At 36.5% G+C, this 72,089-nt stretch overlaps 2 protein-coding genes and 1 non-coding gene across 3 annotated transcripts; 2 read left to right on the top strand and 1 right to left on the bottom strand.

The window, feature by feature from the left end:
- The first annotated feature begins 25,887 nt into the window (after positions 1-25,887).
- LOC102660011 (uncharacterized) lies at positions 25,888-40,733 on the top strand. Its single transcript, XM_006575834.1, has 10 exons — positions 25,888-26,061; positions 38,337-38,368; positions 38,447-38,606; positions 38,697-38,960; positions 39,060-39,141; positions 39,211-39,301; positions 39,589-39,774; positions 39,848-39,968; positions 40,473-40,544; positions 40,638-40,733. The coding sequence occupies exons 1-10, from the start codon at positions 25,888-25,890 to the stop codon at positions 40,731-40,733; spliced, it is 1,278 nt and encodes a 425-aa protein (XP_006575897.1).
- Positions 40,734-59,462: 18,729 nt separating this feature from the next.
- LOC113000952 (small nucleolar RNA R71) lies at positions 59,463-59,569 on the top strand. The gene has a single exon (XR_003266256.1). It is a non-coding gene; the product is annotated as a small nucleolar RNA R71 (small nucleolar RNA).
- Positions 59,570-64,268: 4,699 nt separating this feature from the next.
- LOC100527081 (uncharacterized) lies at positions 64,269-69,883 on the bottom strand. The gene is given in 5 exon segments (NM_001251474.2): positions 64,269-64,486; positions 64,562-64,579; positions 64,746-64,812; positions 67,311-67,385; positions 69,515-69,883. Coding segments are annotated over 5 exon segments (597 nt in total). The 5' UTR covers positions 69,829-69,883; the 3' UTR covers positions 64,269-64,363.
- Positions 69,884-72,089: the final 2,206 nt, after the last annotated feature.

Genomic DNA, 72,089 nt, shown 5'->3' with positions numbered 1-72,089 from the left:
GTGACCGACAAGTCATAAGGCGTCCAGCTAAAGACGTTAAAGAAGCGCTACTAGGAGGCAACCTAGTACCTTTTGAATCTATGCTTGTTATTTGATCACTTTTTATAGTAGGACGCACCTAGTTGCTCATGATCCTGGGGATTTAAATAAAACAAGCGCAAGCTCGGAAGGTAGTCATACCTCACAAAATATATATATGTATGTTTAGGTAGTGAAAATACCTTAGATATGCATGTATGTAAACAAAAAAATACTTCACAAAATATATATATGTATGTTTAGGTAGAGAGATACCTTAGATGTGCGTGTATGTAAACAAAAAATTACTTCACAAAATATATATTTGTATGTTTAGGTAGAGAGATACCTTAGATGTGCGTGTATGTAGCAAAAAAATACCTCACAAAACATATATATGTATGTTTAGGTGGCAAGATACCTTGCATATGCATGTATATAGCAAAAATACCTCACAAAAATATGCACATGTTTAGGTAGCAAAATACCTCATGAAAAAAAAAAAAAGAAGAAAAAAAAACAAACAAGAAAAAGAAATAAACAAATGATAATGATAAAAAAAAGAAGGAGAAAAAAGAAAAAAATAAGTTATCTAGCTAAAAAACCAACATGCTTTTGAAAGAGATCACTTCCAACTTTTCTTTGAAAAAATTCGCTGATCATAGCTAGTTTTTTTTAAAAAAAAAATGTGTATACACCTGAAGGGTGAATGCTGTGAAGATTTTCCCGGACGCCCGAAATGGACTCGAATGAATGCACAAATTGATAAAAGAACATATTTTGGAAACATTGGGTTGATTTAAAATAGAGGAAATAAATCCTGAGCCCTAGCATCACATGACCATAAAAATTTGACACTTGAGTGTCCGCATAGGTGCATGCATGACCAGTTTTGCATAAAATTTCCAAATCATCATTTTTGCATTTGTGTCATGGAAATAATGTGGGGCATCCCTTTTTATCCTTGAACCAAACCAAACCCTGACATGTATCATGTCTAGCCATTCTACAAGCCTTGAGCCAAAATCCTGACTCACCATAAACCTTACCCTCGGAAGCAAAAAAAAAGAAGGAAAGGGAATTTCCAATCAAAGAGAAAGCAAAAAAGGAAGGAAAGGAAATTCCCAATCAAAGAGAAAGCAAAAAAGGAAGGAAAGGAAATTCCCAATCAAAGAGTGGGAGAAAGAGAAAAAAGAAAAGAAAGGAAATTCCCAATCAAAGAGTGGGAGAAAGAAAAAGGAAAAGAAAGAAGATTCCCAACCAAAGAATGGGAGAAAGTAAAAAAGAAGGAAGCTCCTGGTCAAAGAAACCAGAAGAAATGTGCAGAGAGGTCTTTGGGCCAGACAATATCTGAACAGTACAGAATTGTCACCAAATGAACGAAAAAAGAAGGAAAGGGAACCACGACCTAAAATAGTCTTCTACCTTTGATTACCAACCAAAATCCCGTGCGCTAGCGACTTTTTTTTCTCGCCCCGCACTAAACAAAAACAGAAAAAGAAAAAAGCCAGAAAAATCAAAAGCCAAAAACACACAAAAACCGAAAGAAGAAACCACCAAAAGAACCCATTCCCAAGGGAAGCCCTATTGATCCATGATCACGCGTGTAATTTTTGATTTGATAGGAAATAATTTGCAAAGTCAAGTCATGACATATCTATGGTTCGGAATTAGGATGAAACACTTACCTGTGCGAGATTGATACACTTTGAGTGATTTTCTTCTATTTTTGTCGGACCCGGTGTTTCCTCTAAATGTTCATTTAGAAACGAAATGCTAACATCCAAAATCTCATTTATGGTTATGGGGGGATTTCATCAGCAGACTCTCCTTCCCCGGTAAACGCATTGTTTTCCACTCAAAAAAGCGTATGCTGCTCTAATCAGTTGGAATATTTGTCTCTTTGCTAAAGCATGTTTGCATTTTAGCGAAGAAAACACTGAGACTCTTTCAAGTCTCACAAGTTATCCAGAACTACGTAGGTCTGAATTCCTCATTGGAGGATACGTAGGAGCAAGAGCCTCGCTTTTGTCGACCACACCGCCTTTTGTTGCCATGACTCAAGAGCTGGTAGCCCGCGGAGATACCTTACGGTTATCCGCACCCTTTTTGTCATCCAGAGGCGGCGGGCCCGATGACAAGCAGAGACCAAGTTTGGTCATTCTGCACCCATGATACGCGGAGATACCTTATGGTTATTCGCACCCTTTTGTCATCCAGAGGCGGCGGGCCCGATGACAAGCAGAGACCAAGTTTGGTCATTCTGCACCCATGATACGCGGAGATACCTTACGGTTATCCGCACCCTTTTTGTCATCCAGAGGCGGCGGGCCCGATGACAAGCAGAGACCAAGTTTGGTCATTCTGCACCCATGATACGCGGAGATACCTTATGGTTATTCGCACCCTTTTGTCATCCAGAGGCGGCGGGCCCGATGACAAGCAGAGACCAAGTTTGGTCATTCTGCACCCATGATACGCGGAGATACCTTATGGTTATTCGCACCCTTTTGTCATCCAGAGGCGGCGGGCCCGATGACAAGCAGAGACCAAGTTTGGTCATTCTGCACCCATGATACGCGGAGATACCTTATGGTTATTCGCACCCTTTTGTCATCCAGAGGCGGCGGGCCCGATGACAAGCAGAGACCAAGTTTGGTCATTCTGCACCCTTGTATCATCCAGAGGCGGCGGGCCCGATGATACGCGGAGATACCTTACGGTTATTCGCACCCTTTTGTCATCCAGAGGCGGCGGGCCCGATGACAAGCAGAGACCAAGTTTGGTCATTCTGCACCCTTGTATCATCCAGAGGCGGCGGGCCCGATGATACGCGGAAATACCCGAGTGGTTATCCGTATAAACATTCTTTTGCTATCTGTAAGACAGAACGCTTGATAGCATGCAGGGACTGACATAGTCTTCTGCACCTTTTGTTCCTCCGGGAACAACAAGTCATTTACATGCGGAAATTTCATGGTCGCCCGCGACTCTCGTCAACCGAGAGGAGCCAAATTAGTGTCATACGTTGATTTTCGGGGACCTTCGCTTGATGACATGCGACCATTCTTTGGTCCTTGTGAGGTGCTTGGCACCCATCATTAGGCAATTTGTGAAATTTTGGGAACAACAAGTCATTTGCATGTGGAGATTTTATGGTCACCCGCGACTCTCGCCAAATCGAGAGGAACGAAATTAGTGTCTTATCTTTACTTTCCTTTTATCTCCAATAAAAGACAAGTAAAGAGGGGCAACTGTCATACCCTAATTTCGTCCGGGGACCTTTGCTCGATGACGTGCGACCATTCTTTGGTCCTCGTGAGGTGCTTGGCACCCATCATTAGGCAATTTGTGAAATTCCAGGACATGCCGAAAAACCAAAAAAATATTGATGCACAATCCGTAAGTTTCCGTGACACACCGGAAATCAAATGGAAGCATCGTTGCATAATTAAGTGAGGTTCCGTAACATTCCGTAAGTCAAAAAGGGGATGATTATGTAATCCGCAAGGTTCCGTAACATTACGGAAAGAAAACAAGTATCGTTACGAAATTCGTAAGTTTCCGTAACTTTACGAAAAAAGAATCACCAAAAAACAGCAGAGGGGGTGTACTTAGTAAAAATGGGGGTGCAAATAGCACCCAGGCCCACTTGGGCCCTCTGGAATATTCCTCCAGAAGGCGGTTGCTTCTGGAGGAAGCAACCCTGCTCGCCTGGGCGAGCTGAGCTCGCCTGGGCGAGCTGGGCGGCAACCACCTCCCCTATTTTGCTATAAATAGGGGAGGAATGCAAGAAGGAAGGGGTTCAGCCCTGAGGCACTTTTCTCTCTTTCGAATTTGCTTGGAAAAACTGTTTCCGTGAAGAAAATCTAAGCCGAGGCGCTTCCGAAACGTTTCCGTAACGTTTTCCGTGAGGAATTTCGCAAAGATTTCAACCGTTCTTCGACGTTCTTCATTCGTTCTTCATCGTTCTTCGATCTTCAACGGGTAAGTACCTCGGACCAAGCTTTTCGATTCATTCTATGCACCCATGGTGGTCCACATTGCGTTTCGTGCATTTTTACTCTCGTTTTGTTTACTTTTCATACCCCCTCTTGTCGTGCTTAAGCCGTTTTACTTAAGTCATTTCTCGCTTAACTTAAAAATAAAATAAATTTCCACCGAACGTTTGAATTATATTATCCGTTAACTTCGGTTAAAATCAATTCCGACCGTTCGGTCGTGCCGTAACCACGTTGGAAATCAAAAAGAGGTAAAAAAATAATATAATAATCAAAAAATATCTTTTTTAGTAAAATAAAGCGGAAAATCAATCGGACGTTTTCTCTTTGGGATTTCTCATTCTTAATTGAATTGATTAATAACTAAAGTGAAACTAAGGCTAAAATCAACTCGCCTAGTCAAGCTCGTCCACAAAAATAGGCTTTTGAAGTTCGTCATTTCAATTTCTCACTAAGTAAAATGGATCATTTTTAAGGTCCAACGCCTTGAAATGATCACCACTTAAGTAAAAAAGGCATCACTTGATAAAAAAGAACTACGTAGGTCTGATTTTCTCATCCCAAATTGAGGAATACGTAGGAGCAAAGGGAAACACCCTTGTCGACCACAAAAAAGGAGAAAAATATAAAAAGGGTATAAAGGATATAAGGACATAAAAGGGAACGTAAAAATCAAAGTCATGTTTGCACATTCGATTAAAGGCTGCCGTCCCTTGGGACGGACGTGTGGGGTGCTAATACCTTCCCCGTGCGTAAATACAACTCCCGAACCTTTCACTAAAAAGTTCGTAGATCGCGTCTTTTCCGGTTTTTCCGACGTTTTCCTCAAATAAACGTTGGTGGCGACTCCGCGCGTATTCCTTTCGTGGAACACGCATCCCGCGAGTCACGCGTCGCCCTCCCGCCGAAGGGTAGGTTGCGACATCAGTGTCCTATCTTTGCTTTCCTCTTATCTCCGATGAGAGGTAAGTAAAGTGGGGCAACTGTCATACCCTAATTTCGTCCGGGGATTATTACTTGTTGACATGCAACATTTGGTTAGCCGCTTTGAGATACTTGGCGTCCTTTGTTGCACAATAAATGAAGTCTCGAGGCGTGTCAGAAATCAAAAGGAAGCAGGCTTGCGCGATCCGTGAAATTCCGTAATGTGGCGAAAATCGAAAAGAGGTGTTTTTGCGCAATTCGTGAGTTTCCGTAACTTCTTCGAAAGCTAAAAAAGAGTAAATACATAATCCATAAGGATTCGTAACCTTGCAGAAGGAAAATAAGTATCGTTACGAAATTCGTAAAGTTTCGTAACGTTACGGAAAAAGAACTACCAAAAAATAGAAACGGGGGTGCATTTAGTAAAAAGGGGGGTACGAATAGCAATCTGGCCCACTTGGGCCTTCCATATCCTTCCTCTAGAAGGTTGTTGCTTCTGGAGGAAGCAACCTTGCTCGCCTGGGCGAGCTGAGCTGGGTGGCAAGCTCCTCCCCTGTTTTGCTATAAATAGGGGGAGGAGTGAAGAAGAAAAGGGTTCAGCCTTCTTGGCATTTCGTATTCTCTTAAATTTGCTGAGGAAAATTGTTTCCGTGAAGAAAATCCAAGCCGAGGCGCTTCCGTAACGTTTCCGTGAGTAATTACGCGAAGATTCTCGACCGTTCTTCAAGATTCATCGTTCGTTCTTCGTTTTCTTCAGTCTTCAACGGGTAAGTACCTCAAACCAAGGTTTTCAATTCATTCTATGTACCCGTGGTGGTCCACATTTTGTTTCATGTATTTTTATTCTCGTTTTCATTTGCTTTTTATACCTCCTTTTGACGTGCTTAAGCCATTTATTTAAGTCATTTCTCGCTTAATCTAAAAATAAAATAAATTTCCACCGATCGTTTGAATTGTATCATCCGTTAATTTCGGTTAAAATGAATTCCGACCGTTCGGTCGTGCCGTAACCACGTTGGAAATCAAAAAGGAGGTAAAATAATAATATAATAATAAAAAAAATACCTTTTAGTAAAGTAAAGCGAAAAATCAATCGGACGTTTTCTCTTTGGGATTTCTCATTCTTAATTGAATTGACTAATAACTAAAGTGAAATTAAGGCTAAAATCAAACTCGCCTAGTCAAGCTCGTCTATATAAATAGGTTTTTTTTTTAAAGTTTATCATTTCAGTTTTTTACTAAGTAAAAAGGATAATTTTTAAGGTCCAATGCCTTAAAATGATCACCCCTCAAGTAAAAAATCAATCACTTGATTCACGCATAAGAAAGAACTACGTAGGTTTGATTTCCTCTCCAAAGGAGGGTACGTAGGAGCAAAAGCCCCGCTTTTGTCGACCTCAAAAAATAAAAAGAAATAAAAGTTAAGATAACACAATTTCCACAATTCTGAAAAATAGGCTGTTGTCCTTTGAGACAAACGTAAGAGGTGCTAATACCTTCCTCAAACGTAAATACAACTCCCGAACTTAGAATTTTCATTTCGACTGGTTTCCTTCGGTTTTTCCGACGTTTCCCACAAATATACATTGGTGGCGACTCCGCGCATCTTTCCTCCTTTGGAAAGCGCACGAGCCTCGCCCTCGCTCGCCCGCAAAGGGCACGTTGGGACAACTTAAATAGATTAATATCAAAAGATTTAGTTGTTGGTTTGCCAAAACTAAGATTTGAAAAAGATAGGCTATGTGATGCATGTCAAAAGGGAAAACAAAATAGAGTTTCTTTCAAATCTAAAAACATTGTTTCAACTACTCAACCCTTACAACTACTACATATGGATTTGTTTGGTCCTTCCAGAATCATGAGTTTTGGAGGAAGTTACTATGCTCTTGTTATAGTTGATGATTATTCTAGATACACATGGACTCTTTTTATCACTCATAAGAATGATGCATTTCAAGCATTTAGAAAACTTGCAAAATTCATTCAAAATAAGAAAAATATCAAGATTATATCTATTAGGAGTGATCATGGGGGTGAGTTTGAAAATAAAGAATTTGAATTATTTTGTGATAAGCATGGGATTGAGCATAACTTTTCTGCACCAAGAACCCCTCAACAAAATGGTGTTGTTGAAAGGAAAAATAGATCTTTGGAAGAGATTGCTAGAACTTTATTAAATGATACTCCTCTTCCAAAATACTTTTGGGCTGAAGCCGTTAGCACTGCATGCTACATTTTAAATAGGGCTTTAATAAGACCCATTTTAAAGAAAACTCCATATGAATTATTCAATGGCAGAAAACCAAACATCTCACATCTTCATATCTTTGGTTGTAAATGTTTTGTATTGAATAATTGAAAAGATAACTTAGGAAAATTTGATGCTAAGTCAGATGAAGGTATTTTCCTTGGATATTGTCTGCATAGTAAAGCTTATAGAATATATAATAAAAGAACAATGACAATTGAAGAGCCTATACATGTTTCCTTTGATGAGTCTAATGCCATTCTTCCAAGGAAGGATTTTTTAGATGATATTTCATATTCCTTAGAAGATACACATATTCATGGAAAATGACTCTAAAGAAAAAGATGAAGGAACCAATGAGGATTCTCAAGATAATGGAGTTAGAGGAAATAATGAACTTCCAAGAGAATGGAAAGCCTCAAGAGATCACCCCCTCGACAACATTATTGGTGATATATCAAAAGGGTGAATTTGAAATTCAATGATGGGAGAACTAAAGTACTTCCTGGGATTACAAATCAAGCAAACTCAAGAAGGTATATTCATCAATCAATCAATCCAAGTACTGCAAGGAATTGATCAAAATATTTGGGATGGAAAGTGCAAAACACATGGCTACACCGATGAGCACTAGCTGTTACTTAGATAAAGATGAATCTGGTCAATCTATAGACATGAAACAGTATCGAGGTATGATCGGATCTCTTCTCTATTTATCTTCTAGTAGACCTGATATTATGTTTAGTGTATGCATGTGTGCTAGGTTTCAATCCAACCCCAAACAATCACATTTGAGTGCAGTTAAGAGAATCATAAGATATCTATTAGGTACAATAAATTTAGGATTATGGTATCCTAAGAACTCAACATGTAACTTAATAGGATATTCTGATTCTGACTTTGCCGGATCTAAAACTGATAGAAAAAGCACAAGTGGAACTTGTCAATTCATTGGATCCGCTCTTGTCTCATGGCATAGTAAGAAACAAAACAGTGTTGCTTTATCCACTGCTGAAGCGGAATATATTTCTGCCGGCAGTTGTTGTGCACAAATTTTATGGATGAAGCAACAATTATCTGACTATGGTATTCTTCTTGATCGTATACCTATTAGGTGTGATAATACTAGTGCCATAAATCTATCCAAAAACCCTATTCAACACTCTAGAACCAAACATATAGAAATTAGGCACCATTTTCTTAGAGATCATGTCCTAAAGGGAGATTGTATATTAGAGTTTGTTGATACAAAGAATCAGCTTGTTGATATCTTTACAAAACCTATCCCAAAAGATATATTCTTTTCAATAAGAAGAGAATTAGGCCTTTTAGACCTTAGTGATTTGGATAGGTAATGTTTATGATTGATTGATTGTGTTTTGATTAAGTATGACGCTTGTTTATGATTAATTTATTTTACTTTTCTTGTTGGTATAAGTAACTATTAAGATAGTATAAGTTTTTAGACTTAGAAATAAGTTTTCTGTTAGGAAAAGGCTATTGTTTTGTTCTGGTAATCGATTACATGAATACTGTAATCAATTACACTAGAACAGATGGCCTGTAATCGATTACAGTATTCATGTAATTGATTACTAGTAGGCTGCCTCCACCTATAATCGATTGCCAAAACTTGTAATCGATTACCATGCGTCCTGCTCTATAAATATCACGTTTTCCAGAAACCCCTGCGCAACCCCTTCCCCCTTGCGACGTTCCTCCATTCCCAAACCTCCAAACCTTCCTATTTTACTCATTTCTTCATCAAATCGACTCCCGTAACTTGCAATCTTCTTCTTTTTCATTTTTCTTTTGATTTCACCGATTTAAATATGCAAAAACTCCTTCAAATGGCAAAATCGTCAAAGAAACGTAAGGGTTCATCTGCCTCCGCTTCGGCTTCAAGAGCTCATCGTTCCGGAGCCACCAGCGCATCCACAGCACCAATTCCACCCTCCTTATCCTCTTCCACATTGTTTTCTTCCGAAGAACAACAGAAACGGTGCTCAAATCTTTTCTCATCTCGTTCCATTATCGACCCTAAATTCATTGATATGGAATTCTTTTCTGCTGAAACCTTTGATTGCATTCAAGCATTTCAAAATTTAGGTCTCATACCTTTCATGTCATTACAATTGCCTGTTTATCCTGAATTGGTTAAAGCCTTTTATTGTAATCTTCAAATTCAGGACAACACTTTAATTTATGAGGTTTTTGGGATAAAAATGGTCATTGACCAATCCCTTTTCCATGACTTAACCCAATTGTCCAGTGACGGTGTACCATTTGAAGGTATACTGAATGACGATTGGAAGTTTGATTTTTCTGCACATGATGCCCGCCAGTTGGTTTGCACCAACAATGCGGATATGACCGGACGCCTTCTTGCCGGTTCATTGGCTTTTGAAAGCTGCATCCTACATTATCTGATTGTGCGGATTTTGCTTCCACGATCTTCCAATCTTGCCCAAGTTTCTGAGGAAGATCTTGTTATCATGTGGGCCTTTCATACCGGCCGTCAACTTGACTGGGCACATCTTGTAAGATATCGCATGCATAAGGCATTGCGATTAAATGCACCTTTGCCATATCCACATCTTGTCACACTCTTTTTCCGCCATTTTGAAATTCCTCTTGATTCTGAACCTTATGTTCCAATCAAGAGATCTTTTTTAATTGGTGCTGCTGTGATTGCTTCTTTTGGTTACCGCAAAGACCATGATGGCTTTTGGGTCAAAAAGGGCGCTCAACCCGCTGATGAAGAAGGCAACCTACCAGATGAAGATAATTCCACTCTTCTTCGAAGGCTTATGGACTAGTTTGATGGACTTCAGACTTTTGTTGGTGACAAGTTTGATGCCATGGAATTGCAAGTCGACATGCGGTTCGATGCCATGGAATCAAGGATCACCAAAGTTGAAGAAGATGTCTCCTTCATTCGTACTTGCTTTGATCCACCACCACCGCCTCCATCTTTGTCTTAGCTTAAGTATTATTAGTACTTTGGTTTATCGCCGTGTATTTGGCTTATTATTGCTTAGTTATCGTAATCTTGCACTTATATTATATTTCTTGACTTTGATTTGGTTGGTTATGACAATGTATGGATTTATTTTGGTTTATTGATTGGCTCTGTTTGGATATTGATTATGTTGCTTAGTTCTTTTTGATGTTGCCAAAGGGGTGGAGAACTTGAGAGAAGAACTTGGGTTAGAAATCAATTATCAATTAGAAATTTATCATTAAGTAAAGTTAGGCATACATGCCAAAAGATAGGGGGAGTAAGGGTTGTGTGAACGTGCTATTATCTTGTATATAGCTTGTCTTGATTTCAGGGATTGTCATCATCAAAAAGGGGGAGATTGTGGACAAAGGATCAAGCTGAATGTTTTGATGATGCCAAAGTTTCACATGCGACTCAAAGCTTTATTCAAGACAAAGAAATTAAAGATATTCAAGATGGATGATCAAGACAGTCTCTAAAGTCTTAGAAAAGGTATATTAAATAGGAAGGGAATTCCAATTGAAGTAGCAAAAGGTTTGGCCAAGAATTTTAAGTTAAAAAGTCTTTTTCAACAAATTTACTCTCTGGTAATCGATTACCAGAGGATGTAATCGATTACCAGTGGCCAAAACTGATTTACAACAGCTATTAAAATTTGAATTCAAAGTTTGCAATGTGCAATCGATTACACATATATGGTAATCGATTACCAGCAGTTTCTGAACGTTTTAATTAAAATTTCAAAGCTTGTAATCGATTACACACATACTGTAATTGATTACCAGAGGAGTTTTTCCGAAAACATTCTGAACAGTCACATCTTTTTTTGTGGTTCTTGAATGGCTATCATAGGCCTATATATATGTGACTTGAGACACGAATTTGGGAAGAGTTTTTCAGAACAAAAAGGTCTTATCCTCTTATAAAGCAAAATCGTTTTATCCTCTTAAAAATTCCTTGGCCAAAACACTTATGATTCAATAAGGAATTATTTGAGTGCTCAAATTGTTCAATCTATCTCTTTCAAGAGAGATTTCTTCTTTTCTTCTTCTTTATTCTGAAAAGGGATTAAGAGACCGAGGGTCTCTTGTTGTGAAAGAATTCTAAACACAAAGGAAGGATTGTCCTTGTGTGTTTAGAACTTGTAAAAGGAATTTACAAGATAGTGGAACTCTCAAGCGGGTTGCTTGGGGACTGGACACAGGCACAAGGGTGTGGCCGAACCAGTATAAATCTGAGTTTGCACTTTCTCTTCCCTTAAACTCCTTTATTTATTATTGTTTTATATTCATATTCAAATTGTTCTATTTGAATCATTATTTAAGAAATTCATTATTAAGGGAATTTGTAACTTGAATAGAAAGTTAAATAGAATTTTTAATTGGGGAAATATTTTGTAATATCTTAATTCAACCCCCCCTTCTTAAGATATCTGAGGCCACTTGTCTAACAAATACAAGGCTTAAGATTAAAATATAATAATAATAAACTAAATCTATGAGGATGATGGTGGAAGATCGAAGCACTGGTGAACATAACTCACATCCTCCTCAAGCTTGGTGATGCGTGTATCCATTCCTGGAAACCGTGCATCCATGGCATCAATACGACTGTCGAATGAGTCAAAGCACTCACTAACGAAGGTGTGGAGTCCATCCAACCTGTCAAGAATGTTGTGCATAAGAGATGAAGAATCATCTCCCTGGGAGGTGGTGATGGAGAACGGTCTTCTGCGGCCTATGCTGGTGCGTCCTTCTTCACCCAAGAACCATTCCTCTCTTTGTAGTATCCAAAAGAGGAGACCACATTTGCACCAATAGAGAAAGATCTCTTGACTTTAACAAAGGGCTCAGAGTCAAGAAAATGTTGTAAGAACAAGGTGATCAAATGAGGATATGAAAGTCGATCATTTGATCACAATGCCTTATGCATGCGATATCTCACAAGATGGGCCCAATCAATTTGACAACCAGTTAAGAAAACCCACATAATTATCAATTCTTCCTCAGAAACATGTGCAAGGTTGGATGATCTAGGGAGTAGGATGAGCACAATCAAGTAGTGCATGATGCGGCATTCGAATGCCAATGATCCGGCAAGAAGCCTTCCGATCATATCCGCTTGGTTGGTGGAAACCATTTGGCGGGCATCAGAAACAGAGAAATCAAACTTCCACTCATCATCAAGTGTACCCTCAAACGGCACATCATCACTGGATAATTGAGTGAGTTCAAAGAGAAGGGACTGGTCTATGACCATCTTAATCCCATATACTTTGGAAATTAAGGAATCTTCTTGAATTTCCAAGTTAGAATAAAAAGCTCTAACTAATTCAGGATAAAAAGGAAGTTTCAAGGAGACAAATTGAATAAAACCAGAATTTTGAAATGCTTGAAAACAATCAAACTCTTCATCATCAAAGAAGGATAAGTCTACAAACTTAGGGTCAATAAGGGAACGAGAAGAGAAAAGGGAATTGTACCGAATACGTTGTTCTTCCGAGGAAAACAACGTAGGAGATGATATGGAGGGAGGAATTTGGGTTGTTTGCCCTTTGGATGCCCCTTCGCTTCTTCGATGGTTCTTCCATTAGAAGGATTTTTGGAAGTTTCGATCGGTGGAGATGAAAGAGAATGAAAAATGATGAATTTTGGGCTTTGTGGGACGTGATTTGGTCAAGAATTGAGGGAGAAATCAAGTTTTGAAGGTTAGGGATTTTAGGGTCGCGTTGCTGCAGAAATTGCGTCTTAGTGGTTTCTGAAAATTTCAAATATATAGGCAGAGACACTCTGTAATCGATTACAGGAATGTTGTAATTGATTACCAGACACTATTTCCTAAGACTAAGTGCTAATTGACTATCAACACTTACCAAAATGAATTTTCGTTAACATAAAAGGTTTTATCATATCAAAATAATTTTATTTGAAATAAAATATAATAGTTTTGAAAAACAAAAAAAATTGAACAATCAATCAAGTAATTCAAACATATCAAACAAGAATTATACAAGGATGGAAGGATATAGAACATAGACATCATCAAACATTTGTATTTTTTATAAAAAAAAATACTTCATGCTTGAGAAAGAAAATAACTCAATCAAACATATAAGCACATACTCATAATAGAAATCAATCAAGACAAACAAATAAAAAAAAATTTAGTCATCATATATCAAGTTAATTGAGAAGAAAATTTAAACCCACTTAATTTAAAAGAGAATGGTTTTGATGTTATCTTTTCAATGATTTAAGTGCCTAGATCTTCAAAGATGGAAGTCAGACTTTTGCTTTTTGCTTAGTCTTCTTCAGAGATGTTCTCATCGCTCTCATAGTCCTTGGATAGAAGGTTAATCTCCTTCTCCGAACCCTTGGATGAGCCATTGGCATCCCATGCAATATACGCCTTCTTGGATCTTCTTTCTTCATGACTTTTCTTCTCATTCTTCTCAGGCCAATGCTCGTTTGAGGGGCAATTTGCTTTGATGTGACCAAGTTGGTTGCACTTGTAGCATCTAAGAATTGGAGAGTCTTCTTGGAATCTTTTTCATGGTTGAAATTTTGACGCCTCTCGATTCTTCTCTTCTTGACAAATTTGTGAAACTTCTTCACAAAGAGTGAGAAGTCTTCTTCATCTTTTGATTCTTCATCTTCATTTTCTTCTTGTATTTATGAGGAGGCTTTGAGTGCTATGCTTCATTTCCTCTTGTCGGTTTCTTCATTTTGATTTAGTCGTTGGAGTTCCATCTCATGTTCCTGTAATTTGCCAAAAAGAGTGGCAAGAGACATAGAAGAAAGATCTTTACTTTCAAAAATGGCAGTTACCTTGGGCTGCCATTCCCTACTTAAGCATCTCAAAACTTTATTAATTAAATCTTCATTAGGAAAGATTTTTCCTAAGGAGGCAAGTTGATTAACTATGTGTGTGAATCTTTTCTGCATGCTTTGAATGTTCTCATTTGTGTTCATCCTAAAGAGTTCATATTCATGGGTCAGTGTATTCATCCTAGATCTCTTAACATTAGTTGTGCCTTCATGTGTAAGTTGAAGTGTGTCCCACATCTCCTTAGCACTTGTGCAGTTTGAGATTCTAAAATATTAATCTATTCCTAGGCAGAAGTAATAATGTTTTTGGCTTTAAGATTATGTTGAACTCTTCTTCTATCTTCTTCAGACCATTTATCTCTAGGTTTTTCTATTTTTGTGCTTGTTGATGTGCTTAAGGTCCTATTTCTATGGCTTCCCAAATGTTGTAGTCTATGGCTTCAATAAAGATTTGCATTCGGGTTTTCCAGTAGTGGTAACCCTCACCATTAAAGATGGGTGGCCTATGGATGGAGTTTCCTTCAGGAAACAAAGAATTTGAGGACGCCATGAATCTTGAAGTTGTGAAACTTTTCTCAAGAAACCTGCTTTAATACCACTTGTTGAATCGAGTGGCCTCGGAATAATTAAGAAGGGGGGTTGAATTAATTATGAACGTGTCTTGACTAATTAAAAAATACATCCTTCTTAATGTTACTAGATTCAATTAGGCTTTACTACTAAGTTATGACAAAGTGAAGAACAACAACAATAACTTAGACAAAAGTAAAGTGGAAATAAAAAGTACACAGCGGAAAGATAAAGAGTATAGGGAAGAAGAAGACAAACACAAGATTTATACTGGTTCGGCCACAACCCGTGCCTAAATCCAGTCCCCAAGCAACCACTAGTTTTTGAGATTTCCAATAACCTTGTAACATCTTTACAAGCAAAGATCCACAAGGGATGTACCCTCCCTTGTTCTCTTTGAACAACCAAGTGGATGTACCATCCACTTGAACTGATCCACAAGAGATGTACCCTCTACTTGTACCACAAATGATGTACCCTCCAATGTGTTAAGACAAAGAATTCTTAGGCGGTTAGTCCCTTGAATCTTTGTAAGGGGAAACAAAAGATATCTCAGGCGGTTAGTCCTTTGAAATCTTTTGTTCAGCGGGAGGAGGAAGAATCAAAAGAATTCTCAGGCGGTTAGTCCTTTGAATTCTTTTGGCAAGAGGGAGAAGGAAGAATCAAAAGAATTCTCAAGCGGTTAGTCCTTTGAATTTTTTTGGCAAGAGGGAGAAGGAAGAAAAGATAGCACACTTTTGTTTTCTGAAGAATTTCCACTTGCAGAAAAACAAAGTTTTGAAACCGAAGTTTACAAAGCTTTTTGGCAAGAGTTTTTGCAAAGAAAAACAATGGGCAATGGTCAAAAAAGCTTTTTGGCAAGAGTTTTTTGGATGCTTGTAAAATGCGTGCCAAGGTCTTGCTTTTATAGACTCTTCATGTCTGGTGAAAAAACCATTGGAAGAGTTATGACTTTTGAGAAAATCTTGTTAAGAGTTATAACTCTTAACTTTTTCTTCAAAACTATTCACTTGTAATCGATTACCACAATGGTGTAATCGATTACACAATGTATTTTATGAAAAGTTGTGACTCTTCACAATTGGATTTGAATTCCAACATTCAGATTCACTTGTAATCGATTACTAATATAGTGTAATCGATTACACTATTTGAAAATCATTTTGGAACGTTACAAATCATTTGAAAACATTTTGAAAACCAATCTGGTCACTGGTAATCGATTACTGCCAACTGGTAATCGATTACCAGAGAGTAATCACTCTGGTAACTTTAGAAAATTTGAGAAAATTCTTTTGTAAAACAAAACTGTGCTATTTGGTTTTTGAAAAAATCTTTTAATACTTATCCTATATGAAGTCTTGACTTGTTGCTTCTTGATTTCTTCTCTCGAATCTTGAATCTTCGATTGGATTCTTGATGCTTGTTCTTGAAGTCTTGAATCAATCTTGAATCAATCACTTGGGCTTTTGGCATCATCAAAATTGATTAGTTCATCATCATGAAGCTTGCTTCTACAATCTCCCCCTTTTTGATGATGACAAACCTGAAATCAAGAAACACATACAAACTCCATCTTCTAATCGATCACTCACTTAATTCTCCCCCTTTGTTTTTGAGTTTAAGCTTCACTTGAAGTTAAGTTATTTAATAATATGAGTTCTTGATTTAATCCCAACTTTCTCTCCCCCTTTGACATCAACAAAAAGCCAAAGTGCGTATAGAGACATAAAATCATACATTCACTCATAATCATCCAAGCATTTTAATCCATACAACAAGCAAGCAGGACAATAATTCATACATAAACTAAGCAAGGAAGATAATAATTCATCCATAAACTATAATGAAATGTCAGATAATTAAAAAGTCATCCAAGATAACGAAATTACAACAACTAATTTAGAAAGTAATATACTAATAAGTGTATCAAAACATAGACAAATACACGGATAGAAATCAAAATACTAATAATAATAGTAATGTCTAAACTGATGGTGGTGGTGGAGGTAAATCAAAGCAGTCGCGAATGAAGGTGACATCTTCTTCAACCTTTGCAATCCTTGAGTTCATCTCCTCAAATCGTGTGTCCACTTGATGTTCCAAGGAGTCAAACTCTCACCAACATAGGTTTGAACTCCATCAAACCTGTCCAAAAAACTCAGAAGGAGAGAAGAGTCCTCTTCAACCGGTAAGTATCCTTCATCATCATTTGGTTGAGCATCCTTTTTTACCCAAGAACCATCACGCTCTTTGTGGTAAACAAAGGAGGCAACTACAACAGCACCGATCAAGAAAGATCTCTTGATTGGAACATAAGGTTCTGAATCAAGAGGGATGTTAAAATGTTGAAGGAACAAGGTAACTACGTGAGGATAGGGCAAAGGAGCATTTAATCGCAATGCCTTATGCATGCGATACCAGACTAGATGTGCCCAATCAATTTGTCAGCCGGTATGAAAGGCCCACATGACTATTAGATCTTCTTCAGAAACCTGTGCAAGGTTTAAAGATCTAGGGAGTAAGATACGGACAATTAGATAATGAAGGATGTGGCTTTCAATAGCCAATAAACCGGCAAGCAGCCTTCTGGTGATACCCGCTTGGTTAGTGCAAACCAACAGGCGGGCATTATGCACAGAAAAATCAAATTTCCAATCATCATCTAGTGCACCTTCAAATGCTACACCGTCACTAGATGTCATACCCTAATTTCGTCCAGGGACCATTATTTGTTGGCACGAAACCTTCACTTGACCACCTCAAAATGTTTAACACCCATCGTTGTGTAACCCGTAAAGTCTCACAACATTCTGGAAGTCAAAAAGAGTATTGTTGCGTAATCCGTAAAGTTCCGCAACATTCCAGAAGTCAAGAAGAGCATTGTTGCGTAATCCTTAAAGTCCCGCAATATTCCGAAGGGCAAAAAGAGTATCATTGCATAATTCGTAAAGTTTCAGGATGTTTCGGAGAGAAACCAGCCAAGAACATGAAATTGGGAGTGTATTTAGCAAAGTGAGGGTTGTGTAAATAGACTATTACACCATAATTTCATCCGGGGACCGTTGTTGATCGCTTCAGAAGGCTTAACACCCATCGCCATGGAATCCGTAAAGTTCCGTGAGGTTTTCGAAGGAAAACAGCCAAAACACAAAAACCGGGGGGTGAACTTATCAAGATAGGGGTGTAAATAGAAATTTTACAATTTGGGCCCATCTAGAGGATTCTGGGCGGCAAGCACCTCCACGTTTTGTTGAAAAATGGTTTCCAGGACTTCCATAATGCTTCCGTAAAATTCCTGAAAACCTTGGGTAAGCATATTTCACTTAATATTGGTGAAAGGGAAGAGAAAAAATAGAAAAATCATGTCCTATATGTTTCCGTAAGTTTTCCGTAAACTACGAAAAATGGGAGTGAACTTATCAAGATGGGGGTGCAAATAGCAATTTTCAAATTTTCGAATCTCAGTCCTTACTTAACATTTTGGAAGCTAGGTTACTTAAGAAGGAAGCAACCCAGCTCTCTCGGGCGAGCTGGGCGGCAACCTCCTCCCCTTTTTCCTATAAATAGGTGAAGGGGGGTTGTTCCAAAGGGTCCCTATCCCTCTTGGCTATGCATTTCAGCTGTTTTGGGTGAAAAACACGTGTTTCCGTGAAGAAAACCCAAGTTGAAGTGCTTCCGTAATGCTCCCAAGACGTTTCCGTGAGCAATTTCGTGAAGGTTTTCCGCCGTTCTTCAACCGGTAAGTTTTCGAATCCAAGACTTTCAATTCATTTCTTGTTTTGTTGGCTTTCATCTTTATTTCGTTCACTTTCGGTTTTCTTTTCTTCCGTTTTTAATGAGCTTTAACCGATCGTTTAAGTCATTATCTCGCCTAATAAATGATGAAATGAATTTCAACCGATCATTTGCGTTGTAATCTCATTTAATCACTGTTAAAGCAAAATCTAACCGATCATTCACACTGTAACCACCGTTAAACCAAAAAAAGATAAAATAATAATAAAATAATCAAAATATCTTGAAAAAAAATAATAATAAAATAATCAAAATATCTTTGAATAAAATAATCAAAAAAATCAATCAGACGTTTTTCTTTGGAAGTTTCGTTGAATGAATTGACTAATAACCAAAGTGAAACTAAGGCTAAAATCAACTCACAAATCAAGCTTTGTCCGCAAAAATCACTAAAAACCGTTTTAAGGTCCAATGCCATAAACGGTCCTCTTTGCTTTTATCGGTTAACATGGACCGTTCAAAAGCATAAAATCAACATGTAACTTTACCCCTTTTGCAAGAACTACGTAGGTTTGATTTCCTCATTGCAATTGAGGATACGTAGGAGCAAAAGCCCCGCTTTTGCCAACCACCCTAAGAGATCATTAATGGTCCAATGCCTTAACATTTCTCTCCTTTAAAAAACAAGAGATCGTTAATGGTCCAACGCCTTAACATTTCTGTCCTTTCCAAAAATCAAAAGATCGTTTAATGGTCCAACACCTTAAACAACTTTTGTTCGTTTAAAAGTCCATGAGGAATCTCCTTGGGAAAGACATCTTCAAATTCCTGCAATAAGGGTTGAACACTAGGAGAAACATAAATAGTTAACTGAATAGAATTATCACTCTCTCTCTCTTGTGTATCACTCTTCCTTTTTCTATTCCTCTATGGTGCCTCACTATTGTCTCTCTCTTGTTCTCTCTTTTCTCTCCTTCTGATTTGGTCATCACACACTTCTCTAAGGGATAGAGGTTTAAGAATAATTTTACGGTCATGGTGTTGGAAAGAAATCTTGTTGGTGAAGCCATCATGCACTACTTTGGTGTCCTCTTCAATATTGGCCCTTACTAGTGCCATCTTCATCTCCTTGTCCTCAACAATCAAACTTCCCTGGGATAACCTCTGGAGTTTCTGTCGCATGGTTCTACTGTAGCTAGTTGGAACATACCTCTTTCGCATAACCCTTCTCATCTGAGTCCATGTATCTATCTCCCGCCCTTCTTCTCTCTTCATCTCTCTTTGATTTTTCCTTCCACCAAACGAGGGCATAGTCTGAGAATGTAGCTGCTGCTAACTTCACCTTTTGCTCTTCCGGATAATCATTGTAGGAGAATGCTTGCTGAATCTTCATCTCCCAAGTAAGGTAGGCGTCTGGGTCACTTCTGCCTTTAAAAGAGGATACATTGAGTTTTACTCCCTCAATTCTGTCTTGCCCCTCTATTCGGTTTGATCCATCATTGACCCTTCTGTTGCCACCATAAGGTCTCCCAGCATTTGGATTCATTTGGTGCTCTAGTCCTTCTATTCACCTGTAGAGCTCTTCATTGTTATGTTTCAACAAACGTTGCATTTGTGTAGTCATCGCGTCCAGTAATAAGCGCTGAAATCCGTCCAGTTGATGATATACACCACCATTGTCACCAGCTCCTGCCATGATTAAGGAACAAAGAATTTTGCAATAATTTAAAAAAGATTCAGGACCTCACCACACTCTACTCACGTGTTTCTCTCTTTGATGGTAGTTCACTCGTGTTTGATGCTCTCAATATAGGCTTTTGTGTAATGTATTCCCTCTTGCCTTTTACCACTCGTGTTCCCTCTTAAGTTCCTGGATGGACCAAATTAGACACACAAGGTAATATAAAATAAAAGGAAAGATAATATAATTATCACAGACTAAGTAACAGATTTGATTTGGGATAACAACTTGGACTTGATTTAGATAGCAGATTGGATTTGATTTGGATAAAAGATTAGATTTGATTTGGATATTATATTAGATTTGATTTGGATAATAGATTAGATTGGATTTGGATAACAAATTAGATTTAATTTGGATAACGGATATGATAACAAATAAGATAACAGATAGGATAACATATAAGATAACAGATATGACCAGTAAACTTCAAATGCTCATAACTTTTGCTACGGTTGTCCGTTTGAGGCCCACTATATATAAAAATGCTCATAATTCAGAGGAGAATCCCTGGGCAAATCCTTGCCCCCACAAATTTTCCGAAAAAATGCCTCTAACTGCCCAATTTCGTGTTCAAAGATCAAACACCCACTTTTTTTTCTTTCTTCTTCTGTTTTTTTTTTTTCAAAATTTCTGCAACTTTTTTTTTTACTTGAAACAGAACTCAAACAGATTTTTTTTTGACACAAAGTCTAAAAGACACAAGAAACAAGAACAAAAATGTGCCAAGAACAAGAGCAAGAATGAAACAAAGACAAAAACAAGAACGCAACAAGATGCAAACAAGAAAACAAATAACTGAACAAGGACAAAACATGAACCTGGACAAATTACAAAGAAAAATAATAGGATAGGATAGAACCTATATCAAGAGCCGAAGCTCTGATACCAGATGATGTGATCCTGACTAGGAGTGGATCGCTTGATAAAGGCAACAAAGATTTGGATGACGCCACTTCCGGTGAGGGGAGATAAGTCAGGGTAGACGCCACAAGGATTACCTTGATAAGTCTGAGATTGGTTCAACAAGGAACCCAGAGAGAAGCTCTCACCAAATTTTTATGAAAATGCCCAAAGTTCCTTTATTGAAAACAAAATCCAATACTTATAGTATATCTGAACAAAAAGATAAAAATAGACATGGGCCTTCAAAATAGTTTGGGCCAACAAAATTATAAATAAAAAATAGAACATATTTATTATGGGCCTTCAAATTAATCTGGGCCTTCAGCAACAATTAATAGTCTTGATAGTGTCTCTGCCTCTGGGCCTTCATCCTTCTCCACTTGAGCCTTCATCCTTCTCCACTCGAGGGCTTTGTCCTTCTCCACTTGGGCCTTCGTCCTTCTCCACTTGGGCCTTTAGCATGTATTTAGCCAGTTTCAGGATTCTCATCACCTTTGGACCTAATTCCCTTCCAACTAACACTTCTTTTATACATAAAGAAGGGGTATGTAGGTCAGAGTTTGTGAAGAAATTACACAAGAGGGTTAGGAACCAATTAGAGAACCAAATATAAGTGTATGCAACTAAAGGCACTAGAGGAAGGAAGGAGATGGTGCAAAGGGGATTGGGTTTGGCTCCATCTTAGGAAGGATAGATTTCCTACTAAGAGAAAGTCCAAACTTAGTCCCAGAGGTGATGTCCCTTTTTAGGTCTTGGAGAGGATCAACAACAATGCTTATAGGCTTGACCTCTCAGAGGAGTATGGAGTTAGAAACACCTTTAACACTACTGATTCAGTTCCTTTTGCAGGTGTAGCTGATTCAGATGATGAGGGGTCTACAGATTTGAGGACAAATCCTCTTCAAGGGGGAGGGGATGATGCAATCCTCCAAAGGAGGGGACCCATTACCAGAGCCATGGCTAGGAGACTTCAAGAAGATTGGGCCAGAGATGCAGGAGAAGGCCCTAGGGTTCTCATGAGCCTTAGGGTAGATTTTGGGTCCATGGGCTAAGTATGAGCCCACTTATCTTTGTACATATTAGATTAGGGTTTCATTATTTTCGGGCCTTGTATTTAGGGCTCCATAGTGTAGGGAGGGTACCCTAGTAATGTAGGATTTTTCAGCCCTTGTATTTTAGGGCACTTAGACTAGTTTTGTATTAGGGAGAAACCCAATTCAATTAAATTTTGGACCATCCCAAGGGGGAGGTGAGCATTTGCTTGCTACATCCCATTGCCACATCATATAGTCATACTTTGTACATGTCCTTCATGCTTTACATGCCTCATGACACCTAAGCACACTTAGTGGAGAATCTTGGACTTGATCTTGGATTAGTTGGCTGAACCATAGCTAAAATTCACTAATCATAATTAGTGAATGTGGAAGCAATTCCTTCCAAGATTATTTTGATGATGCCAAAGAATCAAGACTCAAACAAGTTTCAAGAGTCAAGATCAAGACTCAAGATTCAAGAATAATCAAGATCAAGATTCAAGATTCAAGTAAAGAATCAAGACTCAAGATTCAAGAATCAAGAGAAGACTCAATCAAGATAAGTATTAAAAGAGTTTTTCAAAACATTGAATAGCACAAGAATTTTTCAAAAAAATTCTTTTACCAAAGAGTTTTACTCTCTGGTAATCGATTACCAGTAGCCAGCATTCTTTTCAAAACTGATTTACAAAGCTATAATCGATTACCATAATCATGTAATCAATTACCAATGTTTTAAAATGTTAGATTTCAAATTTCAAGAGTCACAACTTGTAATTAAACATTTTCAAATCATTTCAAACTTGTGTAATCGATTACACAATACTTGTAATCGATTACTAGAGTTTCTAAATGTTTTGATTTTCAAATTTAAATATGAAGAGTCACATCTGTTGATGTGTAATCGATTACACCTTGATGGTAATCGATTACCAGTGAATGATTTCGAAAAATAAATTTCCAAAAGTCACAATTCTTAAAGTGACTTGTTTCTGAAGATTTTTTCAAAAGTCACAACTTTTTAAGTGACTAGTTTTCACAAAAGTCACAACTCTTAAAGTGACTAGTTTTAAAGAAATTGCCAAAAGTCACAAACTTTAATTTGAGTCATCAAATGATTATAAATATGTGACCATGGCACGAATTTCAAAGACTAATTCCTTTCATAAATAACAGATTTCTTTCATAGAGTTTTTATTCAATACTTTCTCTTTTAAGAAAAGTTCATTATCCAAAAACTTGTGCTATTCTTCTTCTTCATTTCCTTCTTTCTCTTGTCAAAAGATTCAAAGGACTAACCGCCTGAGAATTCTTTTGTTTCTTCCCTTCTCCCTCTTGACAAAAGATTTCAAAGGACTAACCGCCTGAGATATCTTCTATTTCTTACAAAAGATTTCAAAGGACTAACTGCCTGAGATATCTTTTGTTTCCCCTTACAAAGATTCAAGGGACTAACCGCCTAAGAATTCTTTGTCTTAACACATTGGAGCGTACATCCTTTGTGGAACAAGTAGAGCGTACATCTACCTGGGTTGTTATACAGAGAACAAGAGAGGGTACATCTCTTGTGGATCAGTTCAAGTGGAGCGTACATCCACTTGGTTGTTCAAAGAGAACAAGGGAGGGTACATCCCTTGTGGATCTTTGCTTGTAAATGATTTTACAAGGTTGTTGGAAATCTCAAGAACCGGTGGTTGCTTGGGGACTGGATGTAGGCACGGGTTGTGGTCGAACCAGTATAAATCTTGTGTTTGTCTTCTTCTTCCCTACACTCTTTAATTTCCACTGTGTACTTTTTATTTCCGCTTTACTTTTGTCTAAGTTATTACTTTTGTTCTTTACTTTCTAATAACTTAGTAGTAAAGCCTAATTGAATCTAGTAACATTAAGATGGATAAGTTTTTAATTAGTCAAGGTTCATTAATAATTAATTCAACCCCCCCTTCTTAATTATTCCGAGGCCACTTGATCCAACAGTGAAATTTTGGCTCCACAAATTAAAATTCAAATTCAAGTGAAATTCGAATAGAAATTCAAAATTTCCTCCAATTTTGTGTGACACTTGGACTATAAATTGAGGCTATGTGTGTGCATTTTTTTCAACTTTGATCATTTGAGAAATTACATTTCAAAGTTCAGACCTCATTTGAGGCATAAATTTCATGCCCATTCTCTCCCTCTCCCTTCACTCATCTTTTCCTACCTTCAAGCTCTTATTCATGGCTTCCTATGGTGGTGAGCTTGTTCTTGACTCATCTTCTCCTTGAAGTGGCCTCTCCAATCACCTTTCCTCCTTCTCCATTCTGCTGCCATTGATCTTCAAGAAGTAATGGACTCCATTGATGAAGAAGATCCAAGGCCTACAAGTTCTACATGGAGCTACATCAGCTCTTTCACCAAAAAGAGCTAAGAAAGTCCTACCATCCCTAGGACCACGTGAATTTGTCATCTCCTCTATGATACCAAAATGCATCAAGATAAGGGTGACCAAAGCCAATCTTAAGATTGGTGAGAAATAGTGGGCAATCTCCTTCATAGGAAACAAAGAGGATCAAGCTTTATCATCATCAGATAGTGAGCCAATGAACTCCTATCTCTTCTCTCTGCAAACATGTTCCATCTACACAACCGCATCCACCTCCATCACCCATCCATCTGTTAAACAAGTGGCCTCAGTTATCTTAAGAAGGGGGGGTTGAATTAAGATACAAAAACTATCCCCCATTTAATTTTTTTAACAATTCAACCCTTATTATGAATTACTCTAAGAACAATTCAAAACAAACTTCTTTAAAGCGAAATATAAACAATAATAAATAAAAGAAGTTTAAGGGAAGAGAGAATGTAAACTCAGTTTTTATACTAGTTCCCTTATGTTCAGATAACCTTACAACTTAAGAGACCCTCGGTCTCTTAAACAGATCTCTTTGAATAAGAATAAGAAGAAAATTTCTTTCTTTAAGAGAAGAATATTACAATTGAAGATCGCTCAAGATTCCTTATTGAATTTGCAATTGTTTTGGCCAAGGAATATTTTGAGACTTATAAGAAAATTTTGTTTTGAGAGGATAAGACAATGTTGCTCAGAAAAACTCTAAGGAATTTCGTGTCCCAAGTCACCTATTTATAGGCCTTTGATGGCCATTCAAAACTTCTTGAACAGTTGTGACTCTTGGGAGTTATTTTTGAAAATTCCTTACTGGTAATCGATTACATAACTGTTGTAATCGATTACACAGTTAGTTTCTGAAGAGTTGTGACTCTTCAGACTTGAAATTTCAATTTTGATGTCTGGTAATCGATTACACATAAGTTGTAATCGATTACAGGCTTTACAATTCAAATTCAGATTTCTAAAGGTTGTTATAAAACGTTTAAAACTTCTGGTAATCGATTACAAGGCTTGTGTAATCAATTACAGGCTTTAAATTTTAAATTCAAAATTTGAAAATTTGTTTCAGAAATGAATTTGGCCATTGGTAATTGATTACTAGAGAGAAAATACCATATATTTGAAATCACAAAAAACTTTTGTAAAATATCCTTTGGCCAAACTTGTGCATCATCAATTAAGGAATGCTTTCTAAGATTCTAAGGACTAAATTCATCATTTTTCTTGAATTTCTGAGTTCTTGACTTGGATTAAACTTGAGAAGCGCTTATCTTTGGCATCATCAAAACTTCATATAACATATGCTTCTACACCATCTAGACAAGTTCAAAAGGGATACTCTAAAGGAACCCTTAAAAGATGCTCAGAGATTTCCTCTAGCATTCATTAATGGTAATCCTACACCTAAAACCCCATAATCTGAATTTATTTCTATTGAAATTATTGAAAGGGAAAGCATTAGTGTTCAATCGTATACAAGGATGAAGTATGACTATGAGCACACGCCATCTAAGGCCTTTAAGGATCCACCAAAAAATGCAATAGTTCATCTTCCTTTTCCACAATGGAATTATTCAATACAACCAAATATTATCAAGATGCCTCCACATTGGCTTGCACTTGGCACTCAGCAGCGAGTTCGTTCCTCAATAGAGGTCTCTCCAACAGAAGCTTGGTGTAACCTTTAGAAGTGCAAAGACAAGAAAAACACACCAAATAGTATCCCTAGTGTCACAACCTACCCTTCGGCGGGAGGGCGACGCGTGACTCGCGGGATGCGTGTTCCACGAAAGGAATACGCGCGGAGTCGCCACCAACGTTTATTTGAGGAAAACGTCGGAAAAACCGGAAAAGACGCGATCTACGAACTTTTTAAGTGAAAGGTTCGGGAGTTGTATTTACGTACGGGGAAGGTATTAGCACCCCACACGTCCGTCCCAAGGGACGGCAGCCTTTAATTGAATGTGCAAACATGACTTTGATTTTTTACGTTCCCTTTTATGTCCTTATATCCTTTATACCTTTTTTATATTTTTTCTTTTTTGTGGTCGACAAGGGTGTTTCCCTTTGCTCCTACGTATTCCTCAATTTGGGATGAGAAAATCAGACCTACGTAGTTCTTTCGGAACAAAGTGTTTGGTTAAGTTGTTTTTTTTCTTTTTTGTAAAATATGTTTTTATTGAACAAAAGGTCATTTAAGGTTTTGGACCATTAAACGGTCTTTTGATTTTGAAAGATGAGAAACGTCAAGGCTTTGGACAATTAACGATCTCTTGTTTTTGAAAGGAGAGAAACGTTAAGGCATTTGGACCATTAACGATCTCTTGGGGTGGTCGACAAAAGCGGGGCTTTTGCTCCTACGTATCCTCAATTGCGATGAGGAAATCAGACCTACGTAGTTCTTGCAAAAGCGGTAAAGTCACATGTTGATTTTATGCTTTTGAACGGTCCATGTTAACCGATAAAAGCAAAGAGGACCGTTTAAGGCGTTGGACCTTAAAACGGTTTTTAGTGATTTTTCGGAAAAAAACTTGATTTGTGAGTTGATTTTAGTCTTAGTTTCACTTTGGTTATTAATCAATTCATTCAAGGAAACTTCCAAAGAAAAACGTCCGATTGATTTTTTTTATTATTTTATTCAAAGATATTTTGATTATTTTATTATTATTTTTCAAGATATTTTGATTATTTTATTATTATTTTACTTTTTTTGGTTTAACCGAGGTTATAGCGTGAACGATCGGTTAGAATTCTTTTTGGCAAAGGGAGAAGAGAATGAAAAGATGAATAGCACAAGTTTTCAAGGTTTGGAAAACCAGAAAACTTCAGAAAGCTTTTGGTACAAAGAAGAAGTTCAAAGAGATTCAGGGCTTGTAAAGGATTGTTGAATAAGTGTAAAAAAAATATATTTAAAAGCAAATGAAAGCCTTGCTTTTATAGACTCTTCATGTCTGGTCAAGACAACCATTTAGAAGAGTTATAACTTTTAGAAAAACTTAAAACCAATTTGAAAAAGTCAAAAACCTTTTGAAGAGTTACATCTTTTGATTTATTCAGAAACAATCACTGGTAATCGATTACCAAATTAGTGTAATCGATTACACAAAGCTTTTGTGTGAAAGGATGTGACTCTTCACATTTGAATTTGAATTTCAACGTTCAAAGGCACTGGTAATCGATTACCAAAACATTGTAATCGATTACAGCTTTTTGAAAATAATTGGAACGTTGTAAATTCAACTTGAAAACTTTTTCAAAACAATTTTGCTACTGGTAATCGATTATAATAATCTGGTAATCGATTACCAGAGAGTAAAAACTCTTTGGTAAAGGGTTTTGTCAAAAATTCATGTGCTATTCAAGGTTTTAAAAAACTTTTTAATACTTATGTTGATTGAGTCTTCTCTTCATTCTTGAATCTTGAGTCTTGAATCTTGATCTTGAACCTTGAATCTTGATTCTTGATTCTAGGCTTTCTTCTTGAGTCTTGAATTCTTCTTGATTCTTTTCTTGAACTCTTGACTTGTTCTTTGATCTCTAAGCTTTTTGTTCATCACCTTTGGCATCATCTTTTGTTGTCATCATTGTTATCATCAAAACACCTTTGAATCACATTCACCATGAAACTTTGCTTCTACAGAGAAAATATCTGAACAATACGGAATTGTCACAAGTAAATAAGAAAAGAAAGAAAACCATGACTTGAGGTGGTCTTCTCCCCTTGATCGCCAACAAAAATCCTGTGCACTAGTGGCTTTTTCCCCCCGCACTAAACAAATATAGAAAAGGAAAAGGCCAAAACACTCAAAGCCAAATTTCCCACCAAAAAGCACCCTTTCCGGAGATGTCAACATCTTCTAGTAGAGACAATTTTAGTCTCACAATTATCAAGAACTACGTAGGTCTGAGTTCCTCATCACAAATTGAGGATACGTAGGAGCAAAAACCGTGCTTTTGTCGACCACCCCACCTTTGTTACCGTGACCCAAGAGTCTGGTGACATGCGGGGGAACCTTATGGTCCTGCACCTTTTGTCAACCAGAGGCAAGCGAGCTCGTTGACACACAAAGACAAATTATGGTCATCTGCACCTTTGTCATCCAGAGGCAGCGGGCCCGATGACGTGAGGGGGAACCATTTGGTCCCGCATCTTTTTTTCTTCACCATCCAGAGACAATCAAGTCTGGAGCCCTATGAATTGATTGCTTAGCACTGTTCATGCATCCTCCACCATCAAGTCCGGAGCCCCACGAATTGATTGCCTAGCGCTGTTCGTGCATCCTCCATCATCAAGTCCGGAGCCCCATGAATTGATTGCCTAGCGCTGTTCATGCATCCTCCACCATCAAGTCCGGAGCCCCACGAATTGATTGCCTAGCGCTGTTCATGCATCCTCCACCATCAAGTCTGGAGCCCCACGAATTGATTGCCTAGCGTTGTTCGTGCATCCTGCATCATCAAGTGTGGAGCCCCATGAATTGATTGCCTAGCGTTGTTCATGCATCCTCCACCATCAAGTCTGGAGCCCCATGAATTGATTGCCTAGCGCTATTCATGCATCCTCCACCATCAAGTCCGGAGCCCCACGAATTGATTGCCTAGCGTTGTTCGTGCAGCCTCCACCATTGAGTCCGGAGCCCCATAAATTGATTGCCTAGCGTTGTTCATGCATCCTCCACCATCAAGTCTGGAGCCCCATGAATTGATTGTCTAGCGTTGTTCATGCATCCTCCATCATTGAGTCTGGAGTCCCATGAATTGTTTGCCTAGCGGTGTTCATGCATCCTCCGTTATCAAGTACGGAGCCCCCGGTGAGGGGAAAATACAGTTTTTGTTATTTTCCCAATCGGTTCCTTCACCAAAAAATGTGTATACGTGTATATTATGTTATTTTTGGTTCTATGTTGTTCAGAGAAAAAGAAGGAGAGACGGGAGTCAATTATTTCAAATCGTTTTGGTTGGAACTATGGTAATTAAGATCAATTAAATCCCCATGATGGGCAAAGGAAGGCCTTCGGGAATCATCATAGATTAATTACGAAAAAGGCTGAGACGGATGAAATCAATGTCTTATATTTACTTTCCTCCTATCTCCGATAAAAGGTAAGTAAAGAGGGGCAACTATCATACCCTAATTTCGTCTGGGGACCATTGTTTGGTGGCATGCAACCTTCGCTTGACCGCCTTGAGGTACTTAACCCCCATCGTTAGGTAATTCGTAAAGTTCCGCAACATTCTGGAAGTAAAAAAGAAACATTGTTGCGCAATCCGTAAAGTTCTGCAACATTCTGGAAGTCAAAAAGAGCATTGTTGCGTAATCTATAAAGTTTCCCAACATTCCAGAAAGAAAATGGATGTCGTTACGGAATCCGTAAAGTTTCATGAGATTTCGGAAAGAAAACAGCCAAAAACACAAAAATGGGGGGGGTGAACTTATCAAGATAGGGGTGTAAATAGAAATTCGAGTCTAGGCCCTTCCGAAACATTTTGGAAGTTGGGTTGCTTAATGAGGAAGCAATTGGGCGACAAGCTCCTCCACGTTTTTGAAAAATGGTTTACGGGGCTTCCGTAATGCTTCCGTAAAATTTCCGAAAACCTTGGGTAAGCATATTTCACTCAACATTGGTGAAAGGGAAGAGAAAAAAAGATGGAAATCAAATCCGAAACACTTCCGTAACTTTTCCGTAAAATACGAAAAGGGGGGTGAACTTAGTAATTTGGGTGCGCTTAGAAATCTTCTTCATTAAGCCTCTGGGCGGCAAGCACCTCTCTTTTTCTCTATAAATAGAGGAGGGGGGCTGTTTCAAAAAATACGCATCACCCCTTAGCTATGCATTTCGGCTATTTTGGGCAAAAAAACGTTTTCGTGAAGAAAAATCGAGTCGAAGTGCTTCCGTAACGCTTCCGTAAGCGATTCTGTGAAAATTCTTCATCGTTCTTCACCGTTCTTCGTTCGTTCTTCATCGTTCTTCGGTCTTCAACCGGTAAGTTCCCAAAATCGAATCTTTCAATTCATTTTATGCACCCTTAGTGGTCCCTACTTGTTTTGTGTACTTTCACTTTAATTTCGCTTACTTTCAGTTTTCTTTTCTTTCGTTTTCAACGTGCTTTAACCGTTTATTTACGCCGTTTTCTCACCTAATAATTGATAAAATGAATTTCAACCTATCATTTGTGTTGTAATCTCGTTTAATCACTGTTAAAACAAAATCTAACCGATCATTCACGTTGTAATCTCGGTTAAAACAAAAAAGGAAAAATAATAATAAAATAATCAAAATATCTTTGAATAAAATAATCTAAAAAATCAATCGGACATTTTTTTTTTGGAAGTTTCCTTGGATCAATTGACTAATAACCAAAGTGAAACTAAGGCTAAAATCATCTCACAAATCAAGCTTTGTTCGCAAAAAAACACTAAAAACCGTTTTAAGGTCCAACGCCTTAAACGATCCTCTTTGCTTTTATCGGTTAACATGGACTGTTCAAAAGCATAAAATCAACATGTAACTTTACCGCTTTTGCGAGAACTACGTAGGTCTGATTTCCTCTTCGATGGAGGATACGTAGGAGCAAAAGCCCCTCTTTTGTCGACCTCGTGAGATGGTTAGAGGTCCAACACCTTAGCTTTCTCACCAAGTAAAATGGATCATTTTAAGGTCCAACGCCTTAAATGACCCCCTTCCAAGTAAAAAGAATCACTTGATTCGCCCCTTTTGAAAGAACTATGTAGGTATGATTTCCTTATCACTATTGAGGAATACGTAGGAGCAAGGGAAACACCCTTGTCAACCACAAAAAGATAAAAAAATACAAAAAGGCATAAAAAGACATAAAAACGTAAAAAAGGGAAAATAAAACAATTTGAAGACATCTTTGCACACTCGATTAAAGGCTGCCATCCTTTGTGATGGACGCGTGGGGTGCTAATACCTTCCCGATGCGTAAATACAACTCCCGAACCTTTCACACTTAAAGTTCATAGACCACACCTTTCCGGTTTTTCCGACGTTTTCCTTGAATAAACATTGGTGGCGACTTCGCGCATCTTCCTCCCATGGAAGACGCACCCGTGAGCCCTCGCGTCGCCCTCCCGCCAAAGGCTAGGTTGCGACACTATTGTTAGTGAAAGCCAAGAGTGACTTAGTGTTAAACAATACTTGGGTTTCTTAGATTTAGGGGGAGTCTAAGAAAGTGCTACAAGTGGTATTAAGTATACTTGTAAAGCTAGAAGTGGTAGGTTAGAATACTTGTTTTGTAATAAAGTTTTAATTAGTAGAAACCTTTATTGTTGCATGAAGGATAATTGGACGTAACTCAAGTTGAGTGAACCAGTATAAACCAAGTGTTTCTACTTATCTTCTTTGTGGTTTATTGAGCATTCTATTAATACTCTTTGTCGCTTCTTCAATACCAAGTGGTTATTTGAAAAACTATTTTTTAAAAACAGAACTCTTTGTTATTAAGTCTCTGGATGATCAAACTTGTCCTTATTAAAATATGTTTTTCTCTTCAACAGACGACCTATCTTTCTTTTATATATATATATATATATATATATATATATATATATATATATATATATATATATATCTACGTCAAATGTTGTAAAAGTTCATTGTCTTTTATTAGCACACTATTCAATCCCCCCCACCCCTTCTAGTGTGATTGTTGTTATTTCAAGTGACATAGCTAACTCATATTCCTCAGGAAGCCCTTCAATGATAACATCAAGTTTCTCTTCCAAAGCAATTGACACACCAATCGAATCAAGAGAATTTACAAGCTACTGAATACAAAGCAAATATTCAAACATTGACCTATTTTCCAAAGCAACATTACAAAGCTTGGTTTTGAGTTGATGTGTTTTCACACCAATCATGGATTGGAAATGAGAGTGAAGCTTATCCCAAAGGTGCCAGATAGTTCTGCAACCAATTAATTGCGAAGGCACCTCGCCGAAAATTATTGATTGAAGCCAGGACAACAAAAACTAGTCTTGTTCCCAAGCAAGGTACTTCAATGGGAACATAAAAGCGATGCTTCAACCATTGTCATTTGTCTTTGTTGGGAAACTGGAGAGGCAACTGCAGATCATGGTGATTGTTTCAGAAGCGGTGAAGTAAAGTTTGAAGAAGAAAGGGATGCACGTTTTGCCATGGAGGAACTGTGATTACATGCTCTCTAAGTGACTCTCTCCGTCTAGCATTAGGGAGAATGACAAGCAACCCCTATCCTCCTTTGTGCAAGTTGTTGTCATCGTGCCAAAAATGATGTCCTGTGGTGATGCGGCGTCTATGGAGAGAGGGACTACGGTTGTGACCAAAATGGCTTTTCTACTTAAGGACAAACTATGTGCCATTATTTTCTCCTATTTTTTAACCCTTTTTGCACCATTTTAATTACTGATTAGTCTTAATTGTCAAATTAATTAGGCCGTTTTATTATTTGGGCTCATTAAGCTAATTTGATGTTTTTAATCTAATTTCAGGAATTAATGAAGGATTGGACTTGAATCCAGAATTGGGTTTGGACTTGAAGATGACAGACTATTTTATTCTACAAAATTTTATCTTATCTAGATATTATTTAGATTTGATCTCATCTAGATATTATTTCATCTAGATCTTATCTTATCTTATCTAGATTTGATTTTATTTTATTTATAGGCTTGGATTTAAAATAGATTTGTAACCTTTGGGGCTGGAAAACTATATAACAGCACCAAGGTTCTAGTTTAGGCCCCCCCTCTCTCTCTCTTTCTCCTCTCTACTCTCTCTCTCCTCTTTTGTTTTTAGTTTTAGGCTTTCTTCTTCTTTTAGACACTTTTTTGTTTTGCAATTCCAGTTGTTACTTTTCGTTTTAGCAATAAAATTTTGTTCTCTATTGATTAATGGAAGGCTAAGTCTCCAGTGTTGTTTTCTCTTGAGGATCAAGCACAGCTCTCTTTGAGGTTCTATTATTGCTATTAAATTCTGCTCAATTTTTCCTCTTCACCAATTACTTTGTATTTGTTGCTATTAATTCATGCATGCTTAGTGTTTGATTAATTGTCTCTGTGCTTAATTTACATTCATCCTTAATGATCGTTCATGATTAATTGGTATATGTGTTGCTTAATCACATAATGAATGCCTTATGTTTAATTTCGCTTAGTAATTTAATTTAGGGTTGGATTAAGTTGTTGAACTGATAAAGGATAAACTCTCATAACCTAGGATAAGAGACTTGCTTGTGAATCAAGGGGAAGCAACGTGTTTTAATTCTGCTATTTTTGAATTCACATCTATTCGCTATTTAATTTACAAAAGCAAACAACCACCCCCCCCCCCCAATTCATTACTATTTTCCTACTATTTGTTATGAGCATTTGGTTTATCATTGCTCGTTGGCACCGTTGCCGGGGAGCAGTGGGCCAAAGGTTCATAATAACTAGTTATTCGTGTTTTATGTTTAGTTGTTTTACTTTTACTTCTTTTGTTTAATGTGTTCATGTTGTGTTAGTGTGGTTTTCTATTTTATTTCATGTTCTGTTTTTCAATTTAGTAGTACCCCTTGTTCAGCACTTTTCCTGTTTCAGTTTATTGTTTTGTTGTGAATAGTTTAGAGGTTGATTCTGCGTTACTGTTCACACAGCATTACATTAGCGACGGTTGTTTACAATTTAATTGGCGATTTCTGTTTTGATAGTTAGGGTTGTTATTTTTTGCTGAATTTTTGTGTGGGAAGTTCTTTTGACTCATATTTTGTTTGAAAAATACCAGGAACACTTGGTGTGGCTGGATTTGAGAGATTCAAAAAAATTTGAGAACTTATTTTTAGCAAAACTTAAAATAGCCATAACTTTTGCTCTGGGTATCAGAACGACTATTATTATATATGTATTTCGGGTAGAAAAAAATTTCCCATATTGTGGCAACCTAGCAGAGCTCGGTTGAGGTCTCTAACTAGCCAAATTCGCCTATTTACTAAGTTTTTTTTATTTTTCAAGTTTTATTATTCTATTTTTCTAAACTTTCCTTAGGCAGTTTCCATAGTTAGACTTTGAATTTTTGTTTGAAACATTTTGTGCTATCTTTTCATGATTTTAGGGTGTTCCTCACAAAATTTCAGCTCATTTTGATATCGTTTGAGTATAGTTGTAGTTTTACCCCCCTTGTTAGGTGCTTGTTGAGAAACACATTATTTGCTGCCTATAGTGCATGACTAGGGGCAATCCAGGTGATTTACAACCCTTTGATCCTGAAATAGATAGAACCTTTCATAGATTAGTTAGCAATAAAATTTCGTTCTCTATTGATTAATGGAAGGCTAAGTCTCCAGTGTTGTTTTCTCTTGAGGATCAAGCACAGCTCTCTTTGAGGTTTTATTATTACTATTAAATTCTGCTTAGTTTTTCCTCTTCACCAATTACTCTATATTTGTTGCTATTAATTCATGCATGCTTAGTGCTTAATTAATTGTCTCTGCGCTTAATTTATGTTCATGCTTAATGATCGTTCATGAGTAATTGGTGTATGTGTTGCTTAAACACATAATGAATGTCTTATGTTAAATTTTGCTTAGTAATTTAATTTTGGGTTGGATTAAGTGGTTGAACTGATAAAGGATAAACTCTCGTAACCTAGGATAAGAGACTTGCTTGTGAATCAAGGGGAAGCAACGTGTTTTAATTCTGCTATTTTTGAGTTCACATCTATTCGCGGTTTAATTTACAAAAGCAAACAACCCCCTGCCCCAATTCGTTACTATTTTCCTACTATCTATTATGAACATTTGGTTTATCATTGCTCATTGGGAAACGACCTAGGATCACTTCCTAGTTACTGCATTTTAATGTTTATTTGATTCGGGTACGACCTCAATCACAAACCATACATCAAATTTTCTATTTTTAATTCTAAATCTATTGAACTTGATTTGGTGTTGTTGGTTTGGTGTTGTGTTTGAATCTAAATATATCTTGATTTCATGTTGTACTGTGGTTGATTTGGTGTTCTTTTAACATGTGATGTGATGATGACAAGGGCATAGGTATCCTATAATTTAATTAAAGAAACATGTGATGTACTTTCGTTGAACAAAATTAACACTGTTAGGAAGTAGGGGATAAGAGTGTAGTGTAATGGAGTTGTAAAAGTTGAAAGGTTTTGCATAGGGTAAAATAAAGAGGAAATATGCCTTTAATAAGTTTTAAACTTGGGAGTGCAAATGTAATTTGCTTTATGTTTTGAGGGGAGATTTTGTTAGATTTTTTATAGGATTTTATTATCAGGCTTGTCAGTCTAACAAAATTGTAGTATGTGTGTTGATCAAGGTTCAAAAATGGGTCATGACAATATTCACATAAGTTCCCTTCAAATTTGGAGGCAAGACAATTTTTAATCAGGGATTACCTCACCAAGTTCAATAAAAAATCCTTACTAGTTTGCAATATGGATCACAAACTCCCTTCCTGTATTACTAGATTAGCACTCACTCATTTCATTATGTATGTAGCAAGAAATGAGGCCAAAATGAATAACTACTGCTCTAGGGAGGAAAAATATACAAATTTGGAATGTTTCAAAAGTGTTATGAAATATGAGGATAACAAGCTTTCAATTTCATTTTTTTTTTGAAAAAGGACCAGACCTTCAAATTCTTCCATGGGCTATTGCGAAATGTCGTTGCTTGAATGAATCTTAATTACACTTTCCATAAGGATCGATTTTCATTAAGGGCTACATCGGTAAAAGATTAAATTAAATATGAATCAAGCGTAATTAGTTTATCTCACTTCATCTATATTCTTTATTATAAAAGAGAACCCCAAGAAAATTACTGGTGTGACCCTTCTTAGAAAATTGGCACCTGTCCCTTTTGCTGGGTTTATTGTCATTTTGATGTGTTTTTGGTTTGTTCTGAGCTTCTACACGTGGGTGCTTTACGTGTTGATTTTTTATCAGCAAGTGGTTTACGTGTTAATTGTTTTGATCAGCAAGGAATTTTTGTTCCATGTGCCTGATGGCTAAGGTAGCTTCCACTCTTTGATTGGGCACGTGGTTTGGGGGTTTTGTGCAATCCCATGGGTTGTTGTTGTGTCATTTTGGTTTGTTTCTTTTTCAAGTTTGAAAACAAATCTGGATTTGAAGGTGTGAGGCTCGGCCTTGGTCGTTTCTTTTCTAACTTTTATGTGTATGTCTATGATTTTCGTTTTTGTTTTCCAGTTTGGTTTTGTTTTGTTGTTGGGGTTGTTCTGTTTTATTGTTTAATATCTTTGCATTCGGTTTGGTTTCAGTTTGTATGTGTGTTAGTCTTTTTCGCTGTTTTTCTTCTTTGGTGCTTTGTTTACTAACTTTTATATTGTGCATGGCTGTGATTTTACAGTTTTTCTTTGGTTGACAAGTTTCTTTTGGGGTTTGCTTTTCCTCCGTTGCTGGGTTTGACTGTGAGAAGAAAAGGTAATGTTTATGTTGTGCATGTGTGTTTTAGCTTTCGTTTCTCTTTTGCTGGGTTTGTTCTGATTTTGCTGTCCTTTTGTTTTCTTCTTCGGGTGCAGCACACCTGTGGTTTACGTGTTTGTTTTTTTCCTCAAAAAGGAACTGTTGTGCCATGTGTCTGATGGATAAGCTAGCTTGCATTGTTTGATTGGATAGGTGGTTTGGGTGTTTTGCAGAATGGTGTTGGCCGTTGTTGTGTCATTTTTGTTTGTTTCAGTTTTCAGTTTGAGAGCAAAACTATTTGTTTGGTTGGTCGTTTGTTTTCAGAACTTTTATGTTGTGCATGGCTCCTATATTATAAAAGAGAAGCATAGGAAAATTACTGGTGTGACCCTTCTTAGAAAATTGGCACCTGTCCCTTTCACTGGGTTTATTGTCATTTTGATGGGTTTTTGGTTTGTCCTGAGCTTCTACACGTGGGTGCTATACGTGTTAATTTTTTTATCAGCAAGTGGTTTACGTGTTAAGCAAGTGGTTTACGTGTTAATTTTTTTATCAGCAAGGAATTTTTGTGCCATGTGTTTAATGGCTAAGCTAGCTTCCACTCTTTGATTGGGCACGTGGTTTGGGGGTTTTGTGCAATGTCGTTGGTTGTTGTTGTGTCATTTTCGTTTGTTTCCCAGTTTGGTTTAGCTCTGTTGTTCGGTTGGTTGTGAGAAGAAAAGCTAATGTTTTTTTTGTTGAATGTCTTTGTCTAATTTTTCTATTATGCATAGCTGTGATTTTACATTTTTTTCTTTGGTTGAGAAGTTTCTTTTGCAGTTTAGTTTTGCTGAGGTTGATTGGGAGAAGCTAAGGTAATGTTCATGTTGTGCATTCTTTGCTTGAGAGGTTTGTTTTACAGTTTGTTTCATTTTCAAGTTACAGAGGAAAACTGTTTGTTTGTTTGGTCGTTTGTTTTCTAACTTTTATGTTGTGCATAATTGTGATTTTCCTTTTTGTTTCCCAGTTTGGTTTAGCTCTGGTGTTCGGTTGGTTGTGAGAACAAAAGGTAATGTTTTTTTTGTTGAATGTCTTTGTCTAATTTTTCTATTGTGCATGACTGTGATTTTACAGTTTTTCTTTGGTTGACAATTTTATTTTGCAGTTTAGTTTTGCTGAGTTTGATTGGGAGAAGCTAAGGTAATATTCATATTGCGGATTCTTTGGTTGAGTAGTTTGTTTTATAGTTTGCCTTTGTTTGGCTATTAGTTTTGAGTGTGACAAATGAAAATTATACTTTTGTACCCAAGTTTGGGTTTGGCTGAGAGAAGTTGAGGTTTAACTTGAGGATGGTTGTTTTTTGCATGGTTTGTTAACTTTGGTGTTAATGGATTCTTATATGTTAATTCTGTTTAGTCACATGGGCAGATGTTTTGTCCACATGTTTATTTTTACTGATTTATATGGAGTTTATTATGGTCTTATGTATGTTTTGTGAATTTTCTTCTTTGTTTTGTTGGTGACAGGCTGTTAGCTTTGGTTTGCAGTGGTTGAGGTGGTAGTTTAGTTTTTTCGCCGTTTGACTATATGCTTGGTTTTTAACTAATGTTCTGTTTTTCTTGGAGTTGTTGTTCAGGGTTTGTGATTATAAAGTTATGGCATGTGTTGCTGATAAAATAAAATTGATAGATGGATCAAGGGAAGCTCTTAAGCTTTTTGTAAGGATCACTTATCTTTGGTTCATTGGGATTCCCGGAAAGACTGAACAAGCCGAAATGGTGGTTGTTGATTCTGATGTACGTTTTTGGTGGTTTTTTAAAATTATAAATTATGTTATTATATTAATGGTCATTCAATGAGGTATTTATATGCTTTCTATATTGTAGGGATATGAAATCCATGTTGTTTGCAAGCAGGATCAGCTGAAGTCTCGCAAGGCTAATTTGAAAGAAAATTTGACTTATGTGATCCATAATTTTAAAGTTATCAAGAATGATGGGAAATTCAGAGTTTGTGATCATGAATATAAATTATGTTTTACTGGAGTTACTGTTGTTAGGCAATGTGATATGGAACAGTTACATTTTAGGAAATTCAGATTTGTTGATTTTTTCAGTGTCATTGCTGGTCATTTTAAAATTGGACTCTTGGTTGGTAAGATCGTTGTTTGCAATTTGTGGATTGATTTTGATTGACTTGCTTATGGACAGGTGCTATCCTGTACACTCTGGGAAAATTACTGCTTATAGTTTTTGTCTTATTTGAATGATATTGAAGATGAAAAGCCGATCGTTATTCTCTTGACTCATGCTAGGATTAAGGAAGCACAGGGTCAGTGTAATGTTAGATTTCTCAATTTCCATGCTTACTAGATTACATTTTTTTGGGTCTAATCTGTAGGATCATATCCGGCATCCATCAGTAATTCTTTCAAGGCGTCTAAACTCATGATCAATGACCTCGTGCTGGAAATTCAAGAATTTAGAGAGAGGTATTTTGGCAATGTGTTAGTTATGTGATTGTAATTTCAAATTGTTAAATATGTAAGTAATGTTTGTTGGGATTTTGCATTTGTTGTATTGTTATAGCCTTTTAGATTTAGGGATCGAGATTAGATCAATTTTGGCGCCTATTGGACAAGGGAGTTCATAGGTTTCAGGGTCATCTCAATTATCATCAAAAGATGCATTTTTGTCAAAGACTGAAGTAAAAAATATCTCTCAGATTAATGCCAATTCAGAGGTGATGTTCTTATTCATTTTTAGCTTTTCTTTGTAGAAAATCTAATGTCAGTTTCTTCAAACAGGAGTTTGTTTGTGTTACTGTCTCCAAGATTACAACTATAGTGATGGACAACTATTCATGGTGTTATCTGGCTTGGGGTCAATGTTATAAAAAAGCTGACATGCAAACTGTGCCGTTCACATGTCTGTGTGGCAAAGAGAATGATCAACCTGTACTAAGGTGATTGATTCACTGTTTAATTAGTATGACGTTCATCAACTACTTTTTCTTATGCTGGTATCTATATTGGCAGGTATCGGGTTGAGGTGATGGTTAATCACAAGGGTGAACAAACCAAATTTTTGATCTGGGATCGTGAAAGTGCACAGTTAATTGGTCAGTCAGCGGATGAAGTCAACAGGCTCAAAATAGAAGTATGTTATTGTATTGTCATGCAATGTGTTTTAATTTACACTAAACATTTGTTACCTTGCTATCGATTTTCATTCTTCTTTTTCTGCGCAAGGATAGGGATGTTGATTTAAATGCCTCTCCTCAAGCACTAGATAAGCTATTGGGTTGTTTCCTTGCATTCAAAGTGAAGGTGCAACCAAGGTTCGGGAATTTTGTTGTTCTTAAATATTCAGATGAATCAGACTTAATCAATGTTGTGCTAGATATGATTCTCGATAGTGAGGTTGTGTTTTGTCAAATCTATTTTAGTTATTGTGAGTGTATGCATATATTCCATTTGTTTTTTAACTGTCGATTCATATATCATGTAGCCATGTTGCAAGATCGAGAATTCAATACTTGAGTCGACCGATCCTACAGAGCTTGAATCTATGAGCTAACATTGTCTTTCTCTGTTTTTCTTGGTGTATGTTGCAATGATGGCAACAAAATTTAGCTGACTCATCAATCAATATTTTATGTAGCAATCTATGTCCATTACCGTTGATCATGATCGGTCAATGCTTGGCTCAAGTGAGCCTACAGAGCTTGAATCTGTAAGTTGGGGTTGTCATTGTGTGTTTTTGCTGGTGTATTTTTGGATGATGTCAACAAAATTTAGCTTACTAATCAACTAATATTTTATGCAGCAATCTGTGTCTGTTACCGGGGATCATGACCCTCTTCTCAGGATTCCATTGACACCAACTAAGCGCGTATCTTCCGATGAGTTGGATAATGAATGAAAAAACTTTTAGATTTCACCTGCTGAAGTTTCCTCGAACAAATTAGCCAAGCATTCTCTGCCTGAATGAATTATGTTGTTGACATGTTGCCTTGGATGTTTTTTGATGATCGTATGGTCAAATTGTACTATTTACCCCATCGCAGTTTTTGTGGTTTTTGAACTCTTTGCATGGAGGACGTTGTTGGAACATTAATTTTTGTTAAATAGATTTTGAAGTTGCAAACAAAACTGGTTTTTCCCTCTTTGATTAAATGAAACAGTAGTTTTTTGGGACTTTGCATTACTCTATTTGTTAACCCTGTGATGAAATTCCAATATGTGGATTGTTGTTGTCAAAATCTTAATGAATGTAATTAATTCAAGTTAGCTGATGAATTAATTTTTTGTCCTCTGCTCAGTGGTAATCAAAGAGACATTGAATACAAGCATTGTTTCGATTCAATACAAGGATGCTGATGAATGTTAACGAGTCAAGATAACTGATAAAGACAAATTGAATACAAGGATTATTTCCATTCAATACAAGAATGCTGATAAATGTTAACAAGTCCAGATAACTCATGAATTAAGGTTTTTTTTTAAGGAATTACACATGAACTAAAATGACATTTACTAATTAAAAACTCAGTTTTTTTACTACTCAAATATTAATGATAAGTCATTAGAATCAGTAAAATAGGAAATTGCTATTGCACAACTAATTTGGAAATTTAGTATAATCAGTACTAAGTGAGGAGAGATTCAAGGCAAGGATTATTTCGATTCTATTAGAGATGAGAATTGCAAATATGACACATTGATCAGTCAAAGAGAGATTGGACAGCATTTGATATCAAAGTTTTCTCTACCCTGCATCTTTAGTTGTAGTTTTGTGTTGTAATTTCAATTTAATGTTAAATTTTCTTTTTTATCTTTCTCTACCCTGCATCTTTAGTTGTAGTTTTGTGTTGTAATTTCAATTTGATGCTCAATTTTCTTTTTTATTACAATGATAACTGTCAAAATGTCTAATCACATTTAATCTAGCAAACGCAGATTTGATATTTCCCATCTCTTGCTTTATGTCAATTAAGATTTGTTTATTAAAATTTACCCATGAATCTTTAGCTGTACTTTTGGATGCCAAAATAAATCTGTTAATTAATTATGAAATCCATTATATAAAAATGTCTAATCACATTTAATCCCCCAAACCGGCATTTCATATTTGGCATCTCTTGCTTGATGTCAATTAACATTTCTTTATTAATTTACAAAATATTCCATCCTTTGTTGTAAATTGCGTTCTAAATTCTTGACCTCTAAAAGATATACAATGTCATAGTGAGAATTATAAATAAGATGTTTTCTTTTAGAAAAACATTAGTCTGTTCAACTTGACTTAATTTGTCTCTATTCTTAAGTCATGACAACTGATTCATTAGAAGATATAAATTCTGAATCTCCACAAGGTATGATGATAGAAAATCCTTACTCACTTTTTTGCCCAAATTTTAATTATATCTATGATATCTAACGTAAATTGTTACAGCATCTGATTTTAATTCTTTGTCTGACGATGAAAATTGTGAATCCAATAGTAATGAACCTGCAATCGATACTGAAGGTAATAATTATAGCTTTGATATAACGTTAATGATATCAACTGATATCCTTTAAATTAAATTCCACTATCTCATTAGACAATTTCAGGCTATTCTGACTTGGGTGATCAGGCCATGGAATGTAGACATTGCAATGCAAAAATGTTGTATGATGAAAGAATTTCAAAAGATAGAAATACAACAAGTCCAAAATTCAGCTTATGTTGTGGAGATGGGAAAGTTGAGCTTTCGTTATTACAAAGTCCACCGAAATATCTTGAACGACTTATGTTTGATGGTAAAACAAGTGATAGTAAAAATTATCAGTGTAACATACAGACATACAACATGATTTTTGCCTTTAAGTCTGCTGGTATTAAGCTAGACAAATCAATTAATGAAAGTAGAGGACCTCCTACAATTAGAATTCAGGGTCAACCATGCCATCAAATAGGCAACTTATTACCAATGCTTGGAAAGCAACCAAAATTTTCACAATTGTATATCTTTGATACGCAGAATGAAGTTGAAAATAGAAATAATACAATGAGGTAGTACTTCTTTTGTTTCTTTTATTATCAAATATGAAGAATTCTAATTTGGAAAGCATGTTTTGTGACACCAATGGATGTATTTTTATATTGTTTTTTGCAGTCAACATGTTGAAATTCAACCAGAGATTGTTTCAACTTTAAGTCAAATGCTGGATGAGTACAATGTCCATGCAAAAAGTTTTAGAATGGCCAGGGACAAATTGGCAGATAGTCAAGTCGATAATGTAAAATTGAGATTGATAGCTGCACGTGAGAAAGATGGTCGTACATACAATCTCCCAAATGTTTCTGAAGTTGCTGCTCTGATTGTTGATGATTTTGATCCAGACTCAAGAAGGGATATTATTGTTGAAACTCAAAATGGAGAATTACAAAGAATCCATGAATTACACTCTAGTTATCTAGGGCTCCAATACCCTTTATGGTGAAGATGGATATAGACCTGATATACTTCACCGTTGTACACCTAGCAGCAGAAAAAGGAAGAGAAATCGTCTAACGATGAGAGAGTGGTTTGCTTATAGACTATAGTCCAGATCAAATGAAGCACAAACTTTGTTGCATTCTAGAAAACTATTCCAACAATTCATTGTTGAAGCATACACAATGGTTGAGTCTGAAAGACTTAGCTACATTAGGAACAATAAAAAAAAACTTAGAGTTGACAAGTATTGTAGTTTACAAACATCATTGGATGCTAGAAGCAGTAAAGACTCTTCTAAAGGAAAAAAAGTGATTTTGCCGCCAACCTTTGTTGGCAGTCCATGTTATATGGACCAACTTTACTTTGATAGTATGGCAATATGAAGCCATGTGGGTTTTCCAAATATTTTTATTACTTTAACCTGTAATCCAAATTGGCCTGAAATCTGTAGAGTACTTGCACCTTCGAATCTAAAAGCAACAGATAGACCGGATCTTATCTCACGTGTTTTTCAGATTGAAGTATGAACAGATGCTTTTTGACTTAACAAAAAAACACCTGCTTGGAAAAGTAGTTGCATATGAGTTTGCCATTAATATGCTTCTTAAAGTTACACATTTGTTTATTGCTTTTCATTTTTCCCTGATATGATACAACTATACAGAATTTCTATATTACTGTTGCACTATTAATACAATCAGCTAACAATTGCAAATATGCACACAATTGAATTTGAAAAAAGAGGACTTCCTCATATGCATTTATTGCTATTCTTACACCCAAATAATAAATATCCATCTTCAGATGACATTGACCAGATAATATCAGCAGAAATTCCTTCACATGAAAATGACCCTGAACTCTATACATTAGTCCAAAATCATAGGGTACATGGGCCATATGGAATTCTCCAATCTAAGTCTCCATGTATGAAAGAAGGCAAGTGTAACCGTTTTTACCCTAAAATGTTTCACCCTCAAACTGTTTTAGATTCAAATGGCTATCCAATCTATCGTAGAAGAAATGATGGTCGTACCATTTCAAAGAATGGAGTAATTATTGATAATAGATATATAGTACCTTACAATGCAAAATTGCTGAGGAAATACCAAGCACATATAAATATTGAATGGTGTAATCAAAATACTTCCATTAAATATCTATTTAAATATATAAACAAAGGTTATGACAGAGTCACTGTTGTTGTTATTCATGATGCAAATGGTACACTTGAGAATGCTATCAGTCAAAATGATGAGATTAAAGAATATGTGGATTGCAGGTAATATTAATTCAAGATGTATACTTAAGTTACTCATTGTTTCTTTAATTAATTTTTTTAATTATGAATTTTTTTATGTCAGATATATTTCTCCATGTAAAGCTACTTGGAGAATTTTTGGTTTTCCAATTGTGACACCCTCTACCCCGACATATAAATAAATAAAATATATAAAAAAATATCGGTAACCAAATTCACACGGATAAAAGGTTCACATTCACTTCACTATTGTCAATTAAAACTTATTAAAAATATATTTGGCTCGAAACAAGGCCGTCAAAATTTACAAAAATATTTTGTTAAATCAGTGAGATAAAATAAAATAGACTAACATTATGTAATTAATATAAAACTTATGCCTCACTGTCACATCCTATTAGAGCATTGTGTCCCGACGTCCTTCAGCACAAGGTTCCTTTAAGCACTTCACCTAGCCATCTGCTCCCCCGAACACAAGGTTCAAGATCATCACAGGATCCAAACACAAACAGCAAACCGGGAGTGAGTTATCACATTCCTAACTACTAGAGAGAAACAAAACAACATATAGTAGCCAAATACAATTTACTAAGCATATCTCACATTATTTCATCACTTTGTCATTCAAAATTCACTTTTCATCCATCAATCACACTTTTCAATCATCAATCACATTACACAAGAATCACACGTTCTGATCAAGACATAATAACACCTCAATTTCATAATTAACAATTAGCAGGCGCATGAGACAATTATGCTAAGACTCAAGCCTACATGCAATGTGGTACCATGTCAGTGAAAAACCACCCTGGGGCGCTTAGGAGTACATAACAAGACACACCACACAATGGGTTTGCCAGGTCACTCTCACTAAGTAAGATCATAGGGAGACCAGTCAGGGTCACGATGTTTTGCGAGAATGCTCCAACCATATGGGATCAACATAGGCTTAAAGGAGCACTCAAATCTGGTGACCCCCAAGGCCTACACTCCGAAGAGTCCGTTAGGGCCTCTCCCTCCTGATTCAGATCCAACCCCTAAAATCATTTTAGCACACAGACACTGCTAGTTAATTATACAATACCCACGACCTCACACTCGTGTCTTAAGCACGTACAACATATTGCGCTACAATTTAACACTGGTTCCTAAATAGGAACCTACACTTTCTCTTTAACACTGGTTCCTAAATAGGAAACCTACACTTTCTGTTTAACACTACACATTTACACTTTTCTTAAGATAACACTGGTCGAGTTATTGTACAATTCATAGCTTACAACACAAATAATGTCACATCAAGAGTTAATCACACACTTATTCACAACCAAAAATCATTCACAATTTCACATCTCCTAATGTCATAATCCACCATCACATGTTTTCACGTATTTCACAATTCAACACCTGTTCTACTTTACACTTTTACTCAATCTCAATAACAATATTATAATCTCAAGGCAACATATCATTCCATAATTCATCACATATTTCATTTATAAGCACTGCTTATGAATTATACAATACAACGACCTCACACTCATGTTTCAAACATGTTTAACACAATTGTGCTACAATTTAACACTGGTTCCTAACTAGGAACCTACACTTTCTCTTTAACACTGCGCATAAACACTGGTCTGGTTATTGTATAATTCATAGCTCACGATATAATTAATGTAACATCAAGTGTTAACACATCCACTTATTCACAATCGAATATCATGTCCACACTTTAAAATCTCATAACATCACATCAACCATCTCATAACATTCCCAATGATATTCATACAGTACAACATACACATGTTCATCAAATTTAACCATAATATTCTCAAACTCCAACACTTAATAATTTTTGGAATCATACTATAACACTCTACAATATTATTTACATAAATTATTAATATAAATAACTACCTCTATATATATATAAACTAGCATACATCATATTGAATCAAAAATTACAAAGTAAACTTTCAATGCAAAAATTCTAAATAATTATATGAACACTTTGGTCAATTTCAATTATGATATTAATTTTTTAAAATTATATATAAAAACCTAAACAGCAAGAAAAAGAGAAAATACAAAATCAATATCTCTCTAAATTTCTCCTTACTTTATTTCATCAATTCATATTAATTAGAAAAAGTACCCGATTTATAGGGTTCACGCTCAACACAATAGCATAGCAATTGGTCTGTCAAACATATATAATTCACTATAATAATTATAAGGATAAAATGAAAATTGCAAAACCACTGCAAAACCCATTCCAATTGATATTTCTAAGGATCCCTACACATGTTCTCACCAATTCCCAATTGTGAATAACTCATCCCTTACCTCTAAGCGGGCTCACATGTCTTCAGCCAGCGATAGCAGCATCTCTAGCGGTTCCCTGAGATTCCTCCAATTTTTTCCTCTAACTACTCCAATAGAGTTCCCAAACGTCAAAGAGACAGAGAAGGGATTGAAGCCTCCACTTGTACTGTCATCATGCGATTTATTTTTCTCCCTCCAAAAATATTATCTCGCAAATCCCAACGGTGAAAGCATGCTAAACTGCATTTCGAACCGCATATCCAAATTTCATGAAAATCCAACGGTTAACGAAACCGGGATCATAGTTTTTCCGAGACAGCTCTGGGTTTCTACGGGAAAGGAAAATGTTACAATGTGAGGTATATTTCTCTTAGCTCAGACATAATATCGAAATTCCCAATGGTGAGAATTCTCGAAATTGGGTTACAGACGTGGTGCTCAAATTTCATGACGATCCAACGGTGAATGAGTCGGAGATCGTCATTTTTTTGAGACAGGTTAGGTGGCCTACGGGAAAAAGAGAGGGTTTTGGGAGAAGAGAAAAAAAACGAAATTGTGAGGCAGAAGAGGCTGAGGAGTCAGTATGAAAACTGACCTATCATGTTGTTATTTATAGCTAGGGGCATTTTTGACCTATTATTTACTCTATTTATTTATTTATTATTTATTATTTTATAAAAACAAACTTTATTTTATTCTCTATCAAACAAATAAATAAAATAACCTTTTTATTTTCTCTCAAATCATTATTTTAATTAATAATTATATCTCCTTATTTATTTATTTATAAAATCTCATCATTATTTTTAAAATTCTATTTATTTATAAATAACAATTCTTTTTAATCTAGTTTACGAAAATTGAGATGTTACACCAATACATGCTAGAAAGCCTACTGTGGAGAGATTACATTTTCATCTGCCAGGACAACATAGTGTTCTTTATGAAGATGATGATGATATAGATGATATCATGTCAAAACCAAGTATTTCAGATTCAAAATTCTTAGCTTGGATGAATAGCAACAAATGTTTTTCAGATGGTAGAAATTTGACTTATTCACAATTTGTTTCCAAATTTGTCTACAACCAAAAGGCTAGATCATGGAACCTTAGAAAGAAAGGCAATACAATTGGCAGGCTAATATGGGTTCCACCAACCACTGGTGAATTGTTTTATCTAAGAATGATGTTTACTACATGCAAAGGAGCTACTTCATTTGAGGATATTAGAACAGTTGAAAATGTTCTATACCCTACATATAGAGAAGCATGCTTCGCAATGAGTTTTTTGCAAGATGACAGAGAATTTGTGGAAGCAATCAAAGAAGCTAAGGACTAGGGTACAACTAATTATTTGAGGAAATTATTTGTGTTAATGTTATTATCAGGTGTCATTACTAAACCTAAAGAACTTTGGAGTCAGACATGGAATTGGTTAGCTGAAGACATTGCATATCATTATAAAAAAACAACTCTGAACACAGGTTAGTTTTAATCAGTTTCTAACTTTCTATATTGAATAACATCACAGATATGCATTGTTTAACTATCTCCTTTATCATTTGTTAGAATTACACATTGATGATGAGCAACTTAAAAATTTAACATTATTGGAAATTGAAAAACTTCTGCATGCAAACCAAAAATCACTCAGAGACTATCCTACAATGTCATATCCTGAGGGTGCAAATCCTGTATCGTGTCTAGAGAATAGCTTGATATTGTCTGAACTTAATTACAACAATGATGAGGCTAGATCAGAATTCAAAAATCTTTTTCTATCCATGACAGGTAATCTACCAATTCATATATTATAAATTCCATTTAACAAAGTTAAATTTCATCTGTATTTTCTAATTTTCCATCTAGTAATTCTTCATTTCTATCAAATCTCAACTTATTTTTTATTCTAGACGAACAAAAACAAATTCATCACAAAATTATGGAAGCTGTCAATTAAAAAATCAAATTGTGATTATGGTTGCTTCTAGCGGCATAGCTTCTTTGTTATTGCCAGGAGGCAGGACTGCTCATTCCAAATTTAAGATACCTGTGCCAATTTTTGAAGACTCAACATGCAATATAATTCATGGAAGTCAGCTAGCAGAATTGTTAAATCAGACAAATCTAATAATTTGGGATGAAGCACCCATGGCACACAAATTTTGCTTTGAAGCACTTGATCAAAGTTTAAGAGACATTATTAAAGAAAAAAAATCCCAATCAAATTTTTGGAGGCAAAGTTATTGTATTTGGTGGAGATTTCCGACAAATTCTGTCAGTCATTGCAAGAGGAAGTCGTTCAAACATTATAAATGCAACAATCAATTCATCATATTTGTGGCCTTGCTGTGAAGTCTTAACACTCAGCAAAAACATGCGTTTACAAGGCAATCCCCAATCAATTGATGATCAAGAAACTACTAAATTTGCAAAGTGGATTCTAGATATTGGAGATGGAGTTATTGGGAATCAAAATGATGGATATGCTACCATTGAAATTCCTGAGTACCTACTGATTACTGAATATAATGACCCCATTGATGCTATAGTCAAATCAAAATTTCCAGATTTATATCAACATCACAGTGATCCTGAATTATTCAAATCTAGAGCAATATTAGCTTCCACGAATGAAACAATTGAAGAGGTCAATGATTATATACTTTCCTTGATTCCAGGTATTTATGCACATCTGAAATTTACAAAAACTAAGGTCTACTCAGTATTTATTCTCTATTTAACTTTGCATGCTACCTCAAATAAATATAATAGGTGAACAAATGGAATACTTAAGCTCTGATTATATAGAGAAGTCAGAAACCATTGGTAGTTGGCATTTTCAATCAATCACAACTGAATTTCTCAATTCACTAAACACATCTGGTCTGCCAAATCATCGCATCAAGCTAAAAATCGGTAGTCCTATAATGTTGCTAAGAAACTTAGACCAAACGCAAGGACTCTGTAATGGTACTAGATTAGTAGTTACTAGACTAGCCAAACATGTCATTGCAGCTGAAATCATTTCTGGCAAAAATCTTGGTGATAATGTTTACATTCCGAGAATGTCAATGTCACCTTCACAATCATCATGGCCTTTCAAGCTTTTAAGAAGAAAATTTCCAATCAAGCTATCTTATGCAATGACGATTAACAAGTCTCAGGGCCAATCACTTTCTATGGTTGGACTTTATTTGCCAAAACCAGTCTTTAGCCATGGACAATTATACGTTGCATTATCAAGGGTCAATTCAAGGCAAGGATTAAAAGTTCTTATTCATGATAAAGACCAAAAAAATATGACTTCTACTACTAATGTAGTCTTCAAAGAGGTTTTCAAAAATCTTACAAGGTAACTCTAAATTTTCAAACATCAAATTGTACTATCTATTGGCAACAATTCCTAACTGTTATCTTATCATATGCATTCTAACATACAGCCAAAGATGATATCATATATTACAATCTTAATCACCACATTAATATCTTCCATTTATAATTTCATTTAATTAACGTTATATTATTTAGCACTTTATCACAGCTTAACATTTGCTTTGACATTTACATGTACAAATTTTGTTTATTTCTCTACGAAATATAGAAATTTAAATTGCTGAAGTTCAATAATGAAATATCTAGCGTTCATATGCTACTGCTTATATGATAATTATGCTTTAAACAATATTTTTAAAAAATCGTTCATGTCAATAGTCCAAATGTATCACATCATGCTACATATACTCCATTCGTTCAAACCAACATCATTCTTATTTTACAGAAAAAACTACATTAAAAAAATCCAGTTATCCAACATGACATAATCAATTTTAAATAATTCTCATATATATCCTTCAGACATGGTATCATTAAAAAATACCATATCATACCCCCTCTGCAATACATTAAAAACCAAATCCTAACAAGCAATTCTAGAAGTTGGCCCAATGCTCATAACCAGGCCCAAGATAAATCTACACGGTTACTGCCCTACAATACCAACGAACTTAAGCTTCTATTTCGAACAAAAACTCTTCATCTACTTCGCACCTCTTCAATTCACAATTATTGACAACCGTGTGGCATTGGAAAGAAGCAAATATTAAATACCACACTCTAGAAAGGCCTATCATCTACTTTCTTCTGCAAATCCTTTTTCATTTCTCTGTCCAAACTCTACTTTCACGCCATGCACAAAATGAGCACCACATCTTCAACCGCATCAACCGAGGTAAGTCATTTCTACTCTCCTCTTCACGGCACCTACCTTTTTGTTGGGTTTAGTGTCATTTTCATGGGTTTTTGGTTTGTGGTTTTTCTGCTATGTGTCTGATGCACGTGGTTTGGGGGTTTTGTGCAATGTCGTTGGTTTTTGTTGTGTCATTTTCCTTTCTTTCTTTTTCAAGTTTGAAAACAAAACTGGATTTGAAGGTATCAGGCCCTCCTTGGTCGTTTCTTTTATAACTTTTATGTGCATGGCTATCATTTTCGTTTTTGTTTTCCACTTTCATTTTGTTCTGTTGTTGCCATTGTTCTCTTTTTTTGTTTAATGTCTTTGCCTTCGATTTGGTTTCGGTTTGTATGTGCGTTAGTCCTTTCCGCTGTTTTTCTTTTTTGGCGCTTTGTTTACAAACCTTTATATTGTGCATCCCTGTCATTTTACAATTTTTCTTTGGTTGACAAATTTCTTTTGGCGTTTGCTTTTATATCCCTATGATTGCAGATGAAAAATCGCATCATCCGACCGCCATTGATCATCCAATTTATCGCTGCCTTCAACAATGACAAGGTCATCTTTTTTCCCAATCCTTCCATTACTATTATTGTTACATAGACATGCATTAATATTTCTCACTTTTTTTTTTCAGAATACCATACAACTTTTAGCGTTCTATCATACACAATGGGCACCACACTATCCTGAGTTTGTCCATCTCAGTTACAATGGAGCCATCTATGAAATACGAGTTAGACAACACAAAGACAAAGTGTATTTAGCATATGGACTCCAAAACTTCAAGAAAGATTTGAAAATCTACGAGTCAACCAGCATCAACTTTTTTGCATGTGACCATCACTCTATTTTTGACATACTGATCGAGGCCGTACCCGAATCAAATAAACATGAAAATGCAGTAACTAGGAAGTGATCCTAGGTCGTTTCCCAACGAGCAGTGACAAACCAAATGTTCATAATATACTTGCAGTAACAGTAACGATTGGGGGGGGGGTTTGTTGTTTGTGATTAAAGAGCAGAACAAGTAAATGGAATACGAAACTACTAATATTAAAAACGGGTTGTTTCCTCTGATTCAGAAGCCATTCTCTTATCCTGGGTTATGGAGAATTCGTCCCTAACAGTCAACCACTTAATCCAACCCTATTTCAATTTACTAAGCGAAAATCAACTTAGGGTTTCAATACGTGATTAGGCACCACATACACCAGTTAGCCCTTCGTCCATTAAGCATGAACGCAAGTTAGGCTCAGAGGCAATTAATCGAACACGAAGCGTGCACTGATTAATATTCACGAATTGGGATAACTGGTGAAGGGAAAACTGCCAGGAACCACATTACAACGAAACCTCAAAGAGAGTTGGGCTTCGTCCTCAAAAGGAAACAACACCAGAAAATCTAGCCTTCCATGGATTCAAACAGAAAACGCAAATGAAACATGAAGCAGAAACGTAAATGAACAGAAACGTAAATGAACAGAAACGTAAATGAAGTAGAAGAAGAAGCAAGAACGAAATTGTAATTAGAAGCAGAAAACGGAAATTGCATTACGAACAGTAACAAGACAGAAAAACGTAAAACCTAAACCAAAGCTCTGAATAATGAATAGCATAACAGAATAGCCTGCACGAATCCCAAGGCTGCTATTTAAAAAGAGTCACTCAAAGTCACTGGGCCCTATTACAATACTCTGGCCCAAAACGAAATAAACACTGAACAACATAAAATAAAATTGCGAAATTTCCTAATTAGAAATTAACTAAGGTAAGCGCTGCTTTATTTGCCCTCTTCAAGTCCACAACCAAAATCCGGATTAAGCCCAATGTTTCATTAATTCCTGAAATTAGATTAAAAACATCAAATTAGCTAAATGAGCCCAAATAATAAAACTGCCTAATTAATTGACAATTAAGACCAATCAGTAATTAAAATGGTGCAAAAAGGGTTTAGAAAATAGAAGAAAATGATGGCACATCAAAACCCCCCATACTTAGCCTTTTGCACTCCTGGGCAAAATGAAACAAAGAACAAAATCCAAGGATATCAAAGAGAGACAAACAAAAACATTCACATATTTCTCAATGAACATCAAGGAATGAAAGGAATGGGTAACATCTAACATAAGGAGATCCAAAAAGTCAAGACATTCATGAAAATCATCCAAGCAACCCAATCATGGCAAAATAGTTAATCAGCTCAAGAATGAAAAGTGATAAAGCCTCACAAGATATACACTCTATCTCTCAAGTGTCTAGGCTACTATTTACCCTCAAAGCACCCATGAAAGCAAACACCACATAAACTTGGCAAGATTCTAAAATTGACAATCAACCCATAAACACAAGCACATGAGGATCAAAAGGTCTTTTAAGGTTGTAATGGGGCCAAGGACAAGGTATGGAGAAATATGGAATAAGTGGCTAAATCCCAAAGGAATAGAGGAGCAATGGGGAATAAGTGCATATTAAGAAAAATAAAAATAAAAAGAAGTAAAGATAAAATTAAACATAAGAGTAGAACCAAGAGTTTCATCATTCTTGTGCCATTTAAGATCTTATTCACTCAACTTTATTGCTTTTCTTTTTCTTTTTTTTTCGATTTTTTTTTTTTTTTTTACTCTTAGCCTTTGAGAAACAACATTTCATTCAGCATGTCCAACATTTAACCAATATACAATGTACATCAAGTATGGCCCAAAATACATCATGAAGCATAGCCAACAAAACAAGTTTCCAATGAAACAAAAACCCCCCACACTTATTCCCAAAACAATTCCAAAGCTCCAAAATTCCTTAAGGATATGGTGATATCATGGTTTTTCACTTAAGGCTTGTAGTGAGCTTCAAAACAAGGAAAGGGAAACAAGGCTCAAAAGGGCTATCAAAGGAATTAATTCAAGGTAAGTCCATTTGGCTAGAAGCTTATAAGAACAAAATTGCCTAATCATTTCCAAATATGCATGTGAATTAGGAGCATCAACAAGAATCAAGCCAAGGCTATTGTGCAAGCAATCAATGGGGCAAAACACACCAAATGATTATGATGATGGATGGCTCAAATTCTCACAAAGGTAAATCATCACTTTCAAATTGAGCTTTCAAAACTATCATGACATGTAGAGAAGAATCAAGGATTTCAAGTCACAAAATGTCAAGAACTTTTATTTTCAAAACAATTACCCATTTCTTGAACATATCCTATAATTCAAAGAAAAACATGCAAAGTCGTACATGCACACAAATTGACCCAAAATATTAAACTAAAATCCGACGAAACTAACAACATTAACAAATTAACACAACTAACAAATTAACAAAACCAACAAAACTAGCAAAACCAAAGAACACTCCCCCCCCCCATACTTAAACAACACATTGTCCTCAATGTAGCACAATTAAAAGATTAAAAACAATTAAATCATCAAAGAGAATCGGACAAGTGTAATAAAAGCAAAGAAGGAGATAGGAAAAGAAAAACTCCCTAAGTCATGGTGGAGGAAGAGTAGGGTGGAGTAAGGAAGTCTCTTCCACCACTACGTCCACTAAAGAAGGGTTCGTGAGGAATGGCTTAAGTCGATGTCCGTTGACCTTGAAGCTCTTGTTTGTGGAGTCGCTTTTGATCTCAACTGTACCATAAGGAAAAACATTAGTAACAACAAAAGGACCAATCCACTTAGACCTCAACTTACCACTCATGAGTCCAAGCCTAGAATTATACAATAACACTTTTTGCCCAACCACGAAGTCTTTTTAACTATCATGCTATCATGGAACTTCTTGGTCTTTTCTTTGTAGAACTTGGCATTCTCGTAGGCTTCTAGGCGGATTTCATCTAACTCACTCAGTTGCAACTTCTTTCCTCCCAGCTTGATCCATAGAGAAGTTGCAAGTCTTCACTGCCCAGTATGCTTTGTGCTCAATTTCCACTGGAAGATGACATGCCTTTCCAAAGACAACCCGATAAGGAGACATTCCTATGGGTGCTTTGTAGGCAGTCCGATGTGCCCAGAGAGCATCATCAAGCCTGGTACTCCAATCTTTCCTGCTTGGCTGCACAATCTTCTCTAAATTCTCTTGATTTCCCTGTTAGAAATTTCTGCCTGTCCATTGTCTGGGGGTGGTATGGTGTGGATACCCTGTGTACCACCCCGTACTTTTTAAGCAGGGCATGCATTGTCCTGTTGCAAAAATGGGTTCCTTGATCACTAACAATTGCTTTAGGTACTCCAAACCTGCAAAACAGATTAGACCTGACAAAGTCTGCAACAACTTTAGCATCATTAGTTCTAGTGGGCTTGGCTTCCACCCATTTTGAAACATAATCAACTGCAAGGAGAATGTAAACATAACCAAAAGAGACAGGAAAAGGACCCATGAAATCTATACCCCAGACATCAAACACCTCACAGAATAGCATAGGTTGCTGAGGCATTTGTTGTCGCCATGTAAGTGTATTTCCTGCTCTCTGACACTGCTCACAAGTGCTGCAGATCTTCCACGCATCTTTAAAGATGGTGGGCCAATAAAAACCACAATCAAGCACTTTGCGAGCTGTCCTTTGAACACCCAGATGACCTCCCGGTGCGGAAGAATGACAGAACTGCAGGACTGAGTCAGTCTCATGATCTGGAATGCACCGTCTAATGACCTGATCACTGCACAATTTCCACAAGTAGGGGTCATCCCAAATAAAATGCTTAGCATCACTTTTAATTTTATCTTTTTGGGCCTTAGATGCTAAGGGAGGAAAAACAGAGGCAACTAAATAATTGACAATGTTAGCAAACCAGGGAGTAGAAAGAGAGTCAGAAATACTATACAGTATATACAAATGATCATCCGGGAAATCATCCCGAATAGGTGAATCTGCATCAGATACACGTTCGATCCGACTCAAATGATCAGCAACTAGATTTTGTGCTCCGCTCCTATCACGGATCTCCAAGTCAAACTCTTGGAGCCAGAGCATCCATCGGATCAACCTAGGCTTAGAATCAGCCTTCTTCAACAAGTACTTTAGAGCTGCATGGTCAGTATAAACAATAATGCGAGTACCAAGCAAATAAGATCGAAATTTTTCAAGAGCAAAAACTATGGCTAGAAGCTCTTTCTCAGTAGTAGTATAATTCGCTTGGGCAGCATCTAAAGTCCTAGAAGCATAATATATCACCCTGGGCAATTTATCAATTTTCTGAGCAAGGACAGCCCCCAATGCATAATTTGATGCATCACACATAAGCTCAAAAGGGGCTGTCCATCGGGTGCCTGGATGATGGGGGTGGTAGTCAGGCTCTTTTGAGGCAATCAAAAGCCTCTTTGCATCTGTCATTAAAGTCAAACTCCACCTCCTTTTGCAACAAGTTGGACAGTGGAAGGGCTACTTTGCTAAAATCCTTATAAAGCGCCTGTAGAATCCTGCATGACCAAGAAAAGATCGCACCTCTCGCACACAAGAGGGGTAAGGCAATTGTGAAATAACAGAAATTTTTGCAGGATCTACTTCAATGCCCTTATTGGAAATAATGTGGCCTAAAACTATACCTTGCTCAACCATAAAATGACATTTTTCAAAATTTAGAACAAGGTTAGTTTCAATGCATCTATTCAAAACTTTTTCCAAACTATTCAAACAACCATCAAAAGAGGATCCATATACAGTGAAATCATCCATAAACACCTCTATGCAATTTTCTAAAAAATCACTGAAAATACTAATCATGCACCGCTGGAAGGTACCAGGGGCATTGCACAGGCCGAAAGGCATCCTCCTATAGGCAAAAGTGCCGAAGGGGCAGGTGAATGTGGTCTTTTCCTGATCCTCAGGAGCAATAGTAATTTGCATATAACCAGAAAAACCATCAAGGAAACAGTAGTGAGATTTACCTGCCAGGCGTTCAAGCATCTGGTCAATGAATGGCAGGGGAAAATGGTCCTTTTTGGTAACCTGGTTCAGCCTCCTATAGTCAATGCAGACTCTCCAACTGTTCTGCACCCGAGTAGGAATCAGCTCCTCCTTCTCATTTTTATCACTGTGAGGCCGGTCTTCTTCGGGACTACCTGGACGGGACTCACCCATTGGCTGTCGGAGATAGGATAAATGATTCCAGCTTGCAAAAGCTTGGTTATCTCCTTCTTCACTACATCAAGAATCACGGGTTGAGTCTTCTCTGTGGCTGTCTTACTGGTTTAGCTCCATCCTCTAAATTTATTCGATGCATACATGTGGATGGGCTAATACCAGGAATGTCCGCCAGGGTCCAGCCTATAGCCTTCTTATGCTTCTTGAGAACTGACAACAACTTCTCCTCTTGCTCATCAGCAAGGGAGGCAGATATAATCACTGGAAAACTCTTGCTATCATCCAAGTAAGCGTATTTTAAATTTGTGGCAGAGGCTTCAATTCTGGTGTGGGCGGCTAGACAGTGGTAGAAGGAGATGGTTTCTCAGCCTTTACCTCATAAAGAAAGTCAGAGGTATGTGTAGTTCCTGAAACATGGTTAGTCCTATCTGACTCTATAAAATCAATCTCGAGAGGTAAAACACCACCACCAGACATGCAATCAATATCACTCTCAGATTCACTCTCAACATCAAATTCAGACATATGATCAAGTACAATTTCAGACTCAATGCATGAAGAGTGAGAGGCATGCAGATTAGAATAAAGATCATTCATGTATTCATCAACAACATGGTCAATTATTTCAGCACGAAATACAGAAAGATCTTCAGATGGGTATTTCATAGCATCCAGAATATTAAAATGAACAGTTATATCACCAAACTCCATGGATAGTGTGCCTGCATATACATCTATCTTAGTTCTAGCAGTTTTCATAAAGGGTCTGCCTAGAATGATGGGAAATCAACAGGGAAAATCAGTTCACCAACTCTAACTAAGACATCTTCTATGAAACCAGCAGGATAGGCAACACTTCTATTAGCTAAATGAATTACCACATCAGTTGACTGCAAGGGACCTAGAGATAGAGAATTAAAAATAGACAGAGGCATAACACTAACAGAGGCTCCTAAATCCAACATGGCATTGTCAAACTTACTATTCCCTATAATACAAGGTATGCTGAATGTACCTGGATCTTTGCATTTTTCAGGAATTTGAGGAACAGATTTACCAATCAATGCGGAGACATTTCTGCCCATGCTAATTCGTTCACTTCCTTTAAGCTTCCGCTTATTAGTGCACAGCTCCTTCAAGAATTTAGCATATCTTGGAATTTGCTTTATTGCATCCAACAGAGGTATGTTTACCTCTACTTTTCTAAACGTTTCCAAGATCTCTTTCTCTGCCTCTTCCATTTTTTTGTTGGAAACTGCTCTTGGAGGGAATGGAAGAGGGGGAATGTGCTGCTTCTGCAAATCATAATTACCTGTGGAGTGAAGTTTGACAGGTTCATTTGCAGATGAGGAAGGTGCTACGGGTTAAGGTCCTTGACACTGCTTTCCCGACCTCAATGAAATGACACTGACATTTTTGGGATTTTGGACAGCTTGAGAAGGTGGCTTGTCAGAATTCTAGGACTGTTGTTGATTCAATTGTGTAGCTAATTGTTCCATCTGATTAGTCAAGCTCTGAATGGAGGCTCTGGTCTCTTGTTGAAACTGCATATTCTGCAGCGTCATTTGCCTCACGAGTTCTTCGAGGGAAGGTTTTGGAGGAGCCTCAACTGTTGGCTATTTCTGGGGCTGTTGCTGTTGTTGGATTGGTGGAGGAATGTATGGTCTGCTTGGGCTAGCAACATTTTGGAAGGAAGGAGCAGGCTGCTGTTGTTGTTGTTGAGGGCTAGACCATCTGAGATTAGGGTGATTCCTCCATCCAGGGTTGTATCTGTTGCTGGAGAGGTCATAATTGTTCTGCTGTGGTTGATTTTGCTGCTGAGGTTGAGGAGGTCTATTGTAAATGTTTGCAGCATAAGCTTCAGGCTGCTCAATTGCTCCAGGTTGCTGCATGGAAGGGCAAAGGTCTGTATGGTGGTCAGCAGAGGAGCACAAACCACAAACCCTTGCGACAGGTACAGATTTGTGATTCAAGGCCAGCTGGGTTACCAAGTTAACCAATGCATCCAGTTTGCCTTCAAGCTTCTTAGTTTCAGATGATGCAGATGGGTTTGTAGCTACCTCATGCACTCCTCTAATTACTATGGCATCATTTCTGGCACTAAATTGCTGGGAGTTGGAAGCCATCTTCTCAATTAAATTTCTGGCTTCAGCAGGAGTCATGTCTCCAAGGGCTCCACCACTGGCAGCATCTATCATACTTCTCTCCATATTACTGAGTCCTTCATAAAAATATTGGAGAAGAAGCTGCTCTGAAATCTGATGGTGGGGGCAACTGGCACATAGTTTTTTAAATCTCTCTCAGTACTCATACAGGCTCTCTCCACTGAGTTGTCTAATACCTGAGATATCCTTCCTGATGGCTGTGGTCCTGGAAACAGGGAAAATTTTTTCTAAGAATACTCTCTTAAGGTCATCCCAGCTCGTGATGGACCTTGGAGCAAGGTAATACAGCCAGTCCTTTGCCACTCCCTCTAATGAATGAGGAAAAGCCTTCAGAAATATGTGATCCTCTTGGACATCTGGGGGTTTCATGGTGGAGCAGACAATGTGAAATTTTTTCAAATGTTTGTGCGGGTCTTCACCTGCAAGGCCATGAAACTTTGGAAGCAAATGAATCAATCCAGTTTTAAGAACATATGGGACATTCTCATCAGGGTATTGGATGCACAAGCTTTCGTAGGTGAAATCAGGTGCAGCCATTTCCCTTAGAGTCCTCTCACGGGGTGGAGGTTGTGCCATGTTCTCAGAATGTGCAAAATCAGAATGCTCAGAATCAGAATGCTCAAAATTATAATGCTCAAGATCAGGATGTTCAAAATCACCAATAACAGAATGCACAGATTCACCAATAATGGAATGCTCAGAATGATCAAAAGGTATAAAATGATGCCTAACTAATCTGTGAAATGTCCTATCTATCTCAGGATCAAAGGGTTGTAAGTCAGATGGATCGCCTCTAGTCATACACTACATTCAGCATGCACACAACTAGTTGCCTTGTCATGTAAATAAAGGTGTAGGTTTGAACTACAGCTACCCTCAAATGATATCCAAATGACTTGAAATTTTGTGAGAAACCTTATAAAATGATGAGAAGATAGCACAAAAAATTTCAGACAAAAATTCAAAGTCTAACTATGAAAGCTAAAATTGGTAGGTTAAGAAAAATAAGTGAATAAAACTTGAAAAATAAGAAACTTTTGACAGAATCGCTTTTTTTGGACGATGGAGACCTCAGGTCGGCTGCCACGGCGTAGGAAATTTTTTTCTACCCCAAATGCATATATAATAATTGCGATTCTGATAACCGGAGCAAAAGTTATGGCCGTTTGAAGTTTTGACAAACACAAAATTTGCTAGTTTTTTGGAACTTTCAAATCTGACCAAACTAAAGGCTCTAGCTATTTTTCCCACAAAATATGGATTAAAAGAAGTTACCACAAAAAAATTCAGCCAAAAATAACAACCCTAGCTACTAAAACAAAAAATCACAAATAATTCAGCATGGGTGGTCGCTAAAATCCGTCGCTAAGGGATTTCTACTACTACTCTGGTTTGCCGCAAGCAGAAATGGTTGCTAAGTCCGTCGCAAAACACTATTCATAGCAAAACACCCAAAACTGAAACAGGGGAAGCGCTCAATAGGAAAACTGAAACAGAACACACACTAAACAAAATATCAAGATACTAAACGACACTAACACACATACTAACACAATACTAACAATTAAACATAAAACACGAAAGAATTAGACACACAACGCTAGCTATTATGAACCTTTGGACACTGCTCCCCGGCAACGGCGCCAAATTTGATCGAGGCCGTACCCGAATCAAATAAACATGAAAATGCAGTAACTAGGAAGTGATCCTAGGTCGTTTCCCAACGAGTAGTGACAAACCAAATGTTCATAATATACTTGCAGTAATAGTAACGATTGGGGAGGGGGGTTGTTTGTTTTGTGATTAAAGAGCAGAACAAGTAAACTGGAATACGAAACTACTAATATTAAAAACAGGTTGTTTCTTCTGATTTAGAAGTCATTCTCTTATCCTGGGTTATGGAGAATTCGTCCCTAACAGTCAACCACTTAATCCAACCCTATTTCAATTTACTAAGCGAAAATCAACTTAGGGTTTTCAATACGTGATTAGGCACCACATACACCAGTTAGCCCTTCGTCCATTAAGCATGAACGCTAGTTAGGCTCAGAGGCAATTAATCGAACACGAAGCGTGCACTGATTAATATTCACGAATTTAGGATAACTGGTGAAGGGAAAACTGCCAGGAAACCACATTACAAGCGAAACCTCAAAGAGAGTTGGGCTTCGTCCTCAAAAGGAAATAACACCAGAAAATCTAGCCTTCCATGGATTCAAACAGAAAACGTAAATGAAACATGAAGCAGAAACGTAAATGAACAGAAACGTAAATGAACAGAAATGTAAATGAGAGTAGAAGAAGAAGCAAGAACGAAATTGTAATTAGAAACAGAAAACGTAAAATTGCATTACGTGAACAGTAGCATCAAAGCAGAAAACGTAAAACCCTAAAACAAAAGCTCTGAATAATGAATAGCATAACATAATAGCCTTGCACGAATCCCAAGGCTACTATTTAAAAAAAAAAGTCACTCAAAGTTACTGGGTCCTATTACAATACTCTGGCCCAAAACGAAATAAACACTGAACAACATAAAATAAAATTGCGAAATTTCCTAATTAGAAATTAACTAAGGTAAGCGCTGCTTTATTTGCCCTCTTCAAGTCCATAACCAAAATCCGAATTAAGCCCAATGTTTCATTTATTCCTGAAATTAGATTAAAAACATCAAATTAGCTAAATGAGCCCAAATAATAAAACTGTCTGATTAATTGACAATTAAGACCAATCAGTAATTAAAATGGTACAAAAAGGGTTTAGAAAATAGAAGAAAATGATGGCACATCACATACATTTCATACCACCACTGGAGCGGCAAACTTGCGGCAGGCAGAGACATTCATCCAGAAAGCACATCTGAACTCTTCAACTTACTCAGGAAATGCTGGATGATCCTGAACCCTTGGTAACCTGACTTTCATATCTTAATCTCTTTAAATGCATTTTTACCATTTTAACAATTCTACTTTTTCCAAATTACAGAAACTCCCCCATTGTACAGAAGTTCCTCTTAAAGCTTGCGGTAACCACATGACAGTCTTAAGGCGACATGGCCCCCCACTACAATGGAAAGTTGAAACCCTGAATCCTGCTATTGGTGGAAAAGGTGTTGTCCAACCATGGTATGCTTTTCTTGAAGAAATGGATTTTGATGATGGAGATGAAATCTCTATTTACGATAGGTATTATGAAAAAATTTGGGATATCATAATTAGGAAGCAAGAGGATTGGGAGGATAGTGACAGCAACTAGACTGTCTTTAGTTCCAACAAACAATGTTAATGTTTTGCTGTTAATTTCCTTTTCCCTGTTAATCAACTTTATCATTTTGGTGTCCATGAACATGTAGAAAACGCTAACCAAACAACCTGTGCATGTGCACGAGTTGCAGACTAGTTGATTATAAAACTGAAAGCATAAGATTAAAGTAGCTACTATTTAATTGGGGAAGTTTCTTTGTAAAATTAATCATAAAGGAAGAGCATAAGGCTTTTCAAAGGAAAACCTTTGCTCAATGAAGATAAGAATTTTAACTTGCAATTCTGCCACCACATTTTAAGTCAACCTAAATAGAATATGTAAATTGGTCTCTCAATGGGATGAAGAGATCAAGTAGCCAACTTACACTTCCTTTAAAGGCCACGTCATGCTGGAAAGAAGCTTTGGTTATTTAAGGATGGGTTTTTATGTTATTTTTTAACATGACAAAGTCATGTAGAGAGATAAATCCAAAGAAAGGCCAAAATTTTCCTTCGACTGGGTGAAAACTAATAATTTTCCTTCTACAGATTAGTGGTGAGAGATTTGAGTAGCTGTGATCATTCATGTTGATGTTGATCCTAGGTATAAAGGTTGTTTGGCAGGACGAGACAGTTTGGTGCTAAGATGTGTCACCTCAGTAGAAGGAAAATTGTGGCTTGGTTCAACCTAGGGTGGTTTTGTTGCAACTCCACTACGCACAACTTAAATGCTCGGATGTGGTTTGATGAGGTCGTGGAGGCTGGTCAGTATTACATGATGCCCCGAGCCCTTCATTTCAATTTGTGTCTACTTTCACTTGCATGCTGAGAGAGGGAAAAACCTTTATGGTTTCTACATATGGTGCCAATGTTCTACCCCAACTTGACATTCGGCCTAAACTGAGAGATGTGCCACCAGAAACCTGCAATGTAAACTTCAACAACCAAGTCAGTGAGTGGAATGGAAAATTAAGTGAAATCTGAGGTGATAATAACCTAGGGCAGGGGCATAGGTAATACTTTTCATCACAATGGTTATAATTATTTGAAATAAGTTTGTGTCCAACTTCTAAAACAGAAAAGATAACAAAGGCTACCTTTGTGCTTGTGTTGAAAGTGGTAATAAGTTGCTGAGAAATCCATCTCCATGTCATTTTATTCCTTAATGTGTTCAAATCCTGAAAACAGCTTCTTTGCTTGCACGGGTAATGGCTGCATACATCTACCCTCCCTGGACCCCCTTAGGTGGGAATCTCATGCACTAAGTTGTCCTTCTTTTCAAGCTAATGTACAATCATTCTTTGGCACAAACACTATGCTAATATCCTAAGGGAAATGTGTAGTGGTTTCCTTGGCTTTTAGAGCCAGTGGTCTTGTAGATTAACCAGCTCCATCCCTAATCTTTTGGATTGGGGTGTACATCAAAGATTTGATCCTCTCCACTATGCCACCTATCCCTCTCTCCTACACCTAAATTGTTTAACATAAAACGACAAATACTTTGGAAGAGGAAATTATGAAAATTTGAGATCTTAAACTCAGAAGACAAGCATCCCTATATATATATATCCCTCAATTATAAGGTTTTGAACACCTTCGAACGAAAACAAGATACTTCAAAAAATATGGTTTCGGGAAAACCTAAAACAAAATGTAGCAAAAATAACAGTTTCTTTTGTTACATGTATGGGCAAAAAATTAATGTAGTACCGTAAAACCAATTAATAAAATATATTATAATAGAGGAAAATTATTCTGCTGCACAAAAACTTGTGCGGCACTCATTCTCAATCATCTCCTGAACCTCATTTATGACTAAATATGCTTTATGGCCACCAATAACTTCCCCTTGCTTCTTGCTGTCTCTCCACAGCTGCAAAAAGAAAATTTTCAATCACTGGCAGAGAAGAATATAATAAATTTTCAAATAAAACATAAATGTGCTTACTTGTATGGTTGGCATTTTCTGCAGTGATTGAGAGCCCATAACATACAAATACATGGAAGAATAAAAGATAATAAGTATCAAGAAAAAATGTCTAACTAACAGCAAGTTTAGTTGAAACAAAAACAATAATCAGAATGAAATGAAAGTTGAGAAAAATGGTTGTGTGAAGCTATGAGAAACTCACAGTCACGCCGGCTCGAGTAACAAGTTTGTGCGAAACTGTATTAACATCAACACTGTAGAACTGCAATCTACATGAAATCCATGTAAACATATCCTTGGTTAGAAAGAGTTGACAAGCCATATGATATGCAATATTAATCAAAATCTGAACTAAAATATCATAACACCTCCAAACAATTACATATGTGAGGTGTCCTCAATATGCTCTAAAATACAACTAGTTCACTAATATTACTTAAGAGCATCATAATACTAATCTAGATTCAGTATCTTATTGGTAGCCTAGAATCATTAACATACACATGTCTAAATATCAAGCAACTGTTATGTTGGAGTTAACAGCTGTTTATTTGCTCTGCAATTAACATTTCTTAGAGTTTTAACTAAATGCACTTGTAGTATAACATGGATTGTGTACACAGTATACACAATTTCTCAATTACTCTCTATTTCGACATGGTATTTGAGCATTGTACATTGTTTCCCTGGCTTTCTTTTTGTTTCTAAGTCAGAATCAGTTATGTGCACATCCAATGTTTGTTGATTGCATCTGAGTGATTCCGTTGCATTTGGTATGGGTTGTGGCCTGGTCTGTGGTAATCATAAAGCTAAAAGCTTTCTGCTAGTTACAGCTAGCTACCCAACCAAATAATGTAGTTGATGTCATGCATCAGCCAGTGTCGATCTCATATAGGTGGTTTAGGTTTTGGTATATTTTAGTGTTGAACTCTGGCAGCTGTTAATTATGGTTGTTTCATGACTTTGGAAAAAGTGTTCTCATGTTTTTAATAAAAGATGTCCAGATGTAGCTTTTCCATTTTTGTTTGTGGAGATTCTAAACAAGTATCAGGGTATTTGTACTTTGTGTTTAGTGATAGTTAGCTGTCGAAATGGTTTCAAAGGAGTTGAAGAAAATACAGCGCTTATCTGATTATTTTATGTATCAGTTGAGGTTATTGACGTGCAAAGCTAATGGATTGGTGATCTCTATTCTGCCATCAATCAGTTGTGGGTTGAATACTTTGAGCACTAGCACAGGGTGTTTATTTTTTTTGTATGTTTGTTACTGGGTTGTATGAACTATACAATCCAGTGTTAAAATGACAAGTTTGGGGTGGAGGGAATAACTGAAGACAATGGTTGAGAACTGCTAAATCTGTGTCATTCTTGATATGTATGTGGTAGGTCAGGTAGTATGTCAAGAAAAAAGCTACAAGATTGAGGAGGGTAATAGTCAAAGACCTCTAAGATTTATCTGGCAATGGCTGGCCCAACAATGAGTAAAACCTAAAGCAAATTGAGACTTTTTACTATAAATGAGAGAATTATATGTTGGGCACTTGGGAGTTTTTGCCAACATATGTGGATTTTTGCTTTATAAAATCTAATAGCAAATTACTTTTTGATGGTGAGCCTATAGATTGAGCTTTAGTAACCTTGCTTTTGGGGAGGCCCTTATCTGCCAAGGACATCAACAAAAGGCCTGTAATTATTCAAGGAGCATGAAAGTATCCTAAGCTCTTAATTCAAGAGGGGCTGGGATCTTTTAGATTTTGGCATTTTTTTTTTGTTTCGATGTTCAGAGAATGTCACATTCAGTTCTATGGTTGATAAATAGTAATAACAAGAGAGACCATTATAAACACATCACACACAATTTAACATGGTTCAGGCTATAACATGCCTACATCCATGGATTAATTTATAAGATATAAGTCAGTAAACAGCATTACAACACAATTTTTAAAAGAAAAGCTGATAACACACTTTCGCAAGAAAGAAGTTGCATACCCTTTTTGTCTGCTATTACAACTTCTGCAGACAAAGTTACAAATCCTCCCCTAACATTACTTACAATTTTATCGCTCTTGATACTACAAAAAGTTCCCTAATACAATTACTTATATCCCAGAAAACGTTACTCAATAAGAAAACACCCAAACACATGAATTTAGAACTTTCCTATTTTAAAAAACAAATATCCCACATATCTCAGCATTATTTGATTATTACAGTAAAATTTGAATCTACCAATAAAACAGGAAACTATCAATGATTGTGAACACAGGAGTTTGGGAGAAACCCAACATTCTGTTGTTTGCTTATTTACTTTAACATGTTGCAAGCTTATTAAGATATAGTTTTAAAATGGCAATCTAGATACATTAGCACATTTAGCATGTGCTGGAATATCGGTCAACTACGCAAGACTTTGACTAGAACTTGTACTTAAAGCACTTATAGTATAAATAAGTTGGGTTGCATGCAAACATGACAGAATTTCTCCCAAATACTCTAGCTCAGAAAAAGAACCCCAAATGAGAGATTTGTGTTTCATGAGGTGCTTTACTAGAATATACTACATCAAAATAAAACCAGAGAAACTTTCCAATCAATGGTAAATGGATGCTAAGGGGTTATAAAGGAAAAATCTCTCATAATGGGTCAATGAAATCACCAATCTGGATTTTCCATTGGTTCAACCACCTATAAATGAATGATATGCTATGAAATTATTCTAGTTATGCATGTTAGTAAAAAAAAGAAAAACAAAACACAAGCTCACCTTGGATAATATTCTGCTGCCAGCTTTTCCAATTTTGGTTTTAAATATATACATTTTCTACACCAATTTGCCATCCTACAAACCATGTAATAGCACTTCAAATCCCATACTGGTAAAAGAGTTATTCACTAAACAGAAAAATGAAAGAAACATAAGTTTGTCTTTTACATAATGCACAATGCAAGACATACTTCCTAAGTGCTTAGAAAAACTAAAAAACTCAAATTACCATAACCAAAGAGAGGTATGCTAACGGCACACTCTTTGTGATACGTTAAGCTTGCACAACTGGCTTCGAGGGCCAGCACCTCCTGAAGAAGAAGAAGAGAAGAAGAAAGCTAGAGGGAATAGTTCTGTATTTTCATTCATATCCTTGCTGATTATTACATAGCCATATATATAGCAATTCTTGCTAACAGAATTGCACCAAATCATGCTAGGGAATATTACAATAACAGAAAGCGGTTAAACTTGTCTCCTAGCAGCACTACATAACTACACTGCAAGGTCCCACTCCCAGCTCAGCCTCGATTCTGTTTTCCTTTTGGGCCTTAGCTGGCCTGTTTCTTCTTTCTGCAATACCTTCTTCCTATCACTTTGACACACCTTTTCCATGATACATTTTATTATCAGATAAAATTCATACAGGACCCATTAAATAGAATTGGGATCCCATATCATTTAGTAGGACCTACATTAACATTCAGTTTGTGTTGAAAAAAATTGCAATACTAACATTTCTCCATCAAACAAACCAGTGTCTTGATCATAACAGGGCCTCCATCCAAGTGTGTCACCAGTTGCTTTTTAGTTCAAATGCTCAACTAATAAGATTGCTTCTGCTAGCATAAACTATTTTTTTCTTTAAAAAAATAAATTGCCACCATTAATGATAAAGTTTGATAAATTATACTGCATAAATGTGTGAGCAAAAACCATGGTCTGGCTACCCCAAAAATGCAGTTTGATTAACATATACAAAGGGCCAGACTGCCAGACTAAAAGGGCACCATGTATCATCATAATCATATATCTTATTATTTTCCCTTTTGATCAAATCGGTCTCTCTCTAAATTAGATTGGTAATACAAATTGATTGATGAGGCAGCTTTCATGTTATGGACATGGCTGAGGCATTTGGAGAAGGATTTCTCAATGCACTTTAACCAATGGTCTAGTAACCTTAGAGAAGAGATTTTGTATCAGTAAAGACTAGAATCATTGATTACTAGTATATTTCACTAACATGGTGTGGCCCGGCTGTGGTTCCCATCTAGACTCCATTTAGTTTGATTCGGAACCATTAGCTTGGGCAACAAAACATTGTAATTTAGTACCTCTGGTACTCAGTTATTAATATATATATATATTTATCTTTGCTGATAAAAAAAAAAGATTGGTAATACAAAGCTCGTAGCCAGAAACTTGAGAAAACAAAAGTTTCCAAAAAGAAACAAAAGGGTCCAAGAATTCATGAATAACAATAATAATAGTTTAATTTTGATATAATGTTATTTTAAAAAATTTTACTCTCTAGAGTCTCAACCAATCAGAAATCACCTTATATAGTACTTTTATTTGTAGTCATTACAAAAGTTAATGATTTTCAATATGACAATTCATGATAGTGTAAAGGTATATATGATTAGATTCTTTGTCAGACACTAATTGTGAGTTCCTCTCCTAGAGGGAATTTGAACTATGGTTCATCATATTGTAGGTACCAGGTCCTTCTATTAGACCCGACCCCTATTGGTTATTCTGATTAAATTTTAATTCTATTAATAATAATAATAATAATAATAATAATAATAATAATAATAATAATAATAATAATAATAATAAAAGAAGTCAGTAAAATAAAACTCAGTAACAGAAGTCCGTAAAACAGAACAGTAAGCAACAGACACAAAAAAATTTCATCAATTTACGATTTTCGTAACATTTGTTGATTTAGTTCAATTTGGAAGCAAACACAGTAACAAAAGTATGTGAAACAGAACAATAAGCAGTAGAAACAAACAAACAAATTTCCATCAATTGTCAGTCACACAATATTTGTTCAATTTAAAATAAAATACAAAAAAAGAATTATAAGGTTGATTTCGTGGTTGAAGGGAGAAGGAGGGAGGGGTGATAGGTTCAAATTCCTCTCACTAACAAAAACAAACGAACGAAAGAGTATTAGGGAAGAAGGAATCTACCAAACGACAACGACACCTTCGTCGAGCGTTTGAGCCTTGGCGAGGACACGGTCGAAGTGGTTTTCGCTGGAAATAGGTTGAAGGTAAAGGAAAACAGACTCTTCCTCCTCTTGCGATGACCCTTGTTGTGGACTCAACCGAACCGGAGGGGTTTGGTGTGCGCAGCCACAGGAGAGGGAAATCAGCGGAGAGGCGGAGGAATGGAACCCGAACCTGAAGCCGAAGCTGAAGCAGAGGGGTAGTGAATCGGGTTTGGTTGATGGGGTTATTGAGGAGAGTGGTGGATGCGGAAGAATTCGAATGTGTTGTGACATTGCTGGGAAATGGAGAAACGGAATGGTGTGAAGAAAGTGTGCGTGTTAATTGGTCAAACCAAAAAAACAAGAATTACAGTGATTTGTTAGGAGTGAGGTGACACGGGATTTTCCTGCCGGTGGATTCCACGCGTGTTTAGTTTAGTTCCGTTTGTAAGTAGGGAAATTGTAGTTCGTACGAATTCTGTAATATGAATGTTGTGCACGAAAGAATCCAGATGGTTTCCGTAAAAAAAGAAACAAATATATATATATATATATATAAAATGATAACTTAATTATAAGTGAAAGTTTAATTGAGTTTTTTAATTATTAAAAAATTTAATCAAATTCTCTAATTATTTAAAAATACTATAACTGTATTATTGCTATCAAACTCTCCGTTAGACATCTTTATATTGATTACAAATCGAACATTATTTTTACATTAGTTGTATTGACAACCAATATAAAAATGTCTATTTATATTGATGGCAAACCTTAACAAAGGCATCATTTTTACATCATTTCATGGACAACTGACGTAGATATCTTGCTTTACATTAGTCATATTGGAAATTGTTGTAAAAATATCTATTTTTGTCGATAAAATTAACGAAATTGACAAAAATGATAGGATTATAGTCTTTTTTAAAAATTAGAAGGTTTGATTGAAATTTTTAATAATTAAGGATCCCATTAAACTTTTAATTTGAATTAAAAATGATTGTATAATTAATTCACTTTTTAATGTTATTTATTTCTAGATTTCATGTTTACTCAATAAAAATTGAAAAAGTAGGATTCGTGTGTTTTAGTACATACCATATAGCAATACTCTTGTATATATTGTTAGGATTGAGGTTAAAATAGTCTTTTGCTAAGACTTGGTAGTGCGAATAGAAATTATGTTAGTGTCAATAGCAACTCCTAACCAATAAATACCCCTATGTGCTCCTACTAATGAGTTGAGTGCTGCTAGGTGCACCCAGCAGCACTTGTAGTGAAAAGGCCATAATACCCCTTAGTTATTTTTTTAAAAAATAACCCTCGACTTTCTCTCTCCCGCCCCACGTTTCCGCTTCTTCTTCCTCAGAGGTTTCTGCTTCTTCTTCATTCTTTGCGCTTCTTCTTCACGTCCCCATCAATCAGCGGCACTTACAAGCCCAAGTCAACCTCAGAGGATTTCTTCTTCTTCTTCTTCGTTGAGGAGGTTGTCGCCATTGTTGCCGTGATTAGGAGGTTGTCGCGTTGCATTGAGGAGGCTTCCGCGAACAGCAACGCCACCGTCCACCGTCGAGAGAGCTTCGTCACCGTCCACTATCGAGGTAAGCGCTGTGACCCTGTCCTTCTTCCACCATTGTTGCCGCCGATAGCGGAACGTGATCTGAAAGTTCTTGTGAGTTTTACGGATCACCTGATCCGTAAGCATGTTATGGATCAAGTTTACAGATCAAGTGATCCGTAAACATGTTACGGATCAAGTTGATCCAAAAGATGCTTACGGATCACTTGATCCGTAAACTACTCAAAGATAATTTACAGATCAAGTGATCCATAACACTCACAGCTTCATTTTAAAAATTGCCAAATATTTGATACATTGTGAGTTTTTTTTAAAATTAGGAATTTTGGTTATTAGGATCACCTCTGAATGTATGCTAAATATTTGATAGATAATGTCATTTTGGAGAATATCAATTGTTTCAATTTGATTTAATGCGAATATGTAATTGCCTTTTATGTAATTGCCACTTAGAACTGAATGTGGTATCGAAAAACTGATTCAAACTCCCAGACAACCTTAGCAAATTAAGTTCAAAAGTAACATGATTAGGACAATCATGTCTGCATAAAACATTTTTAGTGAAATGTGGATAAATAGATATTTTTTATATAAAAAACAGCAAACAAAATATATATTATCATGGTACCATGGGTACCCAAAAGCTGTTACAAATCCCTATCCATGTGAAATGCATTCCTTGTTAGATTTATTAATACCTGAAAACAGTATAAAGAAGCTCAGAAGCTATAGTCACATGTAAGTATGCCTTGGTATTTATAATAGCTATTCAACTTGCTAACTAAGAATGCTGAAGGGATAAAATAGTTAGAATGTTAAAAGAATAACTAAGCAAAATAGTAAACTGTTTTTTGTTTTGTTTGTCCAATCTTAATGCCTTTCTTTTTTGATTTTGACACCTTTCACCTCTAAAATTTACTCTCCTTCTGTTTGTCTAAACTGTTTTAAGTCTTTAATGCAAACGCAAATAGATTGT

This window comes from Glycine max, chromosome 2 (assembly GCF_000004515.6).
Source record: "Glycine max cultivar Williams 82 chromosome 2, Glycine_max_v4.0, whole genome shotgun sequence".
NCBI lineage: Eukaryota > Viridiplantae > Streptophyta > Magnoliopsida > Fabales > Fabaceae > Glycine > Glycine max.
The sequence above is the reverse complement of the archived record's forward strand: the minus strand, read 5'-3'. Positions and strand labels throughout refer to the sequence as shown.

Coding starts and splice junctions, on each gene's coding strand:
- LOC102660011 (XM_006575834.1), top strand. CDS start 25,888: ATGAAGTATGACTATGAGCACACGCCATCTAAGGCCTTTAAGGATCCA. Junction 38,607..38,696: donor TGGTGGTTGTTGATTCTGAT/GTACGTTTTTGG, acceptor TCTATATTGTAG/GGATATGAAATCCATGTTGT. Junction 40,545..40,637: donor AGCCTACAGAGCTTGAATCT/GTAAGTTGGGGT, acceptor TATTTTATGCAG/CAATCTGTGTCTGTTACCGG.